We start from the raw sequence: 68,124 nt of genomic DNA on the forward strand, positions 1-68,124 counted from the left end.
GTTAAGGCTGAATGGCACGTGCTCTTGAAGAACATTCCAACGGTAGGTGAGTTGGCTCCTCCTACTTACACATGCCTCAACACTCAAGGAACCTCAATTGCCATTTCTAGAAAATGGAGTTTTCTTTAGTTAGTTGCATTTTTCTTTTTAACTTTTTTACATAATGTAATTGAGTACACACATTAATCTTGTAGTTTTCTTTTAATAAATAGAATTCTGTCTCTGCTTGAAGAAAACACCACAAAGACCCTAATACGAAATGAAAGACAAAGTGATCACTGATCCTTCATTTTTTGAGATGTACATTTTTTAGTTCGAAAAATGTTAAGATGAACACCGACAATAATTAAGTGTACAAAAAAACATGAGAAAGTCTCACTGGGTGACCAGTATTTTTAACAAATTCTAACTAATATTTGATTAGTATATATTAGGCCTTTAACATTTTGTTGTATTTGAATTTTTTTTTTTTTTGAATTTGTGTAAAAAAATACTAATACTAACTATTTTGTGGTCAAAAATGATAAAATATACTGGTCTTATAGCATTACTGAAAAAATTTTAAAAGTTTTTAAGGTCATATTTTTGGAATAATTTTGTAGCCTTACATGACTTAAATTGTTTTTATTGTAAATTAAACCGAAATTTAGGTATAAGTATAACTTAGAAAAAGAAATTAAAATTTGAAAGAGTCATGTAATGAGTAAAGATGGGCTTTAAGGCCCAATTAAAATAATTTTAATAGGAAAAATCTAGGGGAAGCAACTTTTGTATTTTCTGGCCAGCATTTAATCATCAAAACAAAAGTGAGTGATCTCCACCATTAGATGTAATCTCACACCATTAAAAATACTATTGATAACCAATTGATGGTTACAAAACACTAAAATTGCTGGCCCCCTAACATTCTTCATATTAATAATTTATTGATTTACTATAAATAAATATAATAAAAATAAGTTAAAAAACAAAAAATTAGTAATTTTATTTTATTTTTTTTAATTCCTTCAATAAAATTATTTTTTTCTCTTAATTCTTTTCAAAATTTCTCTTATTCTTTTTTGTTCTAAAATCTTTTTCATACAAGTTATTGATCTAAAACATTCATTTAGTACTTTTGGAGATAGGAAGAGCTTTTCTCTCGTATCAAGCTCCTTTAAAATTGAGAAATTAATAAAATGTAAAAGTGAGAGTGTAATCATTATTGAATTAAAATAATAAAGTTCATGCATGATGTAAGTTATAAAATCAATTATGATTAAACTCTTACTTTTCATTTTACAGAATCTTTTTCTATAAAATCCTTCCAATTTTGATTATTTGTTTATGTTCTTAATATGTAATTCTGCGTGCTATAATCAAATCAAATCTTGATCGTACGACTATAAAATTTCTTTCACAGGCTTTCTTTAAAAATTATTTTTCTTTTATTTTTTTTGGTCTTTAAATAATTTTTCTTTACGCTTGCCAGAATTTTGTGTTTGTCTGTGTTTCTTTCATATATATAATGTTTTTTTGTGCCAGGGGCGACCATACACGAGGCTTCTATTTGTGGTGTGAAAATGATCATTTTAATATTTTTGGTACAGGGATATGTCCATTTCCAATATTAACTCACACTTCACAAAAATGAAAGCAAAATAAGTTGGCCCAATATATATAAGGAATAATGGAATATTGCAAAGGAGATACCTATGCTTTTTCTGTACAATGTTTCTTGTACAAGGATACCTATGGTTTTTTACTTAATACTTTTCTTTCATTTGTTTCTTTTGGGCTTTAACTGCTAATAGGGTTGTGACTTGTGTAGTAGCCCCTTTCACAAATGCCACTAAAACCCACATTTCCCCATATCATTCGGATCTTGACCCCAAAAAAAAAAAAAAAAAAAAACAAAAACAAAAACAGAAAGAAGAACATGCATTTGGTTAGGGTGGACCTGAATGCTTGTAGGAAGTTTTATGTGTGGATTCATAGATGTGGACTCATAGACCTTGGATTCATGGGGTCTAAATACACTTGGCGTGGACCACAATGAAAGGGTTTGGAAGGTTTTTTTAAGAGGCTAGACCGAGCTCTAGCTAACACAAAATGGAGGGTGCAATATGCAAATGCAATTGTGGAGGTCCTTCCCAGAACGAATTTGGATCATCACCCACTTAGGGTGAATCTTAATCCTCAGCAGATGGTTAAAGAGGAAAGACCATTCAAATTCGAAGTTATGTGGTCCCTTCAACTTAACTTTAACAATTGTGTTACTCAAAATTGGAAGAATTACCAATCCTTACATTAATCCCTTAATAAGCTGAAAATGGGATTGATGATCTGAAACAAAGAGATGTTTAGAAGAGTCCAGTAACAAAAGAAGAAAATAATTAGAAGCCTGGTAGAAATACAAAAAGCTTATGATTATGGTAGAAACTTTTTTTTGGAAGAGCTGGAAAGGAAACTTCAAAGAGAGTTGGAGGAAACTTTAGATAGAGAAGAGGTCTTATTGATGAAAAGTCGAGATACTTGGATAGTGGAAGGAGATCGAAATACAATATACTTTCATACCAAAACTGTTATCAGGCAAACAAAAAATAAGATTCTAAAATTAAGTGGAGCAAATGGGGAATGGATAGAAAATCAACAAGATCTGATTAATTTGGTGGTGGGATTTTATAAGGAATTATATACTAAAAACAGTGAGGAGCAACCAGCATAGTACGAGAGAGGATTTTATCCACAAGCAAGCAGCAACCAAAGTGAAAAATTATATGCCAAGCCAAGCAAAGGTGAAATCAAAAGAGCGGTCTTTTCTATAGGATCTTTAAAAGCGTCTGGTCGTGATGGATTTCCTTCTATGTTCTACAAAGAGAACTGGCAGTTAATAGAGGATAGTGTTTATGAGTTTGTGCAAAGGTTATGGGCCGATCCTAATCAGATACATATTTATAACCAAACCCTTATCTCCCTCATTCCGAAAATTAAAGCTTCAGAATTTATTATGCAATTTAGACCTATAGCCTTGTGCAATGTGAGTTATAAAAGCATAATTCTCATCAAAATAATTTTTTCATACCAATCGAGTTTCATACCCAAAAGAAAGCTTCAGGATAATATTTTAACTGCAAAGGAAATTATCCATATTATGAACAAGAAGAAAAGAAAGATAGGAATTATGGCTATAAAATTTGATTTTGAAAAAACTTATGACAGACTGAGATGAAATTATTTACAGGAGCATTTGGAGGACTTTGGGCTCCCTATGAAAATAGTCAGTTTGATTATGGCTTGCATTTCAACAATTTTTTATAATATACTATGAAATGGAAGTTTAACAGAAAATTTTACATTCACTCGAGAAATTAGACAAGAGATCCCATCTCCCCTTATCTTTTTGTAATAGCAATGGACCGATTATCTCAGATCATAGATAGAGAAGTGGAGGATGGGAGATGGAAACCTTTCAAATTAGGCAACCAAGGATTAAATATTTCACATCTACTATTTGCAGATAATTTTTTGGTCTTTGCTGAAGCAAATCTGGATTAGATATCCCAAGTGTGCAGAGTTATGAAGTTCTTTTATAAGCTATTGGGTCTGAAGACCAATGCTGCTAAAATTGTTATTGTTTTTTCGAGAAATGTGTCAGTGGATCTGAGAAGAAATATTGAATAGACGTCAATACCAAGAGAAACCACAACTAGAAAAATATTTAGGAGCAGTAATTGACAATAAGAGAAATTCAAGAATGTTCTCACAAGGATAAAAAATAAGCTAAAAATGAGTGAAAAATTTAATGATTAACGCTAACAGGAAGAGTAACATTGGCAAGATCAATCATTTTATCTATAACGAACTACGAAATGCAACACACGAGAATTTTAAAAGGAATATATAATGAAATTCAAAAGAAACAACGTCAATTTATATAGGAGAAAGGAGAAGGACAGAGACGACTGCACCACATCAATTGGGAGATTCTATGCCTCCGACCTCTCAGGGGTCTTGGATTTAAAGACCTCAATGTGAATGATGCGTTCTTATTGAAATTATATGAAAATTATTAAATGAAGAAGATGCTCTATGAGTTCATTTTTTCAAGAAATTATATGGTAGAAATTTTATTAGAAATAAGGGATTTATATGCAAGAAGACGAATTCACTTCTAAGTAGTTAGTAAATTAGTTAATTATTATTATAATTATATTAATTATGTATTAATAAAAAGGAGGGATTTCTAAATTTAATTAATTAATTAATTAATTATTGTTAAATTTTTATATTTTTAAGTTAGCTAATTTTATTAAATTTATAATTAAGTTTTAAAATTTATGGATATAATAATTATAATTATAATAATATAATTAGTTAACTAAATAATAAGTAGTTAGCTAGGCGTACTGTTAATACATGTTATTGTTAATAAATTAATTATTATTAATTAATTTATTAACATTAAATTTAGTGTTGATTTAATAAATTAATTGTTATTATTATTAATGAATTAGTGTTATTATTATTATTATAATAATATTAGTATTAACGATATTAGAAACCTTTTAAAATTTTTGAATATAAAATTAATTATTTAAATCATTAATAGTTATTATAACAATAGTAATATTTTTTTTTTTGTGAAAGGTAAGGGGCACTGACCCCAAACAAAGAAAAAATAAACTAAACAAAAAGAAAGTTAGGAAACATTCCTAATTCTAAAAGAACCATAGCTATCAAAAGACAAAGCAAGAGATATATTGGGGGGAGGCTTATCGAATAAATGAAGCCCTAAGGTAAGTCCTGACTATTCTTTGCAAGTTGATCAGCGACTGAATTAGCTTTTAGTGATGGATCCAAAAAATTTATGAGTGGGGACAAAATATACATAATATAATAATAATTTTTATAATTATATTTTGTTATTATAAAATATAATTAGTCTTTAAATTATTTAATCAATAAATTAAAATACTAAAATAATAATTTAAATAATAATATATAAATTAAAATTTTATTTTTTTAGGTTTTATATTTTAAAAAGATTAAATAATATTTTCATTCTCAATACAATCAAATATCTTTTTTTTTTATATATATCGGTTAAATAATTATTTAAAAATTCATCTCTCATATAATTACAAAATCAATTCTTTATATTATTTATATTTAAAAAGTTTTTTCAACTTATGTTATCCAAAAAAAACTAAAGTTAACTTAAAAAAAAACACCAATGAATAAACAATATTATTTTGATTTTTTATTATTATTATTATTATTATTATTATTATTATTATTATTATTATTATTATTATTATTATTATTATTTAACCATTTTTATTTAATAGTCAATATAAAATTAATATTTTTATTAGTCATTTTTAATTTAATATTAAAATTAGTTTAATAAGATAATCTATTTAATTTAAAATTAATTTAACAGAATAATTTTATATATTTATAATTAAATCTAATAAAATATTAGGCTGAATTCTATTCACTATCAAATATTTAGATTAAATGAATATGTCATTTGTTAAATATTAAAAGATTTTTTTGTCACTTTTAATAAATATAATATTTATTAGTTATTTTTATCATAATTTTCAAATAATTTAACGATTATTTTGTCTGCATCTGAATCTTTTAGATATTAAATTGGTAGTTACTTCTATTTTGAATAAATAATCAAATATATATAATATATATACACAGCACAACAGTGATATTCACTAAGTATATAAATATATTTTTTCAAATTTTAAATTTATTTATTAGTCACAATTATAAAATAACAAATCTATAATTATTTTACTCTTTCTTTTTAAAGGTTGTTGTAACAAATTTATTTAAATTTTGAATTATTATTTGTTTTTTATCATTGAAGTTAATAAGTGAAGTTCACTTATAGTGGGGTCAAATTTAATTATATAGTGGGAGCAAATAAATTTTATTACTATATATTAGTTAACAAATTTTTTAAGAGTGAATACCCCATCCGGCCCCTGACAATTATCTCGAAAGGACAACGAGGCCCCCAAGAAAAAAAAACACCTAATCCGGCCCCTGATAATTTTTTTTTGGGACAGATTAGCCCCTGTGCCAAAAAAAATAACATTTATTTTTTTTTGGCACAGGGGCCTCGTTGTCCTTTCGAAGTAATTGTCAGGGGCCGGGTTGGGTTTTTTTTTTTTGTCAGGGGCCGGATTGAGGTTTTTTTTTTGTCAGGGGCCTCGTTGTCTTTCGAGGTAATTGTCAGGGGCTGATTTGGGTTTTTCTCATTTTTTTAATTTCAATGGGGGCACTTGCCCCCACTCCCTTCAACATGGATCCGTCCCTGTTAGTTTCCCTCAAGGTGTGACACCAAAGGATCTGCGGAACGCAATTAGCAAGAACTTTGATATTTTCCACAAGGGGTACAAGGGTGAAGAGGAGGGCATCCTTCAGAGATGAATTTAATAGCTATAGTTGAGTTAGATTCCACAATGAGATGGTTATACTTCTTTGTTGGTGCAATTTGCAAGCCTCTAATTACAAGAAAAGCCATTAATGAATCTTTTCAAGTTGTTTCGAAAAACGCCACCACAAGCTGCATTTCTTTTTTGCGCAAAAAAGGAGCCATCAACGTTTACTTTTATCCAATGGTTCGGAGGAGGTAACCAGCTAATTAAGCTATCATGGGAAAATTGGTGCGTATTCTTTGGAATAATCCTCAAGTCCAGTAGTTTGGTAATCTCCATGACCCGTATTTTGATTAACTCCACAACTGCCAGGGGAGAGGTGCCAACTCCTTCAAAGACCAGTTTGTTATGTTGGTACCATAAAGAGGATATCGTCACTCCAAACATAGTTGTCCAATCAGTTTGGTGAGATAGATTTTACAAAAGCCACTCCCGGATATTCAGGTTAAAGAAGTCTTGAACCTTCTGGTTGGCTTGTAAGTAATGGTGGTTGCAAAGGAATAATTGCATAGAACATGCAGAGCATCTTCAGTAACGAAGTTACATCAAGGACATCTTGCATTAACAGTTAAGTGTCTTCTTTTTCATTCTGCATTCGTCAGAATAGCTTCATGAGCAACCAGCCAGATAAATGATTGAATTCTTTCGGGGCCATTCCACTTCCAAGCAAGCTTGAAAAGATGATCCGCAGTTCCTATGTTATTTTGGAGAGAAGAATAGGCTGATTTCAAATTGAAAGTGCTGTCCGATGAAGCTGCCCAAGCAATCTGGTCTTGACCTTTTCATGGGGATGGCGGAAAAATGGTTAGGATTTTATTCACCATTGAATTCGGAAGCCATTTTCAAAGTTTATCTACATCCCACTTACCTGAAACCAAAAGAAAGTCCATTAGTGCATCATTTGAATTATAAGGTTGACTTTCCTGTACAACATAATTGTTGAGAGGACTGAGACTTGGAACCCATTAGTGGTTCCAAAAGTTTATATTGTTCCCTCCACCAATGTTCCAAATAAAATTCCTTTGAACATCAGACTAAGAACACACACTCCTTTTCAGAGATTGATTGTTTATTCTTCCTTTCTACTCTTGGGAGAAGGTCGCTTCCACAATTATATTTTGATCGGAGGACTTTGACTCAGAGAGCATATCTTTTTTCTATAAGGTCCCAGCCAATTTTCATCATAAAGGCATGGTTAAGCTCCTTGGCATGCTGAATTCCAAGCCCACCATTTGTTTTAGGTTGACTAATAGTCTTTCAATTAAGGAGATGAACTTTTTGTAATTTATCTGTTTCTCCCCAAAGGAAGCTTCTGCATTTACGGTCAATAAGGTTACAAGTAGATGTAGGAAGAATAGAAGTTTGCATAGTATAAGTAGGAATAGAGGAAAGGTTAGATTTCACCAGAGTTGTTCTTCCTGCAAAAGATATAGTGGAAGCTTTCCATCCATTTATCCTAGAGTTGAGTTTGTAAGTAATCTCATTATAGGTGTTACGGTTGGTTCTTATGTGAAGAAAGGGGACTCCGAGATATTTTTCGAGATCATCCTTTCTTGTGAAATGGAGTGCTTCACTAATCTCCTCTCTGATATTGTTCCCCACACTATTGGAAAAGAATATTCAGGTCTTATCATTATTTACTTTCTGCCCAGAACTTCTGCAAAATTTCTCTAGGATCTTGTTGATAATCTCTGTTTGGTCCATGCTAGCTTCGGCAAAGAGAATGAGGTCATCATCAAAGCAAAGGTGGGATAGATCGGGCCATCTCGATTAAGCTGTATGGGCTTCCAAAAGTGGCTTTCCATGACTGCACTGATAAGCTGGGTGAGACATTCCATACAAAGAACAAAATGTAAGGTGATAGGGGTCTCTTTGTCAGATACCTCTGGAAGGAAGGAATTCATCCAAATTTTCACCATTTCATAAGACCCGCATTTTCGCTGTGGAAATACACGTACAATCAAATTAATAAAGTGAGCAAGGAGTCCGATGTCAACCAGAGTGTCTTTTATAAAACTTCATTTGAGTATGTCGTAAGTTTTTTCCAAGTCAATTTTTATAGCCATCCAACCTTTGTTTCCTTTCTTTGTCCTCATAGAATGAATAACTTCCTGAGTGATGATAATGTTGTTAAAACTTTGTCTTCCAGGAACGAAGCTACATTGGATGGGTTTAACAAGCTTTTTCATAACCATTCTCAAACGCTTAGCAAGGATCTTGGTGACCACTTTGTATAAAATATTGCATAAGCTTATAGGTCTCATGTGTTTTAGGCTTGAGACTGACTCCACCTTTGGAATTAAAGTGATAAGCATTTCGTTAACCTCGTTGATTTTTCAAGGTTCAAGAAAAATAGCTTTCACCAAATTACACAGGTCAGGACCGACTTTATCCGATTGACTATGATAAAAAATGGCATGTATACCATCTCTACCTGGTGCTTTCAAACCATCAATACTAAAAATAGAATTTTTAATTTTCAAGGTAGATACATTATTCCCAATATTGATAAGCTCATCATGAGAAAGAGTAGGGAAGTTACCATGGAGAATATACGGACAGTCAGGAAGGTCATCTTTGTATAACTCAGAATAGAAAGTTGTCACCATATTTTCAAGAGCATCATCATCTGAGATCCAATTTTCATCACTATCTTGAAGAGAAATCACCTTGTTTCTCCTTCTTCTAGCCATAGTGATACCATGGAATTACTTGGTATTTCTGTCATCCAAATTAATCCATTTGCACCGAGATTTCTGTAACTATAACATCTCTTCTTGAATAAGTATCTCCTCATACTCCCTCTAGATATCTTTCTGGAGTTTCTTCAAGAAGATATTATTTCCAATAGGATTCATGTTAGTTGTAATCCCTTGCAATCTTCTTATAATTTTGTTTTTTCTTTTGAAGATATTACCAAACACCCTATAATTTCAGTCCTTCAAGGCATTTTAAAAAGCAACTATACCCATATTCCAAGACTCCTGCATAATCCAATTATTATTGACAAGGTTTCCAAAATTAGAATGAGTGAGCCACACGACAGTGAATTTGAATGGTCTCTGATGAGCGGATAATTTATACGCTTTTTGACATTGTTTTTAGTATGTTTTTAGTAGGATCTAGTTACTTTTAGGGATGTTTTTAATAGATTTTATGTTAAATTCACATTTCTGGACTCTACTATGAGTTTGTGTGTTTTTCTGTGATTTCAGGTATTTTCTGGCTGAAATTGAGGGACTTGAGCAGAAATCAGATTCAGAGGTTGAAAAAGGACTGCTGATGCTGTTGGATTCTGACCTCCCTGCACTCAAAGTGGATTTTCTGGAGCTACAGAACTCGAAATGGCGCGCTTCCAATTGCGTTGGAAATTAGACATCCAGGGCTTTCCAGCAATGTATAATAGTCCATACTTTGGCCAAGAATTGACAACGTAAACTGGCGTTCAACGCCAGCCTTCTGCCCAAATCTGGCGTCCAGCGCCAGAAAAGGATCCAAAACCAGAGTTGAACGCCCAAACTGGCACAGAAACTGGCGTTCAACTCCACAAATGGCCTCTGCACGTGCTACACTTAAAGCTCAGCCCAAACACACACCAAGTGGGCCCCGGAAGTGGATTTATACATCAATTACTTACTCATTTAAACCCTAGTGACTAGTTTATTATAAATAGGACCTCTTACTATTGTATTAGACATCTCTGGACGCCTGGTTCTTAGATCAGAGGGGCTGGCCATCTCGGCCATGCCTGGACCTTCACTTATGTATTTTCAACGGTAGAGTTTCTACACTCCATAGATTAAGGTGTAGAGCTCTGCTGTTCCTCAAAGATTAATGCAAAGTACTACTGTTTTCTATTCAATTCTTCTTATTTCATTTCTAAGATATCCATTCGCACCCAAGAACGTGATGAAGGTGATGATTATGTGTGACGCTCATCATCCTTCTCCCTTATGAACGCGTGCCTGACAAACACTTCCGTTCTACATGAATTAAGCTAGAATGAGTATCTCTTAGATCTCCTAACCAGAATCTTCGTGGCGTAAGCTAGAATGATGGCGGCATTCAAGAGAATCCGGAAGGTCTAAACCTTGTCTGTGGTATTCTGAGTAGGATTCGATGATTGAATGACTGTGACGAGCTTCAAACTCGCGAGTGCTGGGCGTTAGTGACAGACGCAAAAGGAGGGTGAATCCTATTCCAGCACGATCGAGAACCGACAGATGAATAGCCGTGCCGTGACAGGGTGCGTGAGCATATGATTCACTGAAAGGAGGGGATGTAGCCACTGACAACGGTGATGCCCTTGCATACAGCCAGCCATGGAAAGGAGTAAGACTGATTGGATGAAGATAGCAGGAAAGCAGAGGTTCAGAGGAACGAAAAGCATCTCCATTCGCTTATCTAAAATCCCTGCCAATGAATCTACATAAGTATCTCTATCCCTTTTATTGTTTATTTTAATCTAATAAAGTATCATGTTTAAATCCGCCTGACTGAGATTTGCAAGGTGACCATAGCTTGCTTCAAGCCAACAATCTCTGTGGGATCGACCCTTACTCACGTAAGGTTTATTACTTGGACGACCCAGTACACTTGCTGGTTAGTTGAACGGAGTTGTGTCCACACATAGTAAAGAGCCATAATAATGATTCCATACAATAACAAAGAGTACTACATTAATGTGATCACAATTTCGTCCACCAAGTTTTTGGCGCCGTTGCCGGGGATTGTTCGAGTTTGGACAACTGACGGTTCATCTTGTTGCTCAGATTAGGTAATTTTCTTTTCGTTTTGTTTTCAAAAATCTTTCAAAAATATTTTCAAAAATCTCTCATCTGTTTTCGAAAAAAATAAAAATGTTTTCAAAAATATATTTTTCTTCAAAATTTTTGAGAATGAATTCTAGTGTCTCATATAACATGTTTTAGCTTGGCTGGCTATTAAGCCATGTCTAATTCCCAGAATTTTGATTGAGGACTATGAATTCATTGCTTCCTTTTTCCCAAATATTTTCGAAAAAAATTAAAAGCAAATACAAAAAAATTAGAAAATTATAAAAATCAAAAATATTTTTCTGTTTCTTGTTTGAGTCATGTGTCATGTTATAAGTTTGGTGTCACTTGCATATGCATCTTGCATTTTTTCGAAAATTTCATGCATTCATAAGTGTTCTTCATGATCTTCAAGTTGTTCTTGGTAAGTCCTCTTGTTTGATCTTGATGAATTTTTGTTTTGTGTCTTTTCATGTTTTTCATATGCATTCTTGAATTCTTAGTGTCTAAGCATTAAAGAATTCTAAGTTTGGTGTCTTGCATGTTTTCTTTGCATTAAAAATTTTTCAAAAATATGTTCTTGATGTTCATCATGACATTCAAAGTGTTCTTGGTGTTCATCTTGACATTCATAGCATTCTTGCATGCATCACATGTTTTGATTTAAAAATTTCATGCATTGCATCTTTTTAGTGTTTTTCTCTTGCATCATAAAAATTTCAAAAATCAAAAAAATATCTTTCCCTTTTTCTCTCATTAAATTCAAAAATTTGGATTGACTCTTTCAAAAATTTTTAAAAATCAAAGTTGTTGCCAATGAGTCAAATCAAATTTTCAATTTGAAAATCTTATCTTTTTCAAAATCTTTTTCAAAAATCAAATCTTTTTCAAAATTTTTAGCTATTTTCGAAAATTTCAAAAATATTTTTCAAAAATCTTTTTTTTATTTTTATATAAAATTTTCGAAAATAACTAATCAATTAATGTTTTGATTCAAAAATTTGAAGTTTGTTACTTGCTTGTTAAGAAAGATTCAAACTTTAAATTCTAGAATCATATCTTGTGATTTCTTATGAACCAAGTCATTAATTGAGATTTTAAAAATCAAATCTTTTTCAAAACTAATTTCAATCATATCATTTCAAAAATATCTTCTTATCTTATCTTTTTCAAAAATATCTTCTCAAAATATCTTTTCTAACTTCCTAACTTCTTATCTTTTCAAAATTTGTTTCAACTAACTAACTAACTTTTTGTTTGTTTCTTAACTTTTTCAAAACTACCTAACTAACTCTCTCTCTCTCTAATTTTCGAAAATATCTCTCCCTTTTTCAAAAATTTCTTTTTAATTAACTAATTATTTTTATTTTTATTTTTGAATTCAAAAATTTTCGAAAAATACTAACTAATTTTCAAAAACCAATTTTCAAAAATCACTAACTCTTTTTCAAAATAATTTTCGAAAATTATTCCTCCCCCATCTCATTCTATTTATTCATGTCCTAACATCTCATCTCACATTCCAATCCTCACAGTTGTGTTTCTTCCTTTACATCACATCCTTTATCTCCCCCTCTTCTTCTACTTACAAAGGGATCCCTATACTGTGGTATAAAGGATCTCTATCATTATTATCATTTTTCTGGCCATTCTTCCTTGTCATATGAGCAGGAGCAAGGATAAGAACATTCTTGTGGAAGCAGATCCAGAACCTGAAAGAACTCTGAAGAGAAAATTAAGAGGAGCTAAAATACAACAATCCAGAGATAACCTTTCAGAAATTTTCGAACAGGCAGAGGAGATGGCAGCCGAAAATAATAATAATGCAAGGAGGATGCTTGGTGACTTTACTGCACCTAATTCCAATTTACATGGAAGAAGCATCTCCATTCCTGCCATTGGAGTAAACAACTTTGAGTTGAAACCTCAATTAGTTTCTCTGATGCAGCAGAACTGCAAGTTTCATGGACTTCCATCTGAAGATCCTTTTCAGTTCTTGACTGAATTCTTGCAGATATGTGATACTGTTAAGACTAATGGAATAGATCCTGAAGTCTACAGGCTCATGCTTTTCCCTTTTGCTGTAAGAGACAGAGCTAGATTATGGTTGGATTCTCAACCTAAAGACAGCCTGAACTCTTGGGATAAGCTGGTCACGGCTTTCTTAGCCAAGTACTTTCCTCCTCAAAAGCTGAGCAAGCTTAGAGCTGATGTTCAAACCTTCAGACAGAAAGAAGGTGAATCTCTCTATGAAGCTTGGGAAAGATACAAACAGTTGACCAAAAAGTGTCCTTCTGACATGCTTTCAGAATGGACCATCCTGGATATATTCTATGATGGTCTGTCTGAGTTATCTAAGATGTCATTGGACACCTCTGCAGGTGGATCCATTCACCTAAAGAAAACGCCTGCAGAAGCTCAAGAACTCATTGACATGGTTGCTAATAACCAGTTCATGTACACTTCTGAAAGGAATCCTGTGAGTAATGGGACGCCTATGAAGAAGGGAGTTCTTGAGGTTGATACTCTGAATGCCATATTGGCTCAGAATAAAATATTGACTCAGCAAGTCAATATGATTTCTCAGAGTCTGCATGGAATGCAAGCTGCATCCAACAGTACTCAAGAGGCATCTTCTGAAGAAGAAGCCTATGATCCTGAGAACCCTGCAATAGCAGAGGTAAATTACTTAGGTGAACCTTATGGAAACACCTATAACTCAACATGGAGAAATCATCCAAATTTCTCATGGAAGGATCAAAAGCCCCAACAAGGCTTTAATAATGGTGGAAGAAACAGGTTTAGCAATAGCAAACCTTTTCCATCATCAACTCAGCAACAGACAGAGAACTCTGAACAAAATGCTTCTAATTTAGCAAATCTAGTCTCTGATCTATCTAAGGCCACTGTACGTTTCATGAATGAAACAAGGTCTTCCATTAGAAATCTGGAAGCACAAGTGGGCCAGCTGAGTAAAAGGATCACTGAAATCCCTCCTAGTACTCTCCCAAGCAATACAGAAGAGAACCCAAAAGGAGAGTGCAAGGCCATTGACATAAGCGCCATGGCCGAACCTGTAAGGAGAGGAGAGGACGTGAATCCCAAGGAGGAAGACCTCCTGGGACGTCCAGTGATCAATAAGGAGCTTCCCTCTGGGGAACCAAAGGACTCTGAGGCTCATCTAGAGACCATAGAGATCCCATTGAACCTCCTTATGCCCTTCATGAGCTCTGATGAGTATTCCTCTTCTGAAGAGAATAAGGATGTTACTGAAGAGCAAACTGCCAAGTCTCTTGGTGCAATCATGAAGCTAAATGCCAAATTGTTTGGCATTGATGCTTGGGAAGTTGAACCTCCCTTGTTCATCAATGAACTAAGTGATCTGGATCAACTGACATTACCTCAGAAGAGACAGGATCCTGAAAAGTTCATACGACCTTGTACCATAGGCACCATGATCTTCAAAGCTCTGTGTGACCTTGGTTCAGGTATAAACCTCATGCCTCTCTCTGTAATAGAGAAACTGGGAATCTATGGGGTGCAAGCTGCTAAAATCTCACTAGAGATGGCAGACAGCTCAAGAAGACAGGCTTATGGACACGTAGAAGATGTATTGGTAAAAGTTGAGGGCCTTTACATCCCTGCTGATTTCATAGTCCTGGATACTGGAAAGGAAGAGGATGAATCCATCATCCTAGGAAGACCTTTCCTGGCCACAGCAAGAGCTGTGATTGATGTTGACAGAGGTGAAATAGTCCTTCAATGGAATGAGAACTCCCTTGTATTCAAAACTCAAGGATCTCCCTCTGCAACCATGGAGAGGAAGCAGAAAAAGCTTCTCTCAAAGCAGAGTCAACCCAAGCCCCCACAGTCAAACTCTAAGTTTGGTGTTGAACTCCCATATCCAAACTCTAAGTTTGGTGTTGGAGAGTCTCAACAAAGCTCTGCACATCTGTGAGGCTCCATGAGAGCCCACTGTCAAGCTATTGACATTAAAGAAGCGCTTGTTGGGAGGCAACCCAATGTTTATCTAACTTTTATTTTCATTGTTTTTCATGTTTTCTTAGGTTCATGATCATGTGGAGTCACAAAATAAATAGAAAAAAATTGAAAAACGGAATCAAAAACAGTAGAAGAAAAAAATCACACCCTGGAGGAGCATCTGTCTGGCGTTCAAACGCCAGAACAGAGCATAGTTCTGGCGCTGAACGCCCAGAATGGGAGCATCCTGGCGCTGAACGCCCAGAACAAGCATGGTTCTGGCGTTCAACGCCAGAAATGGCAGCAAATGGGCGTTGAACGCCCAAAATGGGCACCAACCTGGCGCTGAACGCACAGAGTTGTGTGCAAGGGCATTCTGCATGCCTAAATTGGTGCAGGGATGTAAATGCCTTGACACCTCAAGATCTGTGGACCTCACAGGATCACCTCAGGATCTGTGGACCCCACAGGATCCCCACCCACCTCCACTCACTCTTTTCTCTCTTCTCAATCATCCTCTATTCCCAATAAACACTCTTCCCTAATTAACCCTTTACCACTCACATCCAAACACCCACTTTCCTTCAAAATTCAACATCTCTTACCCACCCAATCCCACCCATATGGCCGAATACACACTCTCATCCATCTCCTCCATATCTTCTTCTTATTCTTCTATTCTTTCTTCTTTTGCTCGAGGGCGAGCAACATTCTAAGTTTGGTGTGGTAAAAAGCATAGCTTTTTGTTTTTTCCATAACCATTGATGGCACCTAAGGCCAAAGAAACCTCTAGAAAGAGGAAAGGGAAGACAAAAGCTTCCATCAAGGGTCTATAGCTCAGTGGTAGAATATTTGACTGCAAATCAAGAGATCCCTGAGATACCTCAGGGGATACATTTTCTTCCACACAATTATTGGAAGCGACTAAGGGTGGAACATCAAGAGCACTCCATCATCCTTCATGAAATCAGAGAAGATCTAAAAGCAATGAAGGAGGAGCAGCAAAGACAAGGAAGAGACATAGAAGAGCTCAAGGACATCACTAAGGTGGACTCATTCCTTGTTCTTACTTTCTCTGTTTTTTTTCGTTTTATATGTTATGTGCTTATCCATGTTTGTGTCTTCATTACATGATCATTAGTAGTTAGTAACTTTGTCTTAAAGTTATGAATGTCCTATGAATCCATCACCTCTCTTAAATAAAAACTGTTTTAATTCAAAAGAACAAGAAGTACATGAGTTTCGAATTTATCCTTGAACTTAGTTTAATTATATTGATGTGGTGACAATGCTTCTTGTTTTCTGAATGTATGCTTGAACAGTGCATATGTCTTTTGAAGTTGTTGTTTAAGAATGTTAAATATGTTGGCTCTTGAAAGAATGATGACTAGGAGACATGTTATTTGATAATCTGAAAAATCATAAAAATGATTCTTGAAGCAAGAAAAAGCAGCAAAGAACAAAGCTTGCAGAAAAAAAAAATAGAAAGAAAAAGAAAAAGCAAGCAGAAAAAGCCAATAACCCTTAAAACCAAAAGGCAAGGGCAAATAAAAAGGATCCCAAGGCTTTGAGCATCAGTGGATAGGAGGGCCTAAAGGAATAAAATCCTGGTCTAAGCGGCTAAACCAAGCTGTCCCTATCCATGTGCTTGTGGCGTGTAGGTGTCAAGTGAAAACTTGAGACTGAGCGGTTAAAGTCAAGGTCCAAAGAAAAAAAAAAAAAAAAGAGTGTGCTTAAGAACCCTGGACACCTCTAATTGGGGACTTTAGCAAAACTGAGTCACAATCTGAAAAGGTTCACCCAATTATGTGTCTGTGGCATTTATGTATCCGGTGGTAATACTGGAAAACAAAGTGCTTAGGGCCACGGCCAAGACTCATAAAGAAGCTGTGTTCAAGAATCATCATACTGAACTAAGAGAGTCAATAACACTATTCGAAATCTAAAGTTCCTATAGATGCCAATCATTCTGAACCTCAATGGATAAAGTGAGATGCCAAAACTATTCAAGAGGCAAAAAGCTATAAGTCCCGCTCATATGATTGAAGCTCTGTTTCATTGATAGTTTGGAATTTATAGTATATTCTATTCTTTTTATCCTATTTTGATTTTCAGTTGCTTGGGGACAAGCAACAATTTAAGTTTGGTGTTGTGATGAGCGGATAATTTATACGCTTTTTGACATTGTTTTTAGTATGTTTTTAGTAGGATCTAGTTACTTTTAGGGATGTTTTTAATAGATTTTATGTTAAATTCACATTTCTGGACTCTACTAGGAGTTTGTGTGTTTTTCTGTGATTTCAGGTATTTTCTGGCTGAAATTGAGGGACTTGAGCAGAAATCAGATTCAGAGGTTGAAAAAGGACTGCTGATGCTGTTGGATTCTGACCTCCCTGCACTCAAAGTGGATTTTCTGGAGCTACAGAACTCGAAATGGCGCGCTTCCAATTGCGTTGGAAAGTAGACATCCAGGGCTTTCCAGCAATGTATAATAGTCCATACTTTGGCCAAGAATTGACAACGTAAACTGGCGTTCAACGCCAGCCTTCTGTCCAAATCTGGCGTCCAGCGCCAGAAAAGGATCCAAAACCAGAGTTGAACGCCCAAACTGGCACAGAAACTGGCGTTCAACTCCACAAATAGCCTCTACACGTGCTACACTTAAAGCTCAGCCCAAACACACACCAAGTGGGCCCCGGAAGTGGATTTATACATCAATTACTTACTCATGTAAACCCTAGTGACTAGTTTATTATAAATAGGACCTCTTACTATTGTATTAGACATCTTTGGACGCCTGGTTCTTAGATCAGAGGGGCTGGCCATCTCGGCCATGCCTGGACCTTCACTTATGTATTTTCAACGGTAGAGTTTCTACACTCCATAGATTAAGGTGTAGAGCTCTGCTGTTCCTCAAAGATTAATGCAAAGTACTACTGTTTTCTATTCAATTCTTCTTATTTCGTTTCTAAGATATCCATTCGCACCCAAGAACGTGATGAAGATGATGATTATGTGTGACGCTCATCATCCTTCTCCCTTATGAACGCGTGCCTGACAAACACTTCCGTTCTACATGAATTAAGCTAGAATGAGTATCTCTTAGATCTCCTAACCAGAATCTTCGTGGCGTAAGCTAGAATGATGGCGGCATTCAAGAGAATCCGGAAGGTCTAAACCTTGTCTGTGGTATTCTGAGTAGGATTCGATGATTGAATGACTGTGACGAGCTTCAAACTCGCGAGTGCTGGGCGTTAGTGACAGACGCAAAAGGAGGGTGAATCCTATTCCAGCACGATCGAGAACCGACAGATGAATAGCCGTGCCGTGACAGGGTGCGTGAGCATATGATTCACTGAAAGGAGGGGATGTAGCCACTGACAACGGTGATGCCCTTGCATACAGCCAGCCATGGAAAGGAGTAAGACTGATTGGATGAAGATAGCAGGAAAGCAGAGGTTCAGAGGAACGAAAAGCATCTCCATTCGCTTATCTGAAATCCCTGCCAATGAATCTACATAAGTATCTCTATCCCTTTTATTGTTTATTTTAATCTAATAAAGTATCATGTTTAAATCCGCCTGACTGAGATTTGCAAGGTGACCATAGCTTGCTTCAAGCCAACAATCTCTGTGGGATTGACCCTTACTCACGTAAGGTTTATTACTTGGACGACCCAGTACACTTGCTGGTTAGTTGAACGGAGTTGTGTCCACACATAGTAAAGAGCCATAATAATGATTCCATACAATAACAAAGAGTACTACATTAATGTGATCACAATTTCGTCCACCAGTCTCCTTCTTCTGTTAGTTGACGTCGAAGACGAGAACTGAAGGAACAGGGGAGAGTGGTTGGACTTGAACATAGGAAGGTGCATTATCTGGCTTTTGAGAAGGTAATATTCCAGTCCAAATTACCCAAACCCCTATCAATTCGTTCCATCAAATTACCTCTTCTCCAGGTAAAGGGCCAACCGGAGTAGCCGAGGTCCATTAATCCACAATCGGAAATGCAAGTTTGAAACTCCTCGCAAGCACCTCTATCGTTATTTTCAGTACCTCCCCTACGTTCATACTCGTGGAGCAGAGCGTTGAAGTCACCCAAGGCACACCAAGGCAGATAAGTATTTAAACTGATGGCTCTGAGACTTCTCCATAGAATTTTTTGATTAGCCCTCTGAGGACTTCCATGGCAAGCTGTTAACAGCTAGGGAGTTGAAACACCATTAGTAACCATCATATGAACAAGTTGATTATTATGAAAAATAATGTCCACTTTCCAAATGGTAGGATCCCAGAGGCACCATATACTGCCTGAGTAGCCTCTTGCTTCCTTAATAAAACTAGCGTCAAAACCTAAATTTTTTCAAACAGACCTACTTTTGTCTCTACTGATATGGGTTTTCAGTAAGATGAGAAAGCTAACATGATATTCTTTTTTCATATCCTTAATCAAAGAAATAAATATTTTACCTCCAGTACCCCTGCAGTTTCAGATTATCAGATTCATTGGACACAACGATGATATAGGTTAGGTCACCAGACCCAAGATCAAGCATGGGCATTATCCCCCTTCCCCAAAGTGGGTATATTCGTTGGGGATAGAACCCCTTTCTACTTCAGATCCTTGTCAGCCACCAAATTTCCCCCTTTTTTTCATCAGGTGGTTTGCTGGGAATCGGCACAATACCACTCGTCGGAGGCATAGGGTTGCTAGTAATAGGGGGTTTTTGATTGAGAATGTTGTTATTGATAACATAGTTTTCAAGAACACAACCAGCCATTTTGCTTCAAAAGCATCACGTTCCTGCGGCTGTATCCGTCTCATATATTTAAGCATTTTCCACTCCATAGCAGAAGAGTTTGGATATTTATGATGGGTTTTATCTCCTATTTTCAAATTAATGGAATTGCCTTTAGAGGAAGTGCTTTTTTCTCCTGTCTTCTTAGATGGCTTCATGATCTTTCCTTTGATAATGGGCCCAAATTTTGCATTAGTGGGCCTTTTTTATTTTGGAGATTTTTTTCAGCTCCAAGTTTAAGAATTTTTTTCATAATTTGATTTGATGGCCCAGGTTCCTTAATGGGCTCACTCCTTATAGTAGTAATATTCATGCATACGTTGTGGTGGGGCTCCTCATGCATATTTGTGTTAGGTGTAGTATCTAGTGTTTCCTCAAATAGGATATTATATCTTGATCCACTTTCCAGATTTTGCTCAAGATTAATACGAGAACCTTCCTTGTTAATGTTTGAATCTTTCCTAAATCGGGCTTCTTTAGACGTTAGAGTGCTTTTCTCCTGCCGTTTCCTTAGCTGTTTCCTCGCCATCATCCAATGCTTGAAATTAGGGGCCTCTTGAATAGTCAGCAACTTCCATTGAGAGTCTTGATTTGTCTCCATATTTGACTGGTGATCCAAACTATCCATATTGGGAGCTTGATTGCCTTGATTTTTGTGGTTATCATTCTCCGTGACCTTGGCCGGATTCCCGGCACTAGTGGTGCACAAATTCCCACACTTTGTACAACTGAACCAGCAAGTGCACTGGGTCATCCAAGTAATACCTGGGTGAGTCAGGGTCGATCCCACGAGGATTGTGATTTGAAGCAAGCTATGGTTATCTTGTAGATCTTTGTCAGGCAGATAGAAAAGTTTTTTGTTTGTTTGAACGCATAAAAAGAAAATAAATAAAATGTTACTTAGTTGATGGTGAATGCAATGATAAGAAGATGGTTAAGGCTTTGAGATGCTTTGTTCTTCTGGATTAATCCGATCCTCCTATCTATTCCAACTGTGAATGATTTCTTCTATAGCAGACTGTGTATGATCAACGCCTTTCTTACAAGATCGCCAATGCTTCTCCAGATCTGAACCCCAGGATTAGTGTGGATCCAGTCTGATTGAGGGTGAAGCTCCTGCAGTTCATTCTCTTTTGTGATCCTACTCAAAACGCCACAGACAAGGTCGAATCTTCCAGATTAGAGGATGTTGCACCTTTGGTTCTAGCATCTACCACAAAGACTCTAATCTCCCCATACCTCAGTTGAACTGGTGTCTCGAGAAGTCCCCGACGAAGTTGTGGATTAGCTGTCTAGGAGATGTATAATCAAACTAGTGGTTCATCATTGTCCGATGAAAGACTCACTCTGAAGCACTGTAGAATGAGATAACCTTGTGCCGATTCAACGCATTCATAATGATGAAGAACAGATATACATCTTAGAATAGAGAATCAAACACGTATTGAGATAGAACAGTAGTACTTTATTAATCCATAAAACTCAGCAGAGCTCCTCCCCTCAACTTAGGAGGTTTAGAAACTTATACTGATAGAAAATACAATGATAAACAAAAATATGGCCTAAAAAGTCCTGAACAAGGGTGATCCTTGTCCTTTAAATACTAAACTAATGACTAAGAATTATATAAGAAGGGTAAAACAGTCTTTTAGTGCTAAAATCCACTTCTGAGGCCCACTTGATGTGTGTTTGGGTTGAGCTTGATTGAGATCCACATGCTAGGAGTTTTCTAGGGCGTTGAACGCTGGCTAGGGGTTCCTTTTTGGGCGTTGGACACTGGTCTCTTCTCCCTTGGGCGTTGGACGCCAGAATAGGGCAGGAGGCTGGAATTGAACGCCAGTTTTGGGCCTTCAATTTTGAAGCAAAGTATGGACTATTATACATTGATGGAAGGCTCTAGATGTTAGCTTTCCATAGCCATTGAGAACGCTCCATTTGGACTTTTGTAGCTCCAGAAAAGCTCTTTCAAATGCAAGGAGGTCAGATTCCGACAGCATCTGTAGTGCTTTCTCTATCTCTGAATCAGACTTTTGCTCCAGCTCCTTAATTTCAGTCAGAAATTACCTGAAATTGCATAAAAATACACAAACTCAAAGTAGAATCCAAAAATGTGAATTTTGCACTAAAACTTATGAAAACTCAATAAAACTTAAACAAAACATACTAAAAACTATATGAAAATGATTGCAAAAGCGTATAAAATATCCACTCATCAACTAGCTTCCGACTGGTGGTCATGTCCTTCCACCGGAGGGTCGTTACACTGATCGGCTCTATGACCATAGAGACGACAATTGAAGAAAATGAGATGTAGCCCCTCATATTCAATATTCAGGATGCTCCCCATGACAGAAATTCTTGGAACAAGTTTCTTTGCAAGATCAATCTCTACATAAATTTTGGCAAATCGGCCCTAAGAGTGAATCGAGGTTGTCTTGTCGATCTTGAGCATGGTCCCTATAGCCGACCCAATCCTCCAAAGGAAGCAATGGTTATAGAGTTCAATTGGAAGGTTCAGAATGCGAATCCAAGTCGCAATCTCCCTCACTGCTTGTTCAGAGGAGAGAAAGAAAGGTCTCCATCTCTGGAGGATTAAGTAATGTCCTGACACCATCCACAGTCCTCCAGTAAGAGCATGCAAATAGTCCTCCTCATCTGAAAAGTGAACAAAAAAATAGTCACGGTCCATATCAATGACATTAATTTTACCTTTTTTAACTCAATCCCAGTCAGACATTGTTCCATGACTTTGAGATGAACTCATTTCCTTAAGACTTTCACGATAAGGGCCACTCGCCATGGTTTGCACCATTCTTCGAATTCCTCTTTAGTTACGTTAATAACTGGACAAGGGTCAAAAGGTTTTTCTTCCTCCACATTAGCTTCGACTTCCTTGTACCATTTATCTTCCGGATTTGGAGTGCCTTCATCGATGTCTTCATCATAATAAGCAATTCCATCGATTTCTAGGCCAACTGGTTTCAATAAAGAATCCTTATAGGATGATTTCGGTAGAGAGACGATTTCATTATGGTGATTCAGGGTCATATCAACCTTATCACCAGGCTGGTTAAGATCCATATCCTCTTGTGGTTTAACTTTTTTTGTGCTTCGTTGCACTTGATCTGCTTATTGAGGGGTTATTCTCAATGAGCGTTCATGAGAGACCATAATCGTCAACTCAAAAAAGCTCTCTCACAATTAGTAATATTAGTCTTGTATGCGTGTGAAGAGACCTGAATAGAATAAAAATATTAGGATATAACTTTGTTATTTTGGCTATGTTTTGTAGGATTCACAAACATATAAATGAAAAAATAATATCTAATGAATTTTTATGTACAAATTTTACTCTTTCATATGTTTGTAATAAAATCTGGTCATGATAATATATTTTTAACATAATTCTATTATCTATTTCATTTTTTGACTCAACGAGCCTCACTGTAATATTTTGAAACAGAGGAGGAGAGTTTGGAGAGCTAAGGGACAAAGAAGAGGAAGAAGAGAGTTCACCCAACTAAATTAGTGAAAAATATATATAAACATACAAATTGGCTCATCCGATTTACCTTTAAACATTTAAATTTTTATAACTCATACAAATCGGATGGTTCAATTTGAGTTTTGTCGAAATAAAAAAATTTAAAAACATAGACATCAGACTTATCAATTTATGTACTTTAAATTTTAAAAATAAATTAAACGGTCTAATTTTTTTTCCTAAATTTTAAAAACACAGCTACTATATTATTATATAACACACCTCACTTCCATAATTGAGCATAACACACCTATAATCTTCATATAAAAAAAATAAGCCCAACTTTAAGGGTTAAAATATTCAATGTTAAAAAAATGTAGCACTCTTTTGACTGGTTGTTTTAGAAAGATGAGTTTGGAAAATTACGAGGTATATATAGAAAGGAAATCACCACTTTATAATCTTTTGGCTGAAAATTACTATTCACTTTATAAAAGAATCTATTTCAATATAATTACGTATATAAATTAAATAATTTTTTAAAAAATTTAGTTTTATATAAGTTTAACTGCATGTATAGAATTATCATTATTAATTATTTTATTTTTATATTAGTCTACTCTTTATTCTTTTTCTAATTATTTACTCTCAAGGCTGGCGAGTGATACTAGCACGTGATTGTTGCTTGTTACTACGATTACAATATTTTAATGGTAGTTAATTATTATTTTCTTCGAAAGATTCAATGCAAATTGAACACATCCAAACCTTGCATTGGTTCAAGATTTCTCACTTCAATGTGGAAGATAGTAGTGAGTCGAGAATCGAGAGAGATATTTCAACAACAATTTGTTTTTATATTTATTGTTTTTTATTAGAAAATTTTACAAGTAAATATTCAATGATATTACATGATATTACCATAAATTAACGTTAGCTTAGCGATTTATATAAGTATACCAAAAGTCTCATATTTAAATTTACAATTTAACTTTATAAATTATATAATTAAATTAGATTAATATTTATAATTAAATTTCAGGTTCACCCAAAATTTTAGAAGATATTTAGGATAAATCTTAAGGGCAATTTACTAAAATAAATAATTTAGTTTTCAATTTTATCATAATATACATTTTGTAAAAATGGATACCAAAATGCATTTTTTTTCATAAATTATGTAAACCGCGACAGGAGATCTACGGTTTATAAATGAATGTAAACCGCTACAGAGGTCTCACAGATTAGCACATAATTCGCGGTAGGAGTGTCGCGGTTTGTGTGTGAATTGCAAACGTCCATAAATCCGCTACACCCCTGCTGCGGTTTACGTTGATATCCAAAATGGCTAGAAACAGCAGCAGGGATCTCGCGATTTCTATGTATATGTGATTTTTTTTGCTTTCAGTTAAACATTTTTTCAACCTGCACCTTCAACTTTAGCATAGTTTTCACCAACTTCAGTGTTTCACCAATGTTTGACATCTCATGAGGGGAAAGCTCCCTGACCCTCGACGACCAAGGTGTGATTTTTGCTTTTTTATATAAATAAATAAAATAAAATGATTATTTCTTTAAATATAAAATGGAATTGCACATCATTTCAGTCATGGTGCCTGCGAATTGGAGATTGAAATCATCTTTTTATATTTGCCCACTGACATCTGCGAAATGAGACGCCTACAAAATAGAGCAGCGGCCATTTTTTTTTTTGCTGTCGCAAGCAAAATGACTTCAATTAGAATATTAGGATGAATAAGGAATGATCATATTGAATCTTCCTACTTAAACAATAATAAACTTGAATGTTTTACAAAAAGAGAGAATGTGGTTGTTAAGAACAGATTTAGATTTCGTTTTTTATTTTTATTTTTAATTTTTTACATTTAATTTTTTTAAAAGATACCTTATTTTTAAACGTAAATAATAAAAATATGTTCAGCTAGTCTATTTTTAAAATGTATTTTTTAATATTTTAAAATATCAAATTATATTTTTATTAAATGTACGTTTTTAGTTATTTAATTTTTTATTAAGTTAATAATTTATTTTTATATAATATCAAACATGAAATATATTTGTTGAATTTATAGTCAATTTAGTTCTAAAATTTAGGATTGAAAAAGTATATTTGTTAATTTTTTTTATTTAGTACTGAGTACGTATTACCTGAATTAAAAGAGTTATGATGAATAATAGATGAACTTACTAGTCTTATTTTTTAATGGTTGATCTATATAAATGCAATTAATTATTTTAAGATTGTAATTTATTTCATATTTGATATTATATAAAAATAAATTATTCTTAAACTTGAAGTAAGAATCAAGAGCATCGTTGAGATTCCCTTGATCAAATGACAGAGAATTTAGCCAATGAAATGAGCCAATAGTTGAGAAGGCATAGCCTGAAAAAAAAAATGAAAAGAAAACTAAATAAATAAATACAACATCATAGGCCCCAAAAAAATTGATCTTTTGATAAAATTGAAACAAAATAATAAAAAAGGTCGCTGAAAAAATCAACAAAAAAAATACATATATAAAAAAGAGAAAGTGGAACAACATGAGAATTATGGAGCATGATGGGAGAATCAAGCAATGCAGTTGGACTAATATCAGGTGTATAATTATGTACGTTTGCAATTCACACACAAACTGCGACACCCCTACCGCGGATTATGTGCAGTTTGGCTTCGAACGTAATCCGTGAGACTCCTGTAACGGTTTACGTTCATTTGTAAATCATGGTCTCCGATCGCGGTTTACATAATTTATAAAAAAAAATACATTTTAGTATCCATTTTACAAAATGTATTGTTACGATGGGTAACCGAAGATGGTGGGCTGGACTTGCTAAGTTGGCCCAATCGTCTGAGGAAGGAAGCCTTCGAGCGGGTCTACGCCTTGAGGGCCTCCGTCCGACTTGTGAGTATGAACAAGCGGGGGTGGTACCTGCAAAGACACTCCGATGCCTAAGTCAGTAAGGGTGTGAGCAGGTCTAGAGAGTATTGGGACTTAGAGATACATGAGAGGTGTCAGTGTATTTATAGTGGTGAACCAATAACCACCGTTGAAGTAATACCACCTTTTTAGGGTGATAACCGTCCCTTTATCTTAGGGAGGTTAAGATATGGCTCCTGGAAGTGGTTAGAGAGATTCTAGGGGCAGTTACTCATTTAAACGAGTGATTATCTGCCAGCTAACCCTCGTCCCCGACTTTTTTAGGGTAAGTCGTGATAAGAACCGACTTCGCAGGAGGAAGGTCGGTGCTAGGCGAGGCTCAACCTTTCGTATTGAGCCTTTTATTTGGACCTGGGCCTTATCATTGGGCCAGGGTATGAACAGTGCCCCTACTCGAGCCCAATTTCTTTTAAGATTTGGGTTCGAGTATTCTACTCGGGAACATAGCCGACTTGGGAGGGAACCAACGTGTTTGTTTGGAACCGACGTGACTTTCGTGACTTTTGATTTTCACAGTTACGTCTAATCAAAACGTCGCGTCTGTTAGATGTTCGCGTAGGTATTAATTACCTTGGTAACGGTGCACCTATTTATGACTGCCCCGTTTTTACCATTATGCCCCTAACGTGTTTATAAATACTTTCCCTCTCTGTCATTGTTTCGTTTCTGCGATTTTTCAAATTTCCTCTTCACCTGTTTGTGCAGCATTCTTGCGTTTGAAAGCTTTCATTTTCTCCAACCTTTTTCAGATAAAGGTTAGATTTTTCTTCCTCTTCCTTTGCAACATGCTTTCTGTTTGCATGCTTTTATTTTTCGGATGGATAGGTTGATTCGTAGGTTTCTGTTTGATTCCGTACTTCCCCCTTAGAGACCATGTTTTTTGATTTTCTTTTCTTTTTTTCCCTTTGTAGGTTTTACCAACCCCTTTTTTTAAAAAGAAAGAAAATGTCTTCTGTTGAAAGTCTTGCTCAGTGGGTTGATGTTACAGTCCTGGGAGAGAAACCTTTGGTCGACACCGAATTTATCACTAATCTTCGCACTCATCACCGAATTTGTACTTCCGAGGAGGATGAGCCGAAGTATGAGTTGGTGGTCCCGGGTCCGGAAGACCGGGTTTGCTTCGGGAGGGCCACTGAGGAGGCCCCTTATTTCTTCTTTATGTATGAGAGCATGGTTACCCGTTTGGGTGTTTTTCTTCCATTTTCTGATTTTGAGATGTCGGTGTTGCGTCACTGCCGAGTTGCTCCTACTCAACTTCACCCCAATTTCTGGGGTTTTCTGAAAATCTACCAGTTTATCAGCCATGCTTTAGACTTTTCGACTTCTTTGAGAATTTTCTTTCATCTTTTCCATATGACCAAGCCCTTCAGTGGGCAAAATAATAAGCAACAATGGGTGTCTTTTCGGGCTATACAAGGTCGGAGAGTTTTCACCCTTTTTGACGAATCCTTTCATGACTTCAAAAATTATTTTTTCAAAGTTCAAGGCGTAGAGGGTCACCACCCTTTTTTCTTGGATGAGAATTCTTCCCCTCGCTTTCCCTTGTACTGGTTAGAGGCTTCCCCCTGTGAGAAATATGGTTTGGAGGATCTGGATGAGGTGGAGGCAGCCATTGTGGGGTTCCTCCGAGAAGTATGGGGGAGGGCCCCATATCTGGATACCAAAAAATTTCTCCAGGGGTCGTCGTCTTTTGTCCAGACACAACTAGGTAGCCTTTATCTACTTTATTTCTGACTTGCTTCTACCGACTTGAAGTTTACCGACTTGTTTTACTAATTGTTTTCTTTTACAGAGATGGCGAGGAAGAATTCCCATGAGTCTTACTAGAGAGTCTATGAGGCCAAGGCGAGGTCTCGCGCCAGAACTGGTGGTGCCAGGGTAACTGGCTCTCCTCTTCCTCTTCCTCCCCCTTCTTCCCGAAATTTGGGGACTCCTTCTCAACCCATTGTTATTCCTGCTTCGGCTTCTTCTCAGCCGTCCCCTCCTCCCCGACCTTCTCTTGAGCCAGAGAAGAAGAAGCGCAAGGCTTTAGAGTCTGGCTCTTCTTTTGAAGGTGAGGCTAAGGTGGATGCTCCTGTATTTATCCGAAAGTTCATCTATCCCCATACCCGTATAGGTATGGATGATGTTTCTATTCGGAACCACCTCACTATTCTGGCTGAGGAGAGTATCAGGGCGGCGGGGATTTGTGCCAAGTTCCTTGATATTTTTGAGAAGACTCCTCTTAGCTCTCTGGGTTCAACCTCTAAGGTTGAAGAGTTGGAGGGGAGGCTTCTCATATATCAGGAACATGAGAAGGAGTTGAAGAAGGAGGTCGCCAAATTGAAGGAGGAGAGGGATAGCCTCTGGGAGAAGGAGAGTAAGTTACAAGCCCTATGTAACATGGAGGAGGGCTTGAGAAAGAAGGCGCAGGAGAGTTATCAGAGTTTATTTGAGGACCTTGTGGCTGTAAGGAGGGATTTGTTGAACTCTTGGACTGCCTATGCCGAGTTGGAGGACTCTATTGCTGAGGGGGCAGAGGAGGCCTGGAGGATTTTTAAGGAGCAGGTCAGAGTCCTTGCTCCCGACCTGGATCTCTCTCCTTTGGATCTTGACAAGGTCGTTATTGATGGTGCCATAGTTTATCCCCCTGCTCCCGAGGTTGTCACCGAGTCAGATTTGAAGACTCGGGGGCAGAGAATCATTGAGTCTCCTCCTCGTCAAAAAGATGTTCCGAGTTCCTCCCGACCTCTCGGCACCTCTTCTCCGACTCCTATGGACACTTTTCTCCCTGGTCCTGATGGCGCTCCTACTTCTCTTCCCGACTCTGGTGGTGATCCGTCTACTCCCTTCAATCCTGGTGGTGATGCTCTTTAAAATTTTGTTGGCTATATGGGGGCCCGGCCTGTGGGTCTCCTCTTTTTTAAACTCTTTATATTTGTTGTGGTGGTATGTTGACATTTGCCTAGGCCTTTTATGGCCGTAAACAAAAATATTTATAATTGCCCTTTTTTGGATAAGGGTTTTTATTTAACAAAAATACCCTTTTTTGGTATAAGGGTTTTAGCTACCTTTTTGTGTGCATGCTTTCTGATTTTGATTTTTCAAAGTCCCTTTAATCTTTTCTGAAAACCTTTTGCTTGTCTGTCTTTCTAAGCCTTTTCGCTTTAGGACATTCTTTAAGCTTTTTCCTAAGTTTTTTGATCTCTTTTTTGTTATTCCTTATACTCAACTTTGTTTTATTGAGTTCTATGACTTAGGTTATTTTTGCGATGCGTTTTCTTTTCAACTCGGTTTTTCATTTCGACTTATAAGTCGGAATGTCTCCGAGTTTCTCACGATCAACTTTTATAACCTCTTTACACCGACTTGTACCTCGTTGTTTTATCCTGACGACCATCTAGGTCGGTTCATGGGATTTTCACGTTTTGTCGAGCTTAAGTCGGCGCGTTTCGTAGGAAGAAAAAAATAAACGAGAAGGAATTTATAAGAGATATTGTAAAAGATCTTTATTAATTTGGGAAGGTACTTTACTGCTACTAAGGGTTTTTAATAATTTTTTCCCCTTAGCCTCTACTATGATGCCTCATTAAAAACCCTTCTTCAGAAAAAACCCTCTAATGTTTGGGAAAAAATCGTGAAGTTGGGAAAAGAGTACATCAGGGAGTAGAGTTTGCTCTTAACTATAGTACCTTTTCATATTACAAGCATGCCACGATCTTGGTAACTCAGCGCCGCTTAGTTCGGTCACCTTATAATAACCTTTTCCTAAGACCTCGCTGACTTTGTAGGGTCCTTTCCAGTTGGCAGCGAGTTTTCCTTCCCCTAATTTGTTGACTCCTATGTTGTTTCTGATTAAGACCAGATCGCTTAGTGCGAAATTTCTTTGAATGACTTTCTTGTTGTATCTGGTAGCCATCCTTTGCTTCAGCGCTGCTTCTCTTATCTGGGCTTGTTCTCGGACTTCGGGGAGCAACTCTAGCTCCTCTTTGTGCCCCTGTATGTTTCCGATTTCATCATGGAGAATCACCCTTGGGCTTTGCTCACTGATTTCTACTGGTATCATAACTTCTACCCCATAGACAAGTCAGAAGGGCGTTTCTCCAGTGGCAGATTGTGGCGTTGTCCGATAAGCCCACAACACTTGTGGGAGCTCTTCTGTCCAGGCTCCCTTTGCTTCTTGTAGTCTTTTCTTCAGCCCTGCCAGTATGACTTTGTTGGCTGCCTCGGCTTGTCCATTGGCTTGTGGATGTTCCACCGAGGTGAACTGGTGTTTGATTTTCATACTGGCCACCAGGCTTCTGAAGGTAGAGTCGGTGAACTGGGTTCCATTATCTGTAGTGATGGAATAAGGTATTCCATACCTTGTGATGATATTTTTGTAGAGGAACCTCCGACTTCTTTGAGCTGTGATAGTAGCCAGTGGTTCTGTTTCTATCCACTTTGTGAAGTAGTCTATCCCCACGATCAAATATTTGACTTGTCCTGGCGCCTGGGGAAAAGGACCTAGCAAATCCATTCCCCATTTTGCGAAGGGCCATGGAGAAGTTATACTGATGAGTTCTTCGGGGGGAGCTACATGGAAATTTGCATGCATCTGGCATGGCTGGCACTTTTCCACAAACTCGGTGGCATCTTTTTGCAAGGTCGGCCAGTAGAATCCAGCTCGGATGACCTTCCTGGCTAACGACCTTGCTCCGAGATGATTTCCGCAAATCCCATTGTGAACCTCCTCTAGCACTTCAGTGGTCCTTGAGGTCGGTACGCACTTCAACAATGGTGTCGATATTCCCCTTTTATAAAGGATATTTTTCACCAAAGTGTAATGTTGTGCTTCTCTCCAGATTTTCTTGGCCTCTTTTTCCTCTTTAGGGAGGACGTCGAATTTTAGGTATTCGACCAGAGGATTCATCCATCCGAGGTTTAGCCCGGATACCTCAAGGACATCTTGTTTGCCTTCTACTTTCACTACCGAGGGTTCTTGGAGAGTTTCCTAGATCAGGCTTCTATTGTTCCCTCATGGCTTGGTACTTGCTAACTTGGAGAGGGCGTCTGCTCTGCTATTGAGATCCCAAGTTATGTGTTTGACCTCGATTTTCGCAAAGCGCCCTACGTACTCCAAAGTTTTTTCCAAGTATCTCTTCATATTTGGATCTTTTGCCTGATACTCTCCGTTTATCTGGGAGGTCACCACTTGGGAGTCACTGTATATCATCACTTTTGTTGCACCGATTTCTTCTGCCAGCTTTAATCCAGCGATCAGGGCTTCGTATTCTGCCTGATTATTTGAAGCTGGGAATTCAAATTTGAGGGAAACCTCTATTTGGGTTCCCCTTTCGTCAACCAATATTATGCCTGCGCCACTTCCTGTCTTGTTTGAGGATCCATCTACATAGAGTTTCCATGTAGTTGGCTTTTCCTCTTGGTCTCCTGCGTATTCCGCTATGAAGTCGGTAAGGCATTGGGCTTTGATTGCCGTCCGAGTTTCATATCTCACGTCGAACTCGGAGAGCTCTATTACCCATTGAATCATTCTCCCAGCAACATCCGTCTTTTGGAGGATTTGCTTCATGGGTTGGTTCGTGCGGACTCTTATTGTATGAGCTTGAAAGTAAGGTCGTAGCCTTCGTGAGGCTATTACTAAGGAGTAAGCAAACTTCTCTAGTTTGTGATACCTTAGCTCGGGGCCCTGTAGAACTTTGCTGATGAAGTAAACTGGATTCTGCCCAGCCTCGTCCTCCCTTATCAGGGCTGATGCAACAACTTTGTCTGCTACGGACAAATAAAGGACGAGACCTTCCCCGACTAGAGGTCGGGTTAGGATTGGTGGTTGAATCAAGAATCTTTTGAACTCCTGGAACGCTCCTTCGCATTCTGGAGTCCATTCAAACTGGCATCCCTTTTTTAATAAAGAAAATAGTGGAAGGGATTTGAGTGTTGATCCTACCAAGAACCTGGAGAGGGCTGCAAGTCGGCCATTCAATTGTTGAACCTCTCTTAAGCAAGTCGGGCTCTTCATTTCCAGGATAGCTTTACACTTATCGGGATTTGCTTCAATCCCTCTCTGTGTCAGCATAAAACCCAGGAATTTTCCAGCTTCTACCGCGAAGGCACATTTTGCGGGATTTAGTCTCATCCCGTGTAACCTTATGGTGTCGAAGACTTGCGAGAGGTCTGCCAAGAGGTCGACTTCTTCCTTGGTTTTTACCAGCATGTCGTCGACGTAGACTTCCATTAGGCTCCCAAGGTGAGGAGCGAACACCCTGTTCATCAGCCTCTGATATGTGGCCCCTGCATTTTTAAATCCAAATGGTATGACCACGTAACAGAAATTAGCTCTGGGCGTGATGAATGATGTTTTCCCCTGGTCCGGCTCATACATCGGGATTTGGTTATACCCCGAGTAGGCATCCATGAACGACAAGTATTGATATCCCGAGCTAGAGTCTACTAGGGTATCAATACTTGGTAGTGGATAAGGGTCCTTGGGACATGCCTTATTTAAGTCGGTGTAGTCGACACACATTCTCCATTTGCCATTTTGCTTTTTGACTAGCACTACATTGGCTAGCCATGTTGGATATTTGACTTCTCTGATGAAGCCGGCTTCTAAGAGTGCTTGTACTTGTTCTTCTACTACTAGGGCTCGTTCTGGGCCGAGCTTGCGTCTTTTTTGTTGTACAGGTCGAGACCCTGGGTATACCGAGAGCTTGTGGGACATGAGCTTGGGATCTATCCCGGGCATGTCGGAGGCTTTCCAGGCAAAGAGGTCAGAATTGTCTCTTAGGAGTTTAGCCAACCCTTGTTTTAGGGTTTCCCCTAGGTTGGTTCCTATGTTGGTATTTTTTCCTTCCTCTTGGCCGACCTGTATTTCTTCGGTTTTTTCTCCCGGCTGTGGTCGCAGCTCTTCCCTGGCCCTTGCACCGTCGAGCTCTATGGTGTGAACTTCTTTGCCTTTTTCCCTTAGGTTCAGGCTTTCGTTGTAGCATTTCCTTGCCAATTTCTGATCTCCCCTCACCGTTGTTATTCCTGCTGAGGTCGGGAATTTCATGCACAGGTGGGGAGTGGACACCACTGCTCCGAGTTGATTAAGGGTAGCTCTGCCAATTAAAGCATTATATGCTAACCTTACGTCGATGACTATGAAGTCTATACTCAGAGTTTTGGATTTTTCCCCTTTTCCAAAAGTGGTGTGAAGGGGTAGAAATCCCCGTGGTCTTATTGGCGTGTCGCCTAATCCGTACAAGGTGTCGGGGTAGGCTCTTAATTCTTTTTCATCTAAACCTAGTTTGTCAAAAGCGGGCTTGAAAAGGATGTCCGCTGAGCTTCCTTGATCTACTAGGGTTCTGTGGAGATGGGCATCTGCTAGGATCATGGTTATTACCACTGGATCGTCGTGTCCAGGGATTACTCCTTACCCATCCTCCTTTGTGAATGATATGGTTGGAAGGTCGGGTGACTCGCTTACGACTTGGTAGACTCGCTTGAGATGCCTTCTGCGAGAGGACTTGGTGAGTCCTCCTCCAGCAAACCCTCCTGAGATCATATGGATATGTCTCTCTGGAGTCTGCGGTGGTGGGTCTCTTCTATCCTCATCGTCTCGTTTTCTCTTTCCATGGCTGTCCGATCTTTCTATGAGATATCTGTCAAGCTGGCCTTCTCTAGCCAACTTTTCTATCACATTTTTAAGGTCGTAACAGTCATTTGTTGAGTGACCATATATTTTATGGTACTCACAGTAGTCGCTACGGCTCCCCCCTTTTTTATTTTTAATAGGCCTGGGAGGTGGCAACCTTTCAGTATTGCAAATCTCTCTGTATACATCCACTATAGAAACCTTTAGAGGAGTATAAGAGTGATATTTCCTTGGTCTATCGAGACCGAGTTCTTCCTTCTTCTTGGGCTCCCTATCCCTCTCTTTTGTTAAGGGAAGATGCCCGGGTCGCCAACTCAAATCTTTCAGTCTGGCATTCTCCTCCATGTTGATGTACTTCTCAGCTCTTTCCTGTACATCACTTAAGGAGGCGGGGTGTCTTTTTGATATGGACTGTGAGAAAGGACCTTCTCTAAGCCCATTGACTAACCCCATAATAACTGCCTCGGTGGGCAGGTCTTGGATTTCTAAACATGCTTTGTTGAACCTTTCCATATAGGCTCGTAAGGGTTCTCCGACCTCCTGCTTTATTCCCAGGAGGCTCAGTGCATGTTTTACTTTGTCCTTTTGGATAGAGAACCTCATCAAGAATTTCTTTGAGAGGTCTTCGAAACTGGTGATTGACCTCGGGGGGATGCTATCGAACCACTTCATCGCTGCTTTCGACAGAGTGGTCGGGAAGGCTTTGCATCGCGTAGCATCAGAAGCGTCAGCCAGATACATCCGACTTTTGAAATTTCTTAAGTGATGCTTCGGATCTGAGGTTCCGTCGTAGAGGTCCATATCGGGGCTTTTGAAGTTCCTCGGAACTTTTGCCCTCATTATGTCCTCGCTGAAGGGGTCCTCCCCTCCTGGGGGCGACTCTTCTCGGTCGTCGCGGGAGTTCCGACTTTTGAGGGAGGATTCCAACTTCAAGAGTTTTCTTTCTAACTCTTTTCGTTGTTCCATGATGAGCGGATAATTTATACGCTTTTTGGCATTGTTTTTAGTATGTTTTTAGTAGGATCTAGTTACTTTTAGGGATGTTTTCATAAGTTTTTATGTTAAATTCACATTTCTGGACTTTACTATGAGTTTGTGTGTTTTTTTGTGATTTCAGGTATTTTCTGGCTGAAATTGAGGGACTTGAGCAGAAATCAGATTCAGAGGTTGAAAAAGGACTGCTAATGCTGTTGGATTCTGACCTCCCTGCACTCAAAGTGGATTTTCTGGAGCTACAGAACTCGAAATGGCGCGCTTCCAATTGCGTTGGAAAGTAGACATCCAGGGCTTTCTAGCAATCTATAATAGTCCATACTTTGGCCAAGAATAGATGACGTAAACTGGCGTTCAACGCCAGCCTTCTGCCCGAATCTGGCGTCCAGCGCCAGAAAAGGATCCAAAACCAGAGTTGAACGCCCAAACTGGCACAGAAACTGGCGTTCAACTCCACAAATGGCCTCTGCACGTGCAACATTCAGGCTCAGCCCAAACACACACCAAGTGGGCCCAGGAAGTGGATTTATGCATCAATTACTTACTCATGTAAACCCTAGTAGCTAGTTTATTATAAATAGGACCTCTTACTATTGTATTAGGTATCTTTGGTCTCAGTTTTAATCCATTGTTCATCTTAGGAGACTATTGATCTCGTTTAGGGGGCTGGCCATCTCGGCCATGCCTGGACCTTCACTTATGTATTTTTATACGGTAGAGTTTCTACACTCCATAGATTAAGGTGTGGAGCTCTGCTGTTCCTCAAAGATTAATGCAAAGTACTACTGTTTTCTATTCAATTCTTATTATTTCACTTCTAAGATATCCATTCGCACCCAAGAACGTGATGAAGGTGATGATTATGTGTGACGCTCATCATCCTTCTCCCTTATGAACGCGTGCCTGACAAACACTTCTGTTCTACATGAATTGAGCTAGAATGAATATCTCTTAGATCTCCTAACCAGAATCTTCGTGGCGTAAGCTAGAATGATGGCGGCATTCAAGAGAATCCGGAAAGTCTAAACCTTGTCTGTGGTATTCCGAGTAGGATTCAATGATTGAATGACTGTGACGAGCTCTGAACTCGCGATTGCAGGGCGTTAGTGACAGACGCAAAAGGATAGTAAATCCTATTCCAGCATGATCGAGAACCGACAGATGAATAGCCGTGCCGTGACAGGGTACGTGAGCATATTATTCACTGAGAGGATAAGATGAAGCCATTGACAAAGGTGATGCCTCCAGACGATTAGCCGTGCCGTGACAGGGCATTGGATCATTTTCTCGAGAGATGACCGAAAGTAGCCGTTGACAATGGTGATGTATCACATAAAGCCAGCCATGGAAAGGAGTAAGACTAATTGGATGAAGATAGCAGGAAAGCAGAGGTTCAGAGGAACGAAAAGCATCTCCATTCGCTTATCTGAAATTCCTACCAATGATTTACATAAGTATCTCTATCCCTATTTTATTATATAATATTCGAAAACACCATTATCACTTTATATCTGCCTGACTGAGATTTACAAGGTGACCATAGCTTGCTTCATACCAACAATCTCCGTGGGATTCGACCCTTACTCACGTAAGGTATTACTTGGACGACCCAGTGCACTTGCTGGTTAGTTGTATCGAAGTTGTGACAATTATGTATTGAGATCAGAGCACCAAGTTGCTCACGTGCCAGGAATAGTTTGAGCCTGGAGATCACAATTTCGTGCACCAAGTTTTTGGCGCCGTTGCCGGGGATTGTTTGAGTTTTCGGCAAGCTTTTGGTCCGGTAACATCAGTGCCAAGTTTGATCCGGCAACAGCACCAAGTTTTTGGCGCCGTTGCCGGGGATTGTTCGAGTTTGGACAACTGACGGCTCATCTTGTTGCTCAGATTAGGTAATTTTCTTTTCGTTTTGTTTTCAAAAAGTTTTCAAAAATCTTTCAAAAACTCTTCTTTTGTTTTCGAAAAAAATGTTTTCAAAAATTTTCTTCAGAATTTTTAAGAATGAATTCTAGTGTTTCATGAAGCATGTGAAGCCTGGCTGGCTGTAAAGCCATGTCTAAATTCTTTTGGACTGAGGCTTCCAAACCATCAGAGGTAAGTTACATACTTGAAAAATGATGAGCAGCAATTTGTTATCAAGATCAATATACTCTGGTGTTAAATGCTAAAGCTTGGCTGGCCATTGGCCATGTCTAGTGTTTTGGACTGAAGCTTTCATTGAAAGCTTGGCTGGCTAGTGAGCCATGTCTAATTCATGGACTGAAGCTTTAGACTAACATGGCAAGATTCCTGGAATTCATATTAAAAATTTTGGAATCCTTATTTTCCTTTTTCAAATTAATTTTCGAAAAAAAAATACAAAAAAATTAGAAAATCATAAAAATCAAAAATATTTTTCTGTTTCTTGTTTGAGTCTTGAGTCATATCATAAGTTCGGTGTCACTTGCATATGCATCTTGCATTTTTTCGAAAATTTCATGCATTCATAGTGTTCTTCATGATCTTCAAGTTGTTCTTGGTAAGTCTTCTTGTTTGATCTTGATGATTTTTTGTTTTGTGTCTTTTCATGTTTATTATATGCATCCTTGAATTCTTGATGCGTAAGCGTTAAAGAATTCTAAGTTTGGTGTCTTGCATGTTTTCTTTGCATTAAAAATTTTTCAAAATTGTGTCTATGATGTTCATCTTGACATTCATAATGTTCTTGGTGTTCATCTTGACATTCATAGCATTCTTGCATGCATTCATTGTTTTGATTTAAAATTTCATGCATTGCATAATTTTCATGTTTTTCATAAAAATTTCAAAAATAAAAAAAAAATATCTTACCATTTTTCTCTCATCAAATTCGAAAATTTGGATTGACTTTTTCAAAAGTTTTTAAAATCAAGTTGTTTCTTATGAGTCAAATCAAATTTTCAATTTGAAAATCTTATCTTTTTCAAAATCTTTTTTTTCAAAAATCAAATCTTTTTCAAATTTCTTAGTTATTTTCGAAAATTTCAAAAATATTTTTCAAAAATCTTTTTCTTATTTTTATATCAAATTTTCGAAAATGACATAAACAATTAATGTTTTGATTCAAAAAAAAATTTGAAGTTTGTTACTTGCTTGTTAAGAAAGAGTCAAACTTTAAGTTCTAGAATCATATCTTGTGATTTCTTATGAATCAAGTCATTAATTGTGATTTTAAAAATCAAATCTTTTTCAAAACTAATTTCAATCATATCTTTTCAAAAATATCTTCTTATCTTATCTTTTTCAAAAATATCTTTTCAAAATATCTTTTCTAACTTCCTAACTTCTTATCTTTTCAAAGTTTGTTTCAACTAACTAACTAACTTTTTGTTTGTTTCTTAACTTTTTCAAAACCACCTAACTAATTCTCCCTTTCTAATTTTCGAAAATATCTCCCCCTTTTTCAAAAATTTCTTTTTAATTAACTAATTATTTTTATTTTTATTTTCGATTTCAAAAAAAAAAATTTTTTTTCGAAAAAAAAAATTTACTAAATATTTTTCAAAAACTATTTTCAAAAATCACTAACTCCTTTTCAAAAATAATTTTCGAAAAATCCCTCCTTCTCTCTCATCCTATTCTATTTATTTATTCATCTACTAACATCTCTTCCTCACATCATCACCAAATTCGAACCCCCTCCTCTATCTGTGTTCGAATTTCTTCTTCTTCTTTTCTACCAACAATAAGGAACCTCTTTACTGTGACATAGAGGATTCCTCTTCTTTTCTTTTTCTCTCCTCTTTCTTATGAGCAGGGACAGAGAAAAAGGCATTCTTGTTGAAGCTGATCCAGAACCTGAAAGGACTCTGAAGAGAAAATTAAGAGAAGCTAAATTATAACAATCCAGAGACAACTTGATTGAAAATTTCGAACAAGTAAAGGAGATGGCAGACGAACCCAACAACAATGCAAGGAGAATGCTTGGTGACTTTACTACACCTAATTCCAATTTACATGGAAGAAGCATCTCCATTCCTGCCATTGGAGCAAACAACTTTGAGCTAAAACCTCAATTAGTTTCTCTGATGCAGCAGAACTGCAAGTTTCATGGACTTCCATCTGAAGATCCTTTTCAGTTCTTAACTGAATTCTTGCAGATATGTGATACTGTTAAGACTAATGGAGTAGATCCTGAAGTCTACAGGCTCATGCCTTTTCCCTTTTGCTGTAAGAGACAGAGCTAGATTATGGTTGGATTCTCAACCTAAAGACAGCCTGAACTCTTGGGATAAGCTGGTCACGGTTTTCTTAGCCAAGTACTTTCCTCCTCAAAAGCTGAGCAAGCTTAGAGCTGATGTTCAAACCTTCAGACAGAAAGAAGGTGAATCCCTCTATGAAGCTTGGGAAAGATACAAACAGTTGACCAAAAAGTGTCCTTCTGACATGCTCTCAGAATGGACCATCCTGGATATATTCTATGATGGTTTATCTGAGCTATCAAAGATGTCACTGGACACTTCTTCAGGTGGATCCATTCACCTAAAGAAAACGCCTGCAGAAGCTCAAGAACTCATTGACATGGTTGCTAATAACCAGTTCATGTACACTTCTGAAAGGAATCCTGTGAGTAATGGGACGCCTATGAAGAAGGGAGTTCTTGAAGTTGATACTCTGAATGCCATATTGGCTCAGAATAAAATATTGACTCAACAAGTCAATATGATCTCTCAGAGTCTGCATGGAATGCAAGCTGCATCCAACAGAACTCAAGAGGCATCTTCTGAAGAAAAAGCCTATGATCCTGAGAACCCTGCAATAGCAGAGGTGAACTACTTAGGTGAACCTTATGGAAACACCTATAACTCAACATGGAGAAATCATCCAAATTTCTCATGGAAGGATCAAAAGCCCCAACAAGGCTTTAATAATGGTGGAAGAAACAGGTTTAGCAATAGCAAACCTTTTCCATCATCAACTCAGCAACAGACAGAGAACTCTGAACAAAATGCTTCTAATTTAGCAAATCTAGTCTCTGATCTATCTAAGGCCACTGTAAGTTTCATGAATGAAACAAGGTCTTCCATTAGAAATCTGGAAGCACAAGTGGGCCAGCTGAGTAAAAGGATCACTGAAATCCCTCCTAGTACTCTCCCAAGCAATACAGAAGAGAACCCAAAAGGAGAGTGCAAGGCCATTGACATAAGCGCCATGGCCGAACCTGTGAGGAGAGGAGAGGACGTGAATCCCAAGGAGGAAGACCTCCTGGGACGTCCAGTGATCAATAAGGAGCTTCCCTCTGAGGAACCAAAGGAATCTGAGACTCATCTAGAGACCATAGAGATTCCATTAACCCTCCTTATGCCCTTCATGAGCCCTGATGAGTATTCCTCTTCTGAAGAGAATGAGGATGTTACTGAAGAGCAAACTGCCAAGTTTCTTGGTGCAATCATGAAGCTGAATGCCAAATTATTTGGCATTGATACTTGGGAAGTTGAACCTCCCTTGTTCATCAATGAACTAAGAGATCTAGATCAACTGACATTGCCTCAGAAGAGACAGGATCCTGGAAAGTTCATAATACCCTGTACCATAGGCACTATGATCTTTAAGGCTCTATGTGACCTTGGTTCAGGAATAAACCTCATGCCCCTCTCTATAATAGAGAAACTGGGAATCTATGGGGTGCAAGCTGCTAAAATCTCATTAGAGATGGCAGACAGTTCAAGAAAACAGGCTTATGGACAAGTAGAGGACGTTTTAGTAAAGGTTGAGGGCCTTTACATTCCTGCTGATTTCATAGTCCTGGATACTGGAAAGGAAGAGGATGAATCCATCATCCTAGGAAGACCTTTCCTGGCCACAGCAAGAGCTGTGATTGATGTTGACAGAGGTGAAATAGTCCTTCAATAGAATGAGAACTCCCTTGTATTCAAAACTCAAGGATCTCCCTCTGCAACCATGGAGAGGAAGCTTGAAAAGCTTCTCTCAAAGCAGAGTCAACCAGAGCCCCCACAGTCAAACTCTAAGTTTGGTGTTGGGAGGCCACAACCAAACTCTAAGTTTGGTGTTGAACTCCCATATCCAAACTCTAAGTTTGGTGTTGGAGAGTCTCAACAAAGCTCTGCACATCTGTGAGGCTCCATGAGAGCCCACTGTCAAGCTATTGACATTAAAGAAGCGCTTGTTGGGAGGCAACCCAATGTTTATCTAATTCTTATTTTTATTGTTTTTCATGTTCTCTTAGGTTCATGATCATGTGGAGTCACAAAATAAATAGAAAAATTGAAAACGGAATCAAAAACAGCAGAAGAAAAATCACACCCTGGAGGAGCATCTGTCTGGCGTTCAGCGCCAGAACAGAGCATGGTTCTGGCGCTGAACGCCCAAAATGGGCAGCTTCTGGGCGCTGAACGCCAGAACAGGCATGGTTCTGGCGTTCAACGCCAGAAATGGCACACAAATGGGCATTGAACGCCCAAAATGGCCACCAACCTGGCGCTGAACGCCCAGAGTTGGGTACAAAGGCATTTTTACATGCCTAATGGGTGCAGGGATGTAAATCCTTGAACACCTCAGGATCTGTGGACCCCACAGGATCCACTCAGGATCTGTGGACCCCACAGGATCCCCACTACCTCCACTCACTTCTTCTCACCACTCTCTTTCACACAACCCCATAAACACTCTTCCCCAAACACCTCTTCACCACTCACATCCATCCACTCTTCCCCATAAACCTACCTCATAAACTCCACCTACCTTCAAAATTCAAAACCAATTTCCCACCCAAACCCACCCATATGGCCGAACCTTAACCCCCCTCCCTTCCCTATATAAAGACCTCCATTCTTCATCAAATTCACACAACACACCCCTCTACACTCTCCTTGGCCGAAACCACATCTCCCTCTCCCTCTCCATATTTCTTCTTCTTCTTCTTCTATTCTTTTGTTTATTGCTCGAGGGCGAGCAATATTCTAAGTTTGGTGTGGTAAAAGCATAGCTTTTTTGTTTTTCCATTACCATTGATGGCATCTAAGACCGGAGAATCCTCTAGAAGAGGGAAAGGGAAGATAAAAGCTTCCACATCCGAGTCATGGGAGATGGAAAGGTTCATCTCCAAAGCCCATCAAGACCACTTCTATGATGTTGTGGCCAAGAAGAAGGTGATCCCTGAGGTCCCTTTTAAACTCAAAAGAAATGAGTATCCGGAGATCCGACATGAAATTCAAAGAAGAGGTTGGGAAGTTCTAACAAATCCCATCCAACAAGTCGGCATCCTAATGGTTCAAGAGTTCTATGCCAATGCATGGATCACCAAGAACCATGATCAAAGTAAGAACCCGGATCCAAAGAACTATGTTACAATGGTTCGGGGGAAATACTTAGATTTTAGTCCGGAGAATGTGAGGTTGGCGTTCAACTTGCCATACATGGAAGAGAACGCACGCCCCTACACAAGGAGAGTCAACTTTGATCAAAGGTTGGACCAAGTCCTTATGGACATATGTGTAGAAGGAGCTCAATGGAAGATTGACTCCAAAGGCAAGCCGGTTCAACTAAGAAGATTGGACCTCAAGCCTATAGCTAGAGGATGGTTGGAGTTTATTCAATGCTCAATCATTCTCACTAGCAACCGGTCTGAAGTTACTATAGACCGGGCCATCATGATCCATAGCATCATGATTGGAAAAGAGATGGAAGTTCATGAGATTATACCTCAAGAACTCTACAAGGTGGCTGACAAGTCCTCCACTATGGCAAGGTTAGCCTTTCCTCACCTCATTTGCCACCTATGCAATTCAGCTGGGATTGACATAGAGGGAGATATCCTCATCAAAGAGGACAAGCCCATCACTAAGAAAAAAATGGAGCAAGCAAGAGAGCCCAGTCATGGAGCTCAAGAGGCGCAAGAAGCTCATCACCATGAGATTCCGGAAATGCCTCAAATGCACTTTCCTCCACAAAACTATTGGGAGCAAATCAACACCTCCCTAGGAGAATTGAGTTCCAATATGGGACAACTAAGGGTGGAACATCAAGAGCATTCCATCATGCTCCATGAAATAAGAGAAGATCAAAAAGCAATGAGGGAGGAGCAACAAAGACAAGGAAGAGACATAGAAGAGCTCAAGGACATCATTGGTTTCTCAAGAAGGAAACGCCACCATCACTAAGGTGGATTCATTCCTTGTTCTTATTTCTTCTGTTTTTCATTTTCTATGTTATGTGCTTATCTATGTATGTGTCTTCATTACATGATCATTAGTAGTTAGTAAACTCTATCTTAAAGATATGAATGTCCTATGAATCCATCACCTCTCTTAAAAGAAAAATGTTTTAATTCAAAAGAACAAGAAGTACATGAGTTTCGAATTTATCCTTGAACTTAGTTTAATTATATTGATGTGGTGACAATGCTTCTTGTTTTCTGAATGTATGCTTGAACAGTGCATATGTCTTTTGAAGTTGTCGTTTAAGAATGTTAAATATGTTGGCTCTTGAAAGAATGATGACTAGGAGACATGTTATTCGATAATCTGAAAAATCATAAAAATGATTCTTGAAGCAAGAAAAAGCAGCAAAGAACAAAGCTTGCAGAAAAAAAAAAGAGAAAAAAAAAGGGGCGAAAAAAGAATAGAAAAAAAAATAGAAAGAAAAAGAAAAAGCAAGCAGAAAAAGCCAATAACCCTTAAAACCAAAAGGCAAGGGCAAATAAAAAGGATCCCAAGGCTTTGAGCATCAGTGGATAGGAGGGCCTAAAGGAATAAAATCCTGGTCTAAGCGGCTAAACCAAGCTGTCCCTAACCATGTGCTTGTGGCGTGTAGGTGTCAAGTGAAAACTTGAGACTGAGCGGTTAAAGTCAAGGTCCAAAAAAAAAAAAAAGAGTGTGCTTAAGAACCCTGGACACCTCTAATTGGGGACTTTGGCAAAGCTGAGTCACAATCTGAAAAGGTTCACCCAATTATGTGTCTGTGGCATTTATGTATCCGGTGGTAATACTAGAAAACAAAGTGCTTAGGGCCACGGCCAAGACTCATAAAGAAGCTGTGTTCAAGAATCATCATACTGAACTAGGAGAGTCAATAACACTATTCGAAATCTGAAGTTCCTATAGATGCCAATCATTCTAAACTTCAATGGATAAAGTGAGATGCCAAAACTATTCAAGAGGCAAAAAGCTATAAGTCCCGCTCATATGATTGAAGCTCTGTTTCATTGATAGTTTGGAATTTATAGTATATTCTCTTCTTTTTATCCTATTTGATTTTCAGTTGCTTGGGGACAAGCAACAATTTAAGTTTGGTGTTGTGATGAGCGGATAATTTATACGCTTTTTGGCATTGTTTTTAGTATGTTTTTAGTAGGATCTAGTTACTTTTAGGGATGTTTTCATAAGTTTTTATGTTAAATTCACATTTCTGGACTTTACTATGAGTTTGTGTGTTTTTCTGTGATTTCAGGTATTTTCTGGCTGAAATTGAGGGACTTGAGCAGAAATCAGATTCAGAGGTTGAAAAAGGACTGCTGATGCTGTTGGATTCTGACCTCCCTGTACTCAAAGTGGATTTTCTGGAGTTACAGAACTCGAAATGGCGCGCTTTCAATTGCGTTGGAAAGTAGACATCCAGGGCTTTCCAGCAATATATAATAGTCCATACTTTGGCCAAGAATAGATGACGTAAACTGGCGTTCAACGCCAGCCTTCTGCCCAAATCTGGCGTCCAGCGCCAGAAAAGGATCAAAACCAGAGTTGAACGCCCAAACTGGCACAGAAACTGGTGTTCAACTCCACAAATGGCCTCTGCACGTGCAACATTCAGGCTCAGCCCAAACACACACCAAGTGGGCCCAGGAAGTGGATTTATGCATCAATTACTTACTCATGTAAACCCTAGTAGCTAGTTTATTATAAATAGGACCTCTTACTATTGTATTAGGTATCTTTGGTCTCAGTTTTAATCCATTGTTCATCTTAGGAGACTATTGATCTTGTTTAGGGGGCTGGCCATCTCGGCCATGCCTGGACCTTCACTTATGTATTTTCATACGGTAGAGTTTCTACACTCCATAGATTAAGGTGTGGAGCTCTGCTGTTCCTCAAAGATTAATGCAAAGTACTACTGTTTTCTATTCAATTCTTCTTATTTCGCTTCTAAGATATCCATTCGCACCCAAGAACGTGATGAAGGTGATGATTATGTGTGACGCTCATCATCCTTCTCCCTTATGAACGCGTGCCTGACAAACACTTCTGTTCTACATGAATTGAGCTAGAATGAATATCTCTTAGATCTCCTAACCAGAATCTTCGTGGCGTAAGCTAGAATGATGGCGGCATTCAAGAGAATCCGGAAAGTCTAAACCTTGTCTGTGGTATTCCGAGTAGGATTCAATGATTGAATGACTGTGACGAGCTCCGAACTCGCGATTGCAGGGCGTTAGTGACAGACGCAAAAGGATAGTAAATCCTATTCCAGCATGATCGAGAACCGACAGATGAATAGCCGTGCCGTGACAGGGTGCGTGAGCATATTATTCACTGAGAGGATAAGATGAAGCCATTGACAAAGGTGATGCCTCCAGACGATTAGCCGTGCCGTGACAGGGCATTGGATCATTTTCCCGAGAGATGACCGAAAGTAGCCGTTGACAATGGTGATGTATCACATAAAGCCAGCCATGGAAAGGAGTAAGACTGATTGGATGAAGATAGCAGGAAAGCAGAGGTTCAGAGGAACGAAAAGCATCTCCATTCGCTTATCTGAAATTCCTACCAATGATTTACATAAGTATCTCTATCCCTATTTTATTATATAATATTCGAAAACACCATTATCACTTTATATCTGCCTGACTGAGATTTACAAGGTGACCATAGCTTGCTTCATACCAACAATCTCCGTGGGATTCGACCCTTACTCACGTAAGGTATTACTTGGACGACCCAGTGCACTTGCTGGTTAGTTGTATCGAAGTTGTGACAATTATGTATTGAGATCAGAGCACCAAGTTGCTCACGTGCCAGGAATAGTTTGAGCCTGGAGATCACAATTTCGTGCACCATTCCATCTCCTCTTTCAGGTTCTTTTCTGTTTCTCTTTGTCGCTCCCGTTCCTGTTCCAGTTGTTTCAGGTGGCTTTGGTGGACATGGACTAATCCCATAAGTTCAGTTGCATGAGTTGGTCCATCCTTTTCCGATTCGCGCCCTTCTGAGGAATTTACCTTCGGATTTTTGACTCCGGAAGTACGCTCTCTATGCTGATCGTTAGTTCCTTGGTGGAGGGTTAGGTTTGCGTCATTGTCTCCAGTGTCCAGATTCTCTTGTTCGGAATCTGACTCCACATGACCCTCCTCAGGAGATCTGTCCGCCATCATTGGTTGATCTCTCGGGTCCCCGGCAACGGCGCCAATGTTACGATGGGTAACCGGAGATGGTGGGCTGGACTTGCTAGGTTGGCCCAATCGTCTGAGGAAGGAAGCCTTCGAGCGGGTCTACGCCTTGAGGGCCTCCGTCCGACTTGTGAGTATGAACGAGCGGGGGGTGGTACCTGCAAAGACACTCCGATGCCTAAGTCAGTAAGGGTGTGAGCAGGTCTAGAGAGTATTGGGACTTAGAAATACCTGAGAGGTGTCAGTTTATTTATAGTGGTGAACTAATAACCACTGTTGAAGTAATGCCACCTTTTTAGGGTGATAACCGTCCCTTTATCTTAGGGAGGTTAAGATATGGCTCCTGGAAGTGGTTAGAGAGATTCTAGGGGCAGTTACTCATTTAAACGAGTGATTATCTGCCAGCTAACCCTCGTCCCCGACTTCTTTAGGGTAAGTCGTGATAAGAACCGACTTCGCAGGAGGAAGGTCGGTGCTAGGCGAGGCTCAACCTTTCGTATTGGGCCTTTTATTTGGACCTGGGCCTTATCATTGGGCCAGGGTATGAACATGTATATTCTGGTAAAATTGAAAGCTAAATTATTTATTTTAGTAAATTGCCCAATCCTAATCCTGAGAAGGTTAGCAAATCATCATTTCAAGGTGTTATGAATAAGATTCCGTCTCGATTGGCCGATTAAAAGGACAAGTCCTTTAATAAATTGAAAAAGCTTTGTCTTCTTAATTCTAGAGCTACTTCTATTCTAGTATATCATATGCAAATTAACTATTTTTTTGACTATGTGTGCACCAAGAATCTAAGATCAACATAATGATGTGTCAGTTTTTATGGAAAAGAACCAATGATGGTTGGGGCCTCAATTTGGTTAATTGAAAAACAGTTGTTACTCCCAAAAAAATATGACGAGTTTAGTGCTAGAGATGTTCATTGTGTTAACATTGCTCTATTGAAAAAATTTATTTGGCAACTTCTATATTGCAAAGAGAAATTTTGGATTCAAATGATAACTACCAAGTATTTTTTCAATAATCATTTATGGGAGCGGTCTTCAATCAACAATCCTCCCAAATTTAGAACAGTACTTAGAAAGCTGGAAGATGGTTGAGAGATGGCTATTTTTGGTGTATTGGCCCGATGAACCAATCTTTTTTATACGACAAGTGAAGGCCGGATGGACGTTTGGTGAAAAGTGTACCTTTTTTCACATTGCCAACTTGGAACTTAAAATTCAAGGTGTTTAAAAAGATGGCCAATGGAGGTTTGAGAATTGTTACACTATGATTCCTAATAATATGAAGCTTGAGCTAAATGGATTTAATTCTAATAGCCAAGGAGATTGTAAAACTCTGAAAATTAATAAATAATTAACTAATAAATTAAATATCAGCTAAAAAAATTAAGAAATTTAATTTTATAATTTGAAAAAATAAAAATAATAAAAAATACGAATTTAAACACTAATTTTAAAGATTTTGATTTAAAACTAACAGACCAAATCGGTTACCTATATTGGGCTCAAGGCCCAACTCATTTAAGCCAAACCCAATCTCCTTTTTCCCTCCAATTCTAATTTTACGTTGAACAAGAGGGGTGAGCTTAGAACCCTAATTTTCATTTCACTTCCAACTTCAATTTCACACAACTTTCAATTAACAAAAGAAATAAAATCCTAATTATTAATAAAAGCAAACAAATAACTCAAAAAGTATCTATTTACACTATTCACAACAACCAAAATTATGGCACTCAATTGCACTAGCTCTCTGGCAATGGCGCCAAAAACTTGATGAGTAGGATTTGTGTCGGTCTAAAATTTTTCAAAATAAGAATCACTTCGTTGATAGTATAGTCCAAACCGGCAATTAAATCCTAACATCAAAGTTTAAATATAAGATTGTCACAATCCAAAATAAATATAAATCAGGAGTTTTAATTACCGGGTCGTCTCATTCGGACCATGCAATTTGATGTGCACACTTTTGATTGTGAAATACGGGGGTTTTGAAGCATGAGACGAAAAAATTAAAAGAACTAAGGAATAAAAGAACTAACAAATGAGCAAAAAGAAAATTAATGCAATTAAAAAGGAAACAAGATCAAAACTTAGTGAAAATGCGAGAAATGCATAAAAGATCCTTGACTTGGGAATGAAAATTAAGGAATCCTATCATCGTCATAACCACAACTATGGCAACTATGATGAGTTAATCTCACTTTGTCAACCCCTAACATCATGGAGTAAGTCAAGCAAGCATAATTGACCTTAATCTATAAGTCCTAGTTAACTTACTAATTACTTAGTAAAAAGCTAGCGTCAATGGAAACAAGAATCAACCAACAACCCAAAAATTACCACTAAATGTCGGAGATTATAACTCTAGTATCCCAAGAACTCATTTCTCAATTAAAGGTGTGAAAATCTACTCAAAACCCATAATTGGCATTTTCACAAACACCTTGTGGGCATAAAAACAAAACATGGCAAATTGCAAGGGAAAATGAAAACTATAACCAAACTATTCACAATATCAAAAATAGAAATTGAATAAAGCATATATAAAGTATAAAACATTAAATTCATCAACCAAAACTTCAAGAAATTAAAATTGGAAGTATTAACAAAGTAACTTGAACTATGAACAAAATGTAACAAGAGTAGTGTAATTAAGGAAGAAATCCAAGATCAAAACTGAAATTATAAAATTCTACAACGAAAGCTAATTAAAACCCTAAGAGAGCATTTCCTAAACTACATTACTCCTACTCCTAATAATGTGTTTTCTAATGTCTAAGTGAGCTCCCTTTGATATGAAATGATCCCCCTTGATATATAGCACTCCAAATCAGCTTCAGCACATCTAAAATTGGGCCAAGAGGCCCCCAAAATTGCGAGCCACATGCTTCATTAATGAAGTCACGCGCTGGGACTTGTGCGTATGCACAGATGTGTGCTTACGCCCACTTGCTGATTTCTGCACTTGTGCGTACACAGGTGGTTGTGCGTACACACACTTGACTGTGTGCTTCTCCTTTGTTTTCTTCACGAAATCTCCCATTTTGCATGCTTCCTTCCACTTTTGCCTAGCCATTCTTGCCTATTGGACCTGAAATCACTCACAAAACATATCACGGCATCGAATGGAATAAAAGTGGAATTAAAATGATCAATTTAAGCACAAAAATACATGTTTTCACATTTAGGTCCAATCTAGAGAGAAATCACAAAAGTATGATATTTTAGTGATTAAGTGTGAATTTATATGATGAAATCCGTCCAATTCAAGCTAAAATTTATCGTCAAATATGGACTCATCAGTCATCAAAGACAGCGATTCTAAACCGTTGACTATATAGTAACAGTTCCAAACTGTTCTTTAAAAATGATTGTCAAAATCGTTGTCTATGCTAGTAACTATGGCAACGGTTTTTTTGGTTACTGTTGTCTTAGGTAAAAAACCGTTGCCTATGAGTATTGGCAACGGCCACATATACCACAGTTCAAAAATCGTTGCCTAAAGTTTTAAGAACAATTTTCTGATTTATGGCAATGGTTTTCGACTGTTGCAAAAACCCTCATTTGTTATATATATTTAAAGTTTTTTAGAAATTTTGGTAGAATTTCATCTATGACTAGAATGCGCCGAAAACTCTATCCATCAATAATTCACTTAAATAACAACATCTATTAACAATCAACAAACAAGAAGCAAAATTCAAGCAACAACATCCATCAATCAACAATAAGCAATTCAAGTAATTAAGATTAGTAGTTTTATCTATATGGCATTATATGACTTAAGTAGCAAAATCCATCAACAATCAAGAATTATCAAACACAATAAGCAGTTCAAACCTACTAACCTAAATCGAAACTATCTTAACAACCTAAATCCACTAAAACTAGAAAATTGAGTGTAACTAAATTAAACAAACTAACTAAAATGATTTGCATATAAAAGACTTAAAATAGTGCTCACGTTGAAGTCCTATCAGGCCAAATCGTCATCTGTATGATGGGAGATGGTGGAGGGGCATCTGGCTAGGATCCGTGAGATACTTTTTACACTGCGATGTCTGGCGCTAGAGGCGGCGTTGTGCTGAGTGGATGGAGGTGGTAGAGAGTCCACTCTGATGAAGTAGACGGACGACTTCCTGGTTACGGGTGTAGAGTAGTAGTAGGAGCCACGTAAATAGGATTAGGGACCATGATGAATGACTGGTCCTATATACTCATTCCATGTGATGTCATAAGAGTAGTTGGAGTAGAGGGCGAGGAGTGAGAAGTCTCAGGGGTACCAATAAAACCCCTCCTTCTACCACGATCACAAGGTCAATCCGTGACATCTCTACCTCTTGTCATATCTGCAAAGAGCATATCAATTAACACTAGTCACAAAAATAATGTAATGGTGAAGATAAAATTCATAGATACTTTAAATTACATAAATCAGCAAATACAACAAAAATTCTGTGTACGTTTATATTATTTGGAAAAAATTTTGGCATAACCCCCCTAAAGTTGGACATATATCCACCTTTTCGGTTTTCACAAATCCAACCAAACTCAATAAAAAATTAAAACCTAAAAACAACCACAATATATCCAAAATAACTTAATCAGTTAACTAATTAGTTGAGTTTCTAACTACTTAGGTGTTTTAATTTGTTCATCATCAAACCAATAACTTAATCAACAACACCTCAAAATATGTTTTGGTTAGAATCAGAACCAAAATAACAAACACAAAATTATAATAACAAATCAGAACTAAAATTATAATAAGAAATCATACCTTATTCCTATTTTCGAAAAAGGTAAGTTCAAAAGCATTACCTGAAGAAGAGCACTAGCATCGAGAAGAAGATGGAGGCAGAAGTGGCGGCAGTAGCAGTGACAGAATCCGACAGCAGCAACGGTGACAACAAAAAATGACGAATAGCACCGAAGAAAGAGGGGGGCTGCCAATGTCAAAGGTGGCTTCCAGAGAGGTAGGGCTGTCGGAGAGATGAGAGGGGTTGAGAGAGAGTGGGAGGCAAGAGGGTTAGAGAGAGAGAGAGAAACTCAAATGAGGAAGAAGAGGGTTCGCAGTTCGAATTTAGGGTACAATTACCGTTGGATTTACTGGTGGATAAATTCGACAGTAATATGTTGCGAGTTACCAAAACACAGCGTCTCACTAAGTGGGTTTACCATCGGATTTTTCCGCCGGTAAACCCAACCCTATATGTCGTGCCCATTTTCCTCGTTTTTTCTTCAATTATTACCGGCAGATTTACCGTCGGAAATGAGAATCCGCCGGTAATATTTTAACATGATGAATTTCACGCCTAAATCGCCAGTAAAAACTCTGTTACTCTATGATGCTAAATCTGAAGATATTCAGCGTTTTTCTTGTAGTGGTGACTACCTCAATTGAACCTACCTCAGTTGTCCAATGGTTGGACATTTCTCATACACTCAATTTACACAGCAACACCTTAACACACAATTGCATTCTCAGCAGGACATGCATTTACAAATCACTCACTCTCGTCATACATCACATTCTACAATTTTACATGAATTGCATCATGAATGTTTAGCACGATTACAAACTATTACACCTTCACAACACATCGAACATACAAATTCAAAACATATTAATCCACCAGCACCACTTAGAAGATCAAATAGAATAAAAGAGTTCCCAATGTATCTTCAAAATTTTTAATGCGCAAATAATATCTCTACTCATTAACTGATGCATTCATCCAACTACAAATATTCCATATCTAATTCTGTCTCTTATTCTACACTATCCACTAATAAATTGTCTTTTTCTCTCGGTGTTTCCACAATTGATGAGCCCAAAACCCACAAAGATGCTATCACTCAAGAATGCTAGAGAAAGGCCATTAGTGTGGAGCTTTTGGCCTTGAGCAAACTAAAACCTAGAATCTTACACTTTTACCACTATGCAAGAAAGCAATTGGTTGTTGCTAGGTATTCAAAGTCAAGTTCAACCTTGATGGTTCGATAGAGAGGCACAAAGTACGATTAGTTGCGAAAGGCTACATATAATGGTATGGTTTGGGCTATTTGGATACTTTTAGTCCAGTAGTCAAGATTACTACTGTGAGACCAATACTGGCCCTCACTACAACTAAAGGTTGGTATTATCATCAACTTGATGTTAGTACGACCTTCTTACATGGAGAATTGAAGAAAATCATGTACATGAAGCCTCCACCACGGTTACCTATCTCTTCAGCTAACTTGGTTTGCAAGCTTGATAGGTCCTTATATGGCCTCAAACAAGTTAGCAAATAATAGAATCTCAAATTATGCTTAATCTTCACTGCTAATGGTTATAAATAGTCAAAGAATGACTATTCCTTATTTATCAAAGCTATCTCATTTTCTTCTTTCACTATTATATTAGCTTATGTTGATGTCTTGGTCTTTGCAGAAAATGACCTTGCAGAAATTTAGTCAATAAAGTCCATTCTTGATAAATAATTCAAGACTATGGACTTCGACAATTTGAAATATTTTCTTGGCTTTGAAGTTGCAAGAACAAGTGTAGGGATCAACCTTTATCAGAGATATACATTAGATTTATTAGAGGAATGTGGACTGTCAAGTTGTAAACCAACCTCCACTCCCATGGCCTACACTCTTAAATTGTCAAAGGAATCAAGTTCACCATTAATTGATGTATAGCAGTATTGTAGATATTTGATAGGTTAGTTTACTTCACAAATACACTATTAGACACTTGTTTTGCAGTGGGAAAGCTTAGTGAGTTCTTAAGCAAGCCCTCCATTATCCATCTTCAAGCTGTCTATCATGTGTTAAAGTATATCAAGTCTACATTAGCCTTTGGACTATTTTTTGCAGCTAACTCTAAGCTCAAAATCTCAAAATTTGTTTATTCAAATTGGGCATAATCCTAACATGTGTTGCTCTATCATTGGGTTCTGCTTCTTCTTAGGTTCATCCCTCATCTCCTAGAAGAACAAGAAGCAACCCCACCATATCCCGATTATTCTCTGAGGCAGAATACAGGTCATTAGTTGTAGCAACCTATGAAGTTCGCTGCTGTTCTTATCTACTCAAAAAAGTTCACATTGATCACCCTCAACCAATTTTTCTCTACTGCAATAGCCAATCATCAAAATACATTGCACCCAATCCTGTTTTAACTTTGATGAGTTTGGAAAACTCTAATTTAATTTGATGATGAACAAACATTATTAAAATAATTAATTACAAAATTATTAATTTGATTTTAAATCATACTTGCTTAATTAATAATTTTATTGGTGCAGATTTTGATTATGTGCCGAACAGAAAAGAAAAATTATTGCAAGCCCAATGTGTTTGTAAACATTCAGCTTTGGTTAAAATATTTAAGTAACTTGGCTGAAACAATATTTTGATATGGGCCAGATTCTCTTTATTTTAGTATTAGCCCAACTCAAATGGTAGTGGAAAACCCACTAAGCTTGATCCGAATTCAAGAAAAAAAGGAGAAAGCAAATGATGTGCCTTATGCTTCCAACGGATCTCATTCTTTCTATCATGTGATGGAATTCAAAATTTTATTAAGGAGAGTTAATGCAGACCTTGGAACAATGAGAGAGAAATTGTAATTGATTTGATTGATTGCCTTGATGAGGCACGCTACCTAAAGCAAAGGGAAGTAATTAATTCATTTTTAATTCATCAAATTCATTTGATTGCTTCTCTTTTTTCTTTTACTCTATCTACTCTCTCATCTCTCTTCTTCTTCGGTCACCTCACAGAGAAAGAATGGAAGCTAAGCCTAGCCACTGAAAAGAAGGAGAAGCAAGTTACAAGACCATTGTAATGATGGCAAGAAAAAGAAAACAAAAAGTATGTTGTGGCTGAGATTTTCATCACTTATGGTAAGATTTGGTGAAGAGATCTCAGCTTCTCCATACCAAAAATGAAAGAAGAAGATTTCGGTCAGAAGAGGAAGATCCTTAGAGGGATGGCTTGTCTCTGATTTTGCTCAACCACCACAGGAGGTAGCTACAGTGGCTACGTGATGGAGGAGGCAGAAGTTGGAGTAGATGAAGCTGTCATCATCATAACTCATCAAGGGCTAGGAATCCGTCTTGGAGGGCAAGGCAAGATGGAGGGCTCGGATTGATGAAGATTGGTGACCAAGGAAGGACTAGAGGTAATTGCATGTTGGGTTTTGCATTTGGTTATCTCTCCTCTCACTCTGGCCGAACCGGTTTGCATGAAGAAGAAGAAGTTTAGCTTGGTTTATTTGGTTTCAACCGTGGAGGCTTCCCCCTATATATAAGGGAGAACAGCTAGGGCTTGAAGGAAGGAGTGAGAGTGCAAGGCACATGATTCTCAGAGCTACCTAAGCTAACAGAATTTCTTCTCCTTCAATGTTTTCTGTTTTGTATTTTTCTGTTTAATTTTGTCTGTCTTGAGTCTCATGAAAAAAGACAAACAATGAGGTTTGTAAGAAAAAGCCATAGAGCGAAAAAAGGCAGAGTGCACAAAATTAAAAGAAAAAGCCATAGATGTCCTTAGAGGTCCTTTGTACATCTGTGTTGTGTTTCATGATTCTGTGGGAATCCCCTTATAAGTTGGGTTAGCACTTAGCAGTTGAAAGCTTGGCTGTGACCAAGTCAAGTTCGGGATTGGGGTTTAGATTCTGGACTTGTCCCGGATAGGAAGGGTAGTTCCTAGGGAGAATTGGTGTTTGTAATCAAGAACGATTATAGTGAAATTCCATCATCATTGTGGTAGAGACTGGATTTAGGCTGCGCTGCACTTAGCAGCTGAACCAGGATATATCTGGGTGTAATGTTCTTCTCTTCTACTCCATTTCTATTTATGCTGCACAGGAGATAAAACTGAAAAATATCTCGTGCCGGGTCACGAGATAAAAAAAAAAGTCTCGTGACTAGGTACGAGACAAAAATAAAAAAGTCTCTAGAAATTGTTTCAAAGACCAAAAAGTATTATCAAGTGAAAAAGGGGCCAAGATTCAACCCTCCTTCTCTTAGCCACTGAAAACCATCAAACTTCTAACTTGAGGAACATATTACCTGATTGTATATCTTAGAATTTAGCTTATCTATATAGTTAGGAGTTAGTAAATATTATCATTAGACGACTAGTTAGCTAAGATATTTTGTAACCTGCATTGATATAAATTAAAAGGTAATTAACCAACAAAATTAATTGAGCTTACCATTTTCACGCTTCCTTTTATTCTTTTTTCTTTTGTGAACTCTTTTTTTTTTCTCTCTTTTATTGCTCATTTGCTTTTTTCTTTTTACAAAATAAAAATTAATTTTAATATATTATTAATATAAAATAATTTTATATATTTTTTTAATTATATAATATTTTATTAATAAAAATAACTAATAATTATTAAAATTTAGATATAATTAAATAATTATATAAAATATTTTACATAATATATACAACATATAAAAAGATGTATAAAGATAAGTATGATACTGAGTCCAAAAGCTTCTAGCTAATAAAATTTCTTAATGTATGTGATATCATTACATATTAGAAGTCCACATCACTTATGTTACATTTAAAATAATAATATTCAAAGACCATGTGTGTTACAAGAAGATTGGTGTGTATGGAAAGTCAATAATGATAAAAACAATGGTCAAGATCAGAGTCACCGGTGGATAGCTACAAAGTCATTCAACAAATTTATTAAAATCGTAGTGTTTACATATGCACTCATTACTTAATCCACATCATCAGATGAGTATGTTTGCTTAAAAACATAAATATAACTAATATGATCTGAAGAGTTGTTAAGTAATTAAACTTTTTAATACAAAAATGGTTGTTGAGATAATTATGTCAGCAATATGATTATTAATAATATGCATATGCTTTCTGATAAGAACATGAAAACGACTATTAATCAGTTGATCTTTATTTTTACACTCACAACCGTTATTATTTTAAAACATTAACAGAAATTAATATACGTGTTTGTCATTGCTTTTCTTTCCATTAATGTGACATTGGAGATTTCTTTAGCCATCTATGAACACTAGATACATAATCAACTATTGTTATAAGGCGAAAATGTTAAAAAAAATAATATCTAAAATTATTTTATATAATATAATATATATAATTATATATTTATTATGTTTAAAATTATATAATTATTTTAATAATACTTAATAAATATTAAATAAAATAATTTTTAATATTTAAATTATTTTTTATTATTTCTAAATATTATTGTTATAATACAAAATAATTTTATAGTAATATTGTAATTAATTTCATAAATAATACGATAACTGAACTAAAATCATATTTATAATTAAAAAATACGTGTTCATAAAAAAATTATCGTAAAAAAGGTTTGATTGTTTTTTTAAAAAAATTATTTATTTTAGTATGTAATATATATATATATATATATATATATATAATTTCTAATTATAAAGATTAATTTACTAGTCTTTTGTCCGAAAGACAAAAAACTGTATATATAACAGTTAAAAAGCAATGGCGCGCTTAGTTGGCAATATTTTTTATATACAAAAGCTTTTTTGGTAAATCATTAATCATATTCTCAATCGAGTTTGAACTTTTGTCTGTTTTAAACCAAACCAACCATAAAAGCCACATGTTTAATTAATAAATAAAAGCATATCGAATTTTACTAACTAATTAAAATAATTTAAAACTTGTTTAACTTAAATAAAAATCTTGGATTATATATATTGTTAACTACCAAAAACGTCATCAAATTATTCAAACGTCGATAAAAATACGCAAATTTTACTATCGACAAAAATGTCTTTAAATAATTTAAAAACGCAGTAAAAATGTTCAACAATAAATATGTATTTTTAAAAAATATTTTAAATTGAATTTTAATATGATTTTTTTACAAAAATAATTATAAAAATGAGATATTATTACTCTTAAAATTTAGTGTTTTTTGTTAAGTATATATTATAAAAATGAGATATTATTAACGTAGTATTTTTTTGTGGTCATTCATAAATATTCTATTTTCACAATAGCAAAATTTTAAATAAAAAATAATAAGTGTGATTGTGTGAAACACTTTCTTGGACCCCAAACCCTTGAACAAAGTAGTTTGGTAAGAACGAAGAAACAGCCAAATGAAAAAAAGAAACGTCAAAGCCATCAACATATTATAACATAATTTTATATATAACCTCCGATTAAACCTCCACCACATTCTTAGTTGCAGTTTCATCTGTCTATATATTCATATATCTCTTCAAGAAGCTAAAGGGGCATACCAAAGAGAAGAAAGAATCTCATCAACCCAGAAGTGATTAAGCAAAACGCGCCATGGTATTTGAAACAGCTTCTTCTTTCATTGCCAGCTGGCTCACACCCACTTGTCTCTTCGTCTTCGTCAACCTTGTCATCGGTACCATAGCCATCGTTTCTCGTTTCGCCACCCATCATCAACGGCAGCGAGTTGACTCTTTGGGTCAACTCGTCCGTTCTACTTCTCTTCTGGACCGCGTCATGTCCTTCAACCTCTATTCCTATAAAGATGATGGACATGATTCAGTTCAGGAGAATCACGATTTGGTCCAACAAAGTCCGGATCAATCTGTGTTAGACCAAGTCAACTCCTCCCAAAGAATGGATGACTCAGCTCAACATGAACTGACCCGGACTCCATCTTTGTTAGAAAGATTAAAGTCAATGAAATTTTACAAATCAGAGTCAACAAAGAATGTTAAAGAGGAAGAACCTGAATTCGGATCCGGACACCAACCCAATGCTACAAAGGACGGGTTGGGTCGGGTGAATTCGGATGAGGATAGAAGAATAAGGAACTTATTATTGAGAAGGTGGGAGGGAGATGAGTTATTGGGAGAAGAAGTGGACAAGAAAGCTGATGATTTCATCAACAGGTTTAAGCAGCAGCTTAGGCTTCAGAGGCTTGATTCAATACTACGTTATAGAGAGGTGCTCAAGAGAAATTAATATCCATGATGGAACAACCTTTTGGATTTCATGTTTCAATTATTTATTTTGATTTAATGCATGTGATGTGTAATAGGATGAAGAAATCTACACTACTTTAGTAGATTTGATTGACGTGTACACTCTTTTTGCAATTAAAACTTAGATACTAACATATCTCAACCATCAATACTATGAGATTATAAATTTTATATTTATACGAAATTGATAATTGAGAATATTAACGTCTAAATATTGATAAAAATTATGTTAAATTATATTTTTTTACCAAACGAGCTTATCACAAAAGATTGAAGCAAAAAAAACACAAAGTCATAAAAGCTATCACGCAATGTAAAATAAATGAAAAGCTACCCTCTATTTTTCGTCTTATTAGTTATTAGTAATGCATGTTTTGGTTGGATTTTTTTTTTTCCTTCCTATTTTTCAAGCGGAATACAAATTTTAATCCTTTAATATTTGGCTGAAGATGCAACTTTAACAGGCACCGCTTAATCGTTTATCTGGTAACCGTTATTTTATTTTGTTTGTTATACTCATGAATATACTTTAAACCTAAAATGTTATTTACATACATATTACTCTGATGAGTTTGAAAACTCCAAGTTAATTTGATGATGATGAACATTATTAAAATAGTTAATTATAAAATTATTAATTTAATTTTTAATTAATATTTATTGATTAATAATTTTATATGGTGTAGATTTTATCTTGGACTGAAAAATTAGTTAGCCCAACGTGAAGCCAAACATTTAGTTTTGTCCAAATTAGTAATATAATGTGTGGCTGAATCATTGTTTTGTTTATTGGGCCAGATTTATTTAAATAAGCCCAAAAATTAGTATTTACTACAAGACCAAAAGGATTGGTCCGAATTGAAAAGAGAGGAAAAGGAAAGATTGCATGCTTGCAACGGATATACACATTCATCATTTGATGAATTTCAAATTTTGATTAAATGCACTTAATGCAGACATTGGAAATAGGAAAGAGAAAGTGAAACTTGATTTGATTGCCTTAAGTGTGTTACACGCTTCTAGGCGTGGGTTTTGGAAACTTAATTTATTTCATTCTCTTTCTTAACTTCACTAAAAGCATTTCAATTTCTCTCTTCTCTCTAATCTTTCTTTTTGCTTTCGGTCACTTCACAGAGGAAGCATGGAAGCTAATGCAAGCTATCAGAAAGAATAAGAAGCTAGTAGCAAGGCCATTGTGATGATGGCATCAAGAAAAAGAAAATCAAAGGTATTGTGTAGCTGAGATCTTTGTCACTAATGGTAAGATGTGGTGAAGAAGACTCAAGCCTTCCAAAACCAAAAATGGAAGAGATCCATTCGGTCAGAGGAAGAAAATCCTTGGAGGCATGGCTCGTCTCTGCTTTTGCTCAACCACTACAGGAGGTAGCTACTGTAGCTACGTGGAGGATGAGGCAGAAGTTAGAGCAGATGGAGCTGTCATCATCAAGAACTCATCAAGGGTTAGGAATCCTTCTTGGAGTGCAAGTCAAGATGGAAGGCCCGGATTGATAAAGCTTGGTGCAAAGGGAAGACACAGAGGTAATTGCATGTTTGGTTTTACATTCGATTTTCTCTCCTCTCTCTCTCTGGCCGAACCGATTTTGGTTTGAAGAAGAAGAAGTTTAGCTTGGTTCAACAGTTTCAACCGTGGAGGCTTCCCCTTCTATAAATAAGGAGAACAGCCAGAGCTTGAAGCAAGGAGTGAGAGTGCAAGGCACAGAGTTCTCATAGCTACCTAAGTTAACAGAAGTTCTTCTCCTTCAATGTTCTTTATTTTGTAATTTTTCTGTTTAGTTTTGTCTGTTTTGAGTCCTATAGAAAAATGCAAACAGTGAGATTTGTAAGAAAAAGTCATAGAGCGAAAAAAAGGCAGAGTATACAAAATTAAAAGAAAAAACCATAGATGTCCTAGAGGTCCTTTGTACATCTGTGTTGTGTTTCATAATTCTGTGGGAATCTCCTTGCAAGTTGGGTTAGCACTTAGCAGTTGAAAGCTTGGCAGTGACCAAGTCAAGTTCAGGATTGGGGTTTAGATTCTAGACTTGTCCCGGATAGGAAGGGTAGTTCCTAAGGAGAATTGGTGTATGTAATCATGATGATTATAGTGAAATTCCATTATTGTTGTGATGGAGACTGCATGTAGGCTGCATTGCACTTGGCAGCTGAACCAGGATATTTCGTGGTGTGATTCTCTCTTTCTCTTCTACTCCATTTCTGTTTCTGCTACATACGAGATAAAACTGAAAAATATATCTTGCCTGGTTACAAGATAAAAAGAAAAAGTCTCGTGGCTAGGTACGAGACAAAAAGCAAAAAAGTCTCCAGAAATTATTTCAAAGGCCAGCAAGTGCTAATAAGCAAAAAGGGGGCTAAGATTCAACCCTCCATTCTCTTAGCCACTGATAAACCATCATACTCAAACGGTATGTAATTTTAGGAAAAAAATCATAATTTACTTTATTTAATATTCATTAATTGTTGTTATTTTGGCTAATTTTCTTTGGTTACCAAATATTTTCGTTACTCAAATTTCTCACCACTTTTATTGGACTCTTCATTTCCTCATCTAAAATATTGTGAGACATTATAACATAGCAAGTTTTAACTTCCTTTTATTCCTGTATATATGCAATTTGAACCATCTTTTACCCTTGTCATTTTTTTCCTTAAAAAATTATTTATTTTTTAAATTGATTTTTGAAATTTTTCTTTAATTAAATTTGTTTTTATTTTTTTTAAAAAAAATCATGTTAGTCTTTTTATCATTTTTATTATTGATGACATCAAAATTTACTGATATAATATATTAAGTGATAACATACTAATTATATAATATACTCCTAACAATTGTAATTAGTTGTTATCATAATAAACTTATGCAGTTAGATCAAATCATCAATTTTAAATTGAGAGGATTTTGAGACATTAAAATTCTTTAATTTAAAATTACACTGATATAATTTTATAAACTTATTATACTAGTATTTAATTAAAATTGTCATGTATATATTGTAGTATCACTTAACACATTATATAAATAAATTCTGACATCATGAATAATAGAAGTGATAAAAGGACTAATATAACTAATTTATAATATTTAAAAGATGAACAATATTTTAGAGACGAATTTAAATATTTATTCAACAAATAATAGACTACCATCTTTTTCTACAAAATACTTGAATATGAACAACTAACATAATGATTATGGAAAATTTGATACATACGAACAAAATTCTGCTTGGCGAAATAAATCAAACAATGATACACGTTAACTCCATTGACTTAATTACTCCGGTAACACCACCAAGTAGAGGTAGATTCAAGAGAGAGGGTTTGAGTAATGGCCTCGGGAGTTGGCCTCTAGAAATTTAAAGAAGCATGTATATTATCATATATGTGCTTGAAAAAATCGAAAATTTTATATTGTTGTGATAACGTATAAGGTGGATGTCCATTAATGTTTGAGCGGTTAATTTTTTTAAGTGAAAAATTTAGATTATTAAAAAAAGACTGAAGTTAATGGTAGGAAAACTTAAGTAACAAATTTTCATTATGTTGAAGCTATCTCATATTAAATTTAATGCTCTTGATATATCTGGAAACAACTATTTATCATGGATATTAGATGCTGAAATCCATCTTGATTCAATGGATCTTGGAGATACCATGAAGGTTGAAAATAATGTATCCTAGAAGGATAAAGCCAAGGCCATGATTTTCCTTCATTGTCATCTTGACGAAGGATTGAAAAATGAATATCTCACATTAAAAGATCCTACATCTGTGGAAAGACCTTGAAGAAAGGTACAATCATCAAAAGACAGGATACTTCCTCAAGCCCGATATGAATGGACACACTTGCGTCTACAGGATTTTAAATCTATAAACGAATATAATTCAGCAATGTTTTGAATTACCATACGAATGAAATTATGTGTAGAAAAGATATCTGATAATGATATGTTAGAGAAAACTTTCTCAACCTTCCATGCCTCGAATGTGCTCCTGCATCAGCAGTATCGAGAAAAAGGATTTAAAAATATTCTAAGTTAATTTCTTACCTTCTTGTTGCTGAACGCAACAATGAATTACTCTTAAAAAATTATGAAGCACGCCAAACTAGCGCTGCCTGTAAGAACCGAGCTTAATTAATCGTTTAATTAAGTAATTAATATTGTCCAAATTAGGTTCCGAAAAATTAGAGTGAGAATTTGAGGATTTAAAGATGATTTTTGGACTCAGTAGGTTTTTTTGAGTCAGAAAATGTGTTTTCTGTGAAAAACCGCGAACCGACAGTTGAACCGGTTCAAGTCTGTCCGGTGCTGCGCGAGAAAAAGTGAAAACAGTAAAAAAAACCTTAGAAAAATATTAAAAATGAAAATCGGGCGTTAATTTAAAAGGTTTGCCCAAAGTTAGGCCAAACGGGTTAAAAACGCTAACGGGTTGGACCGGGCCCAAGCCCAACATATAAAAGGGTCCATTACTGAACCCATTCACCACAAACCACACTCAAACACACACACTTCAGCTGAGAAGGAGAAGAAGAGAAACTCCATTGTCACTATTCACATAGAGCTTCACAAGCTCATATCTTGAGCTACAGAGTTCCCATCGCCGCACCATTTGCTGCTACGCGTTCCTTGTAAAGAGCTCTACAAAATTCACCCAAGAAACTGGTAAGAAAATCTCGAATCCCTCTCAGTTCTTCTCTTCAAAATTTCGAGTTTTAGGGCTTTTGATTAAGTGAGGTTTTGTGATTTTGGGGTGTTTAGGTACACTCTAACCTTTGGTTAGCATTAGATTTGACATCCAAAACTGTTGGGCAAGGTAAGAGCTCTTGAAACCCTTGTGAGATCATGATTAAATTGAGCCCTAGGTTGATTAGTCATGATTTATGTGTATTATAGCTTGATTATTGTGAGTTTGGAAGCCTTTGGAACTTGTTGGTGCTTGTTGGAGTGGAATTGGAGGCTTGCTTGTGGTGGAAAGCTCAAATTGTGCTCATTTGGGGTTTTTGGCATATTGGGAATCGGCCAAGGTATGGTTTCGGTTTTCTCTATGTAGTATATAATATTCATGGACACTTAGGCTAGTGACCCATAGGATAGGTTTGGATTTATGTGGTGGTTGATGATGGTTGATTGATAATGTATGTTGAATTGATATTGTTATATTGAGAAATAATAATGTTGAGGTATGATGCTTGATGACTTTGAATGATTTTATATTGTTGGATATTGATATAGAGCATGAATGAGGTTGATGATGAGAATTGATAGTGGTAGAATGATTATTGGTGAATGTGTTTGGGGGAGGATTGACTTTGGTATCATATATTTGAGGTTTGATGGTTTAGAATGGTATAATATGTTATAAAAGGTATATTTTGATGGAAAATGGAGCTTGGAAAAGTTTTATTTGGTTTTGGTTGGTTCGAGTTGTGAAAATGAGGAAATTGGTGAATTGTGAATTTTTGGTAAAAGTTGGTTTTTGGTGAACTTTGTCTGATCATAACTTATGTCTCAGTTTTCAAAATTGGTTGAAATTTATTTAGAATTAAAATTTATTGAAAACCCTTCGAATCGATATAAAGATTGCAAAATTTGGATCTCTGTAGAGGGAGTTATGATCATTCAAAGTTTAGTGTAAAAATCTGAAATTCTGTAAAGTTACAGAATTTTGTGATTTCTGGTATGTACGCACGCATAGCCCTGCGAAATTTTAAACCTGTGCACACGCACAGACCTACACATACACACAGGCAGGGGAAGGCTTTCTGTTTACAGCGCTAGCACAGCTTGTGCGCGCACATAATCAATGAGGACTTACAACCTGTGCGCATGCATAGCCCTGTGCGCAGGCACAAGTTGGGAAGGGCAGTCTGTTGGGGCTGCTAGCACACCTTGTGCGAGCGAACAGACCTTGCAAAATTTGGTGCCTGTGCATACATACACTTTTAAAAATCTTCCTGGGTGTGCGCGCGCACACACCTGTGCGTACGCATATGGTGCACGAATTGTGAATCACACTTTTCACAATTCGTACCACTAACCAGCAAGTGCACTGGGTCGTCCAAGTAATACCTTACGTGAGTAAGGGTCGAATCCCACGGAGATTGTTGGTTTGAAGCAATCTCTGGTTATCTTGTAAATCTCAGTTAGGAGGTCAATTATAATTATCAGTTGACTTGCAAATGAACAAGGGAACATAAAATAAATACTTGGTATGCAGTAATGGAGAATATGTTGGAGTTTTGGAGATGCTTTGTCTTCTGAATCTCTGCTTTCTCCCTGTCTTCTTCTTCACGCACGCAAGGTTCCTCCTATGGAAAGCTGTGTGTTGGTGGATCACCGTTGTCAATGGCTACCATCCGTCCTCTCAGTGAAAAAAGTCCAGGTGCGCTGTCACCGCACGGCTAATCATCTGTCGGTTCTCGATCATGTCAGAATAGGATCCATTGATCCTTTTGCGTCTGTCACTACGCCCAACACTCGCGAGTTTGAAGCTCGTCACAGTCATTCAATCCCTGAATCCTACTCAGAATACCACAGACAAGGTTTAGACTTTCCGGATTCTCAAGAATGCTGCCAATGGATTCTAGCTTATACCACGAAGATTCTGATTAAGGAATCCAAGAGATATTCATTCAATCGAACGTAGAACGGAGGTGGTTGTCAGGCACGCGTTCATAGGTTGAGAATGGTGATGACTGTCACGGATCATCACATCCATCATATTGAAGTGCGAATGAACATCTTAGATAGAAACAAGCGTGTTTGAATAGAAAACAGAAATAGTTGCATTAATTCATCGAAACACAGCAGAGCTCCTCACCCCCAACAATAGAGTTTAGAGACTCATGCCGTCAAAGAGTGCAAAGTTCAGATCTAAAATGTCATGAGGTGCAAAATAAACCTCTAAAAGTTGTTTAAATACTAAACTAGTAACCTAGGTTTACAGAAAATGAACAAACTATGATAGATGGTGCAGAAATCCACTTCTGGGGCCCACTTGGTGTGTGCTGGGGCTGAGACTTAAGCTAATCACGTGCATAGGGCTGTTTTGGGCGTTCAACGCCATCTTTGGATCCTTTTCTGGCGTTGAACTCCAACTTGTAACTTGTTTCTGGTGCTGGACGCCAGACAGCAACATGGAACTGGAGTTAAACACCAGTTTACGTCGTCTATCCTTGAGCAAAGTATGGACTATTATATATTTCTGGAAAGCCCTGGATGTCTACTTTCTAACGCAATTGGAAATGCGCCATTTGGAGTTCTGTAGCTCCAGAAAATCCACTTTGAGTGCAGGGAGTCAGAATCCAACAGCATCAGCAGTCCTTTTTCAGCCTGAATCAGATTTGTGCTCAGCTCCCTCAATTTCAGCCAGAAAATACCTGAAATCACAGAAAAACACACAAACTCATAGTAAAGTCCATAAATATGAATTTTTCCTAGAAACTACTGAAAATAAACTAAAAACTAACTAAAACACACTAAAAACTATATGAAATTAACCCCAAAAAGCGTATAAAATATCCGCTCATCACAACACCAAACTTAAACTGTTGCTTGTCCTCAAGCAACTAGATAAATAAAATAGAATACAAATAATTTTAAGAAGCAATAATATCTTAGAGTTTTTGAGTGAAGCTCAGATTCTAATTAGATGAGCGGGACTAGTAGCTTTTTGCTTCTGAATAGTTTTGGCATCTCACTTTATCCATTGAAGCTCAGAGTGATTGGCATCTATAGGAACTCAGAATTTAGATAGTGATATTGATTCTCCTAGTTCAGTATGTTGATTCTTGAACACAGCTACTTTATGAGTCTTGGCCGTGGCCCTAAGCACTTTGTTTTCCAGTATTACCACCGGATACATAAATGCCACAGACACATAATTGGGTGAACCTTTTCAGATTGTGACTCAGCTTTGCTAAAGTCCTCAATTAGAGGTGTCCAGGGTTCTTAAGCACACTCTTCTTTTTGCTTTGGACCTTGACTTTAACCGCTCAGTCTCAAGTTTTCACTTGACACCTTCACGCCACAAGCACATGGTTAGGGACAGCTTGGCTTAGCCGCTTAGGCCGGGATTTTATTCCTTTAGGCCCTCCTATCCACTGATGCTCAAAGCCTTGGGGTGCTTTTTATTACCCTTGCCTTTTGGTTTTAAGGGCTATTGACTTTTTACTCTTGCCTTTTGGTTTTAAGAGCTTTGGCTTTTTCTGCTTGCTTTTTCTATATATATATATATATATATATATTTTTTTTTTTCTGCAAGCTTTTGTATTCACTGCTTTTTCTTGCTTCAAGAATCATTTTTATGATTTTTCAGATTATCAATAACATGTCTCATGTTCATCATTCTTTCAAGAGCCAACATATTTAACAGTCTTAAACATCAAATTCAAAAGACATATGCACTGTTCAAGCATTCATTCAGAAGACAGAGAGCATTGCCACCACATATAAATAATTAGAATTTATCTTATTAAAAACTCGAAAAAATATTGCCTCTTATTCTAAAGAAATTCTTCTATTTTATTCATGTTTAATGATGATGATAAAATTAAATTTTAGCTTAATTGGGGATAAAATCAAAAATATAGATACTAATTACTACTATATGACTCCTAAGGTAAAACTAAAATAAAAACAGTTATCACAGAGTTAAGGCTAAGATTGGAATTTAACAACCTTTGTTCTGGGAAGTGGATGTTCCTCTAATCTGCGGGGTGCTTGGTCCTTCAAGAGATAATTTCTGGCGCTTCAATTCCCTTAAATCACGCCCTTGCTCCTCCTGTTCTTTAAGCAAATAGCAAAGAATGCTACTTTGTTCCTTCTGTTCTTTCTGTATTTATTCCATAGCTTCTTGCATCTTGGTAATAGATGTTTCAAGATACTCCCAGTATTCAGATTGAGGGATTTCTGGGAGAATTTCCCGTGTTCTCTTCTTGATGGGGTCATCTTGTGATTGTTTTTTTTCCATTGATGCTTTGGTGATTGGTCGCTCAACTGAGATATACTCAGTTATTCCCATCCTTACTCCAGCGTCCTTGCAGAGCATAGAAATCAAGCTCGGATAAGCCAACCTGGCATCTTTGGAATTTTTGTTTGCAATTTTGTAGAATTCAGTTGAAATCAGTTGATGAACTTCCACTTCTTTTCCCATCATGATGCAATGGATCATCACTGCTCTTCTAATAGTGACTTCAGAACGGTTGCTAGTGGGCAGCAGAGAATGCCCAATGAAGTCCAACCATCCTCTGGCGACTGGTTTGAGATCTTCTCTTTTGAGTTGATTTGGGATACCCTTCGTGCTGGTGGTCCACCTGGCTCCAGGGATGCATATATCCTCTAGAATCTTATCTAGGCCCTTGTCTGTTCTCATCATTCTCCTATTGAAGGAGTCTAGATCATCTTTCAGCTGAGGTAGCTTTAAGATCTCCCTGATCTTGTCAGGGTGGGTATGAACAATCTTTCCTCTGACCAAGGTCCGATAGTCATAGATAGCAGATCCAGATAGTCTTTGCCTGTCTGTATGCCACATATTAGCATAGAACTCCTGGACCATATTCCTTCCCACTTTCGTTTCAGGATTGGCTAGGATCTCCCAGTTCCTGATTCGGATTTGCTCCTGGATCTCTGGATATTCGTCTTCTTTCAGATCGAATCTAGCT

The 68,124-nt window shown here is 37.0% G+C and overlaps 1 protein-coding gene and 2 non-coding genes across 3 annotated transcripts; 1 reads left to right on the forward strand and 2 right to left on the reverse strand.

The window, feature by feature from the left end:
• Window positions 1-13,415: 13,415 nt before the first annotated feature.
• On the reverse strand, window positions 13,416-13,523 carry LOC112739521 (small nucleolar RNA R71). Its single transcript, XR_003170456.1, has one exon. It is a non-coding gene; the product is annotated as a small nucleolar RNA R71 (small nucleolar RNA).
• Window positions 13,524-39,360: 25,837 nt separating this feature from the next.
• On the reverse strand, window positions 39,361-39,464 carry LOC112739132 (small nucleolar RNA R71). Its single transcript, XR_003170072.1, has one exon. It is a non-coding gene; the product is annotated as a small nucleolar RNA R71 (small nucleolar RNA).
• Window positions 39,465-57,555: 18,091 nt separating this feature from the next.
• On the forward strand, window positions 57,556-58,591 carry LOC112738218 (uncharacterized). The gene has a single exon (XM_025788566.3). It carries the CDS (start codon window positions 57,772-57,774, stop codon window positions 58,420-58,422), a length of 651 nt encoding a protein of 216 aa, XP_025644351.1. The 5' UTR covers window positions 57,556-57,771; the 3' UTR covers window positions 58,423-58,591.
• Window positions 58,592-68,124: the final 9,533 nt, after the last annotated feature.

Source organism: Arachis hypogaea, chromosome 13, assembly GCF_003086295.3.
Source record: "Arachis hypogaea cultivar Tifrunner chromosome 13, arahy.Tifrunner.gnm2.J5K5, whole genome shotgun sequence".
NCBI lineage: Eukaryota > Viridiplantae > Streptophyta > Magnoliopsida > Fabales > Fabaceae > Arachis > Arachis hypogaea.

Coding starts and splice junctions, on each gene's coding strand:
- LOC112738218 (XM_025788566.3), top strand. CDS start 57,772: ATGGTATTTGAAACAGCTTCTTCTTTCATTGCCAGCTGGCTCACACCC.